The sequence below is a fragment of the Phoenix dactylifera genome, chromosome 8, assembly GCF_009389715.1.
Source record: "Phoenix dactylifera cultivar Barhee BC4 chromosome 8, palm_55x_up_171113_PBpolish2nd_filt_p, whole genome shotgun sequence".
Taxonomy (NCBI): domain Eukaryota; kingdom Viridiplantae; phylum Streptophyta; class Magnoliopsida; order Arecales; family Arecaceae; genus Phoenix; species Phoenix dactylifera.
Window position 1 is genome coordinate 8,039,675 of NC_052399.1, and position 72,089 is coordinate 8,111,763.

The 72,089-nt window shown below is 42.2% G+C and overlaps 2 protein-coding genes across 2 annotated transcripts; both read left to right on the forward strand.

Moving 5' to 3' along the window:
• The first annotated feature begins 11,452 nt into the window (after positions 1 to 11,452).
• On the forward strand, positions 11,453 to 26,790 carry LOC103721842 (WD repeat-containing protein 43). The gene is made up of 8 exons (XM_008812203.4): positions 11,453 to 11,689; positions 13,169 to 13,306; positions 15,043 to 15,168; positions 16,794 to 17,026; positions 17,501 to 17,583; positions 25,144 to 25,255; positions 26,198 to 26,272; positions 26,349 to 26,790. Exons 2-8 carry the CDS (start codon positions 13,186 to 13,188, stop codon positions 26,523 to 26,525), a joined length of 927 nt encoding a protein of 308 aa, XP_008810425.1. The 5' UTR covers positions 11,453 to 11,689; positions 13,169 to 13,185; the 3' UTR covers positions 26,526 to 26,790.
• Positions 26,791 to 49,095: 22,305 nt separating this feature from the next.
• LOC120111482 (pentatricopeptide repeat-containing protein At5g10690-like) lies at positions 49,096 to 50,321 on the forward strand. The gene is made up of 3 exons (XM_039128538.1): positions 49,096 to 49,195; positions 49,976 to 50,044; positions 50,130 to 50,321. Exons 1-3 carry the CDS (start codon positions 49,100 to 49,102, stop codon positions 50,319 to 50,321), a joined length of 357 nt encoding a protein of 118 aa, XP_038984466.1. The 5' UTR covers positions 49,096 to 49,099.
• Positions 50,322 to 72,089: the final 21,768 nt, after the last annotated feature.

Consider the following 72,089-nt stretch of genomic DNA (forward strand, 5'->3'; position numbering starts at 1 on the left):
GGGAGAGATAATATTTTGGGTATTTTGGGAATGATTTCCCAAAGAAAAAAATGATGAAATCCAAGAGAGAGAGGAAGCCGGCGGGAGAAAGGAGGGAGAACCCAGTCGTGATGAAGGCCTTCTACATCGCTGCTGTTGTCGCCCACAACTCCATGGAAGGCTGATCTCTTCACTAGGGCTGGATGCAACCCTAACAAAGGGATAAGAGTTTTATATTTTATTTTATATTCTTGGGGTTGTATGAACTTATTATTTTTAATGGATATCTTCTTTTGAATCATATTTAATTTCTGTGATTTTAAGTATGATGTTCGTACAACTATTCTTCATGATCACTAAGTAAATATAAGATAGTCCATGCTTAGGGAAGATGCGATGTGCTGCCACCTTAGATTAGGATAGACATTTCATGCCAACTGAAGATGAATTATGCCCAAATTACTTTTGTGAATTTTTATTTAAATGCTTATTAGGCTTGTAGCCAATTTGCATGTTAATCCAAGAACGAAATAAATTATAAATAACCCTTGTTCCGATGTTAGTGGTGAATTCCTTGCCCTAGGTTTTTCCTAAACTGATATCATTTTAATTGCATTTCTCTTAAATTATTTAGTTCAATAGTCTTCCTAAACTTTCTTTTTAAATATTTTTTTTATTTTCTTTTTTTTAAAAGAAAAACAACTGTATCCCAATCCCTGTGGATCGATACCCGTAATCACTATCCTACTAGATACGTGCTATTGCGTGGTCTTTAAAGTTGACTATCAGTTGGCAACGGGGCAAAAGTTACTATTGTAGCTATGGGCACCTATCTTATGCGACTACCATCTGATTTTAGTTTATTCTTAGAGACTGTTATTATATCCTTGCTGTTAGTAGAAATTTGATTTCTGTTTCGAGTTTAGCATAGGATGGTTATGTTTTTACATTTGACAAAGACTGCTGTTCTATTTATTTCAGAAATAAATTAGTAGCACGTGGTTTCATGATTGACAGTCTATATTACTTACATATCGATGTGTCTGTGAATGTGTCTGATCAGCAAGTAGTGAGTGTCATAGGATCCAAAAGATCCAGAGATGAGATAAACCAAAAGTATTTGTGATATCTCAGGCTTGGCCATATTGGAGAGGATAGAATAAACAAAATGAAGAAAGATGGGGTTCTTAGCTCATTGACTTTCAAGTCATATCCAATTTGCGAGTCCTGTCTTCAAGAAAAGATGGCTAGACTACCCTTTGTAGGATATGGGGAGATGACCACTGAAATACTTATCTTGGTTCACACTGATGTGTGCGGCCCATTCGATGTGCTAGCTAGGAGCCGTTATTCGTACTTTATTAACTTTACTGATGATTATTCACGACATAGGTATGTGTATCTTATGAAACACAAATCTGAATCTTTTGAAAAGTTCAAAGAGTTCAGAAATGAAGTAAAAAAACAAACTAAAAAACTCCTTAAGGCTCTTCGATCAGATCGAGGAGGAGAATACCTTAGTAGAAAATTCCGAGACTATCTCAAGAAAAATGGCATAGTCTCACAATGGATGCCTCCGGGTACACCTCAACTCAATGAGGTGTCAGAGATGAGGAATCAGACTCTATTGGATATGGTCCGATCCATGATGTGCTTCACTGATCTACCTATATTTCTTTGGGGAGATGCCTTACTTACCGCAATTTACTTATTGAATAGAGCACCCTCTAAATCCGTTCCTACCACACCGAATGAGATATTGCATGGTAAGAAGTCGAGTCTTGGTCATCTCAAGATTTGGGGGTGTCCGGCCCACATCAAGCGACTACAGACGGACAAGTTGGAGGCCAGGACCATAAGTGCTCGTTTTATTGGATATCCTAAAAAGTCATTAGGATACAATTTTTACGTCTCAGAGGATCATAATGTGTTTGTGAGCCGACATGTCATCTTCTTGAAAAAACAGTTTATCTTTGATAGAGGCAGTGGGACGAAAATTGAGCTTGAAGATAGTCTCTGAAAAGCAACGAGTCATGGAACTTACAGAACCTATTCACTTAGAGCCAATACACGAAGTTCCTCCACCTCGTAGATCTAGTAGGATCTCCCATCCTCCTGATAGATACTTAGGTATGCTTATAGAGGATACCGAGAAAATATTCCTCATGGGAGATAGGAACACGTACAGGATCCCAATACCTACAACGAGGCGATATCAGATATTGATTCCGAAAAATGGCTGGAAGCCATGAAGTCAGAGATAGACTCCATATCTTCCAACCAAGTCTGGACCTTAGTGGTCCACCAGAAGGTATTGTACCTATTGGATGTAAATGGATCTACAAAAGGAAGATAGGTTCGGATGGAAAGGTAAAGACCTATAAGGCAAGGCTAGTGGCGAAAAGGTATAGTCAGCGCGAAGGCATTGACTATTAGGAGACCTTTTCACCCGTAGCCATGCTGAAATCCATTTGAATATTGTTTGCCATTGCAGCATTTCATGATTATAAAATATGGCAGATGAATGAATATCTTGATGAAGATATCTATATGGAGCAACCTTTGGGTTTCACTTCCAGTGATGGAGATCACAAGGTCTGCAAGCTGCAAAGGTCCATTTATGGACTAAAACAAGCATCTCGGAGTTGGAACACTCGTTTCAATGATGCGATCAAATCGTTTGATTTCATCAAGAATGAAGAGAAATTGTGTGTTTACAAGAAGGTTAGTGGGAGTGCTGTCGTGTTCCTCGTACTGTACGTGGACGACATCCTCCTGATAGAGAATGATATTCCCATGCTAACCTCGGTCAAGGTGTGTTTGTCAAAAGAGTTCTTCATGAAAGACCTTGGGAAAGCATCCTATATTTTGGGGATTAAGGTCTATAGAGATGGATCTAAGAGGATGCTTGGCCTATCACAGAAGATGTACATAGAAGAGGTGCTGAAGAGGTTCAGCATGAAAAACTCCAAAAGGGGTCTATTACCCCTTAGGCATGGGATTCATCTCTCCAAGAAGATGTGCCCCAATACATCTGAAGAGATTCAACGCATGAGCAAAATCCCTTATGCTTTGGCAATAGGGAGCCTCACGTATGCCATGCTCTGTACACGACCTGATATAGCCATTGCTGTGAGTGTCACTAGCAGATATCAGTCGAATCTAGGCGAAGAGCACTGGACAACTATGAAGAACATTCTTAAGTATTTGAGAAGAACTAAATATTTGTTCTTGGTTTTTGGAGGAACATCAGAGTTAAAGGTAGAGGGATACACAGATTCAAACTTCATAACTGATATCGATGATAGAAAATCTACATCTAGATATGTGTTCTTGTGCAATGGTGGTACGGTAAATTGGAAGAGTTCCAAACAACCGATCATTGCTGATTCTATCATGGAAGCTGAGTATATCGCCACCTCTGAAGCTGCAAAGGAAGCCTTCTAGTTCAAAAAATTCATTGCAGAGCTAGATGTAATGTCATCAGATGCCATAACACTCTAGTGCGATAATAATGGCGCCATAGCTCTCGCTAAGGAGCCGAGGTCTCTTCAGAAGTTCAAGCACATAAAGCGGCGCTTTCACCTCATATACGACTATCTCGAGAAGAAATATGTAGAGGTGCAGAGAGTAGATTCTGCGGACAATGTGGTGGACCCGCTCACTAAGCAGCTAAGTCAGTAGAAGACTGAAGCCCACCTTGAGAAGATGGGACTTAGATATATAACTGATTGGCTTTAGTACAAGTGGGATATTGTTAGATGTATGACCTAAAAGCCAATCTGGTTGACACATTATTAATTATGGGATATAATTTTGTACTTGACTTTATTATTATGGAAAATAAATTAGCATCTTTTTCATTCATATTGTTTATGTGTTTATGAATCGTCCAAAAAATTAATAAGATAATGATAAATATTCTCAAGAGTTGAGAATTTGAGCCATGTATCATTGGTAATTAATTTCTAAATGCTCCTGATCAATGGATCATCATAAGGACGATGATTGATCCGATGAGATCAGTGCACAGATCGCTTTCCTTATGGATGGACGAGACTCGAGTCCACAGTGTAGTGACACTGAAGTGATAGTGTAGGTGCTTATTAGAAAACAAGGGTATTGAGCGTGACCAAGACAAGAAGTCACTTGGTGTCTATCCACTCGTCAGTGACTTGCTTGATGTTGCAGTAATATGACTGATCCTTTGACTTGCGGTGCTTCGGCTACTCACAGTGAGGTTATTGTAGTTTGACTGCACATATACATGGTCTCTAGTTATATGGATCCTTGTAGTATAGATTGGCTGCAGTAGGTTCACTGTAGGAGTAGAGTATGCACCTATATGGAATCTATCGATATTAGTAGATAAGGAGTGAGCCTATGTGATTTATAAGACTGAGTTCGCAAGACCTTGGCCAGGGCAATATATATATGGTGGAGAAAGAGTTTTCCACTCTCGAACTCAAGTCAAATAAATCTAGACATACATGACCTCCGTTCTGTAAGAATCCACGATAGAAGAACTGTATCATACGATAACTGCACCTAGAGATTCATCATTCCATTCTGCTGGGTGGCCACTACATGTTGCTAGATGTCACTGGTGGATGTGAGACTCACAGGGACCATCTTGATGATCGATGACCCCTAATGAGTTGAGTTGGAATTGTTTCAACCCGATATTATGATAGAGATCGTAATATATCTCACTACCAGACAGAATAGAACCTATGGGGTCACACACATTAAAGGTGTTGACCGATCTGATGGTTGAATATGATTAGAAATCACAAATAATCAATTTGATTGATAATTTGTTGACTCGCTAAAGGTTAGTGAGTTAAAAAAGGAATAATTGCAATTGGATTGTAATTTAATTTAATTAATTAGATTTAATCATGAGTCCTACTTGGAGTAAGATTCTTGGAGTCCTAATTGGATTAGGATTTCAAATTAAATTAGAGTCTTACTTGGAGTAGAATTTCTAAAGTCCTAATTGGTTTAGGGCTGAAATTTGAGAAGTCCCAATTAGATTAGAAGTTCTTAAGTCCTAATTAATTTTAATCTAATTAATCCAATGACTCCTAATTAGATTAGGATTGAAGAGTTAAATAGAGTCATGGTTCAACTAAATTCTAATTGGATTAGGATTTGGAGGAATTAAAATGGATGCACAAAATCCTATTTTGAATAGGATTGGACCCAACCTTTGGACTCAACAACCAATTGGGAGAAGAGGGAGGGGCGTACTGATTAGGTGGGGGCCAACCAATTGGGAGAAGAGGGAGGGGCGTACGGCGTACACCCCTCCCTTGGCTGATGGCGTGAGGAGGGGCATACGCCCCTCCTCTTTTGAATTACAAGGAGATAAAGATGAGCTCCTAAAATTTAGGAGCTCATCTCTATCCACATGCTATTAAAAGCATGGGTTCATGGGGCTGCCGATTTCATGGAATTTCTCCTTCTTCCAGCCGTGAACACCCCTCTCCCTCTTCCTCCTTTGAGCCGCAAGAAAACAAGGGGAAAGGAAGCCTTGGCGTGGCCTCCTTCATCCCCTTCCTTGGTTCCAACGCGAAGAAAATAAAAAGGCTGTGAAGAGCATTTTGTTCTTCTTCCATTGAACATTTCTTCTTCTTCCTCCTCTCGAGGCAATCAAGAGTTGATTTAAAGGAGAGGATTTCAGCCATCAATAGCCATCTCTGTAAGGGAGCTAGCATCCCGAAGAGATACGAAAGCTTCGATCGGTGCTTTACCTCATATGGATATCCGTAGAGGCCGGACGCGTGTGCGGCTTCCATCGAACCTTCAACAAATCCACGAATATCAGATTTGTGGAGACCATCTACCCGCACAAGGTGAAAATCTGATCTTTATAATGATTTAAAAATGGTTTAAAAGAATTAATCCTAATCTATCTACAAACAAAGTTTTAAAAATATGTTCATACGATGAACGGAATCTCGCACATTGTCACGCCCCGGATCCGGATCCGTGACACAACTGTGCTATTGCCGACTATCGCCCACAATAGCTCGAAACCTCATACATGGGTAACAGGATAGTCAAACCAACCAAATCTTTTCATATGAAAATATTCTTAGTACAACATGCTGGTCAGTACCCAAATGCAGAGCTTCTATGTAGTTTATGTACACAAAAGTATACTTGTTTTATCCGAAAGAAGCCCTGATACAAAAGTAAAGTGTCTCTGACAGTTATCAGTGGTGAGGATCTGAAAAAAAAAGGTGAAAACAAACGGGCATGAGCTACACAGCTCAGTAGGTAATTATACATAATCTTACCGGATCGAACATAATGGTAACCATGTTTATGCAGGGTTTGAGAAGCTGACATGCATATTATCTCATAATTTATCATGGCAAAATATGTATGCTGGAAAAACAAAGCGGTATTTTCAGTCAAACAGAATTTTCATAAAATATGCATATGAAATCGTGCCCTCGGCATGCCGTGGTCCATTCTCTCGGATGCTACTGCGAAGTCATTCTCGGCCACTAGCGGGGCCAGCTTAGTCATTCTCGGCCACTAGCAAGGCCAACTTAGTCATTCTCGGCCACTAGCAAGGCCAGCTCAGTTGCATTCGATCAGTAGCATCTTTGAGCCCATTATAGTGCCTTTTGGCTGATAGTATTCCGTTATACTAACTTGCATACATGATTAAAATATCAGCATAATCATGGTGCATACATGGCCATAGTTTATGAGATCGGCAAGTTACTTATCCATCATAACATATCATGCATGAATAACACTTTAAAAACTTAACAAACATAGTACTCATATGATCCACAATAAGATTAAAATAGATTACATACCTCAATTTGCTTTCCAATTTTCTCAAGTCTAGGTGACAAATATTTAATCACCTAAAACAACATCATAGGGATTACATTATTCCCCATTTATTTATTATAAAATTTCTTAGTTCATCATACTATGAACTTACTTGCTTGGATCCCATCCAAGGATTTAGCCCAAGTCCAATTTGAAGCCTTTGAGGTTCGATTTAAAACCAGATTGGGTCCACATGGGTTGATTGGGTTTTTAATTAAAGGATTGGGCCTCGTTTATAATTGGGTCCAACCTTTTTTAGCCAATTGGGTCCTCTGATTTGGTCAATGTGGCTCATTTGGGCCTGAGTCAGGGTTAGCCCAAGGTCAATTCGACCTTCTGTCAGTTGAATTGGGCTTGAATTGGGCCTGGTTCATAATCAACTAGGTTTGCTGAGACCAATTCAGTTTAATTGGGTTCAGACCCATTTCAATTTAACTAAATTTATAGTTTAAGCTCGTTCAGACTTAGCCTAATTTGATTGAGCTCGGGTTCAGATTGTCATGCCCAGCTTCTTCCTGGTGAGGGGCCTAAACAGCTGGGTCCTCCGATCCCCACCTGGCTCTAGTCAAATCCATGCATAAAGCATGAGGTGACAGCAATCAAGTGGGCTGCCAACCATGGGCCCAGTTAGCCTATTGAATGTCATGGCCCAATGTTCAAATACGGGCCAAAAAGGAGTAATTGGGCTTAGTTAATTTTTGGGCCCAGGTATTATACACATGACTTCTGCTGTGATCTAAATTTTTTTTGATTTTCCTACAACATGCATGGGATCCTAACAGATTCACCCCAATCTTCTGTTCTCTCATTAAACTTTACCCACCAGTGGTGCTGGGGGTGTCCGTGGCTGTACCTTTGGATCTCTCGGGTGGGCGGTGCACGCTTTGAACCCACACCAACCCCCCCCCCAAAAAAAGTAATACCAACTGCCTTTGGCGGTGAGTATTTTATTGCTTTAACTCCCTTGGCATGCATTTAACTTGCCCACCCGATGTCTTAAGTGTAGCATTTAGCCGGAGGTCGGAGATTGTGGCCGTACCGACCGGTTGGAGTCCATCATCTCCTTGAATAAAACTGTTGCACTTGACTCGTGGAATTTGACACGCTTCAAATTGAGGGGCAAATTCTCGTTAGGACCATTACCAAGTAGAAGGAAACGTGATCCATCTCGGCATTGATCTTGTTTCGCAGGAAACTAGTCTAATAAATGAACTAGGTCCCATTGCAAAACTCTCAAATATGACAAGTTTATCATGAAGTTTGTGCAGGGTATAGTTCAAGTAAAATTTGTCGGCACATCAGGCATTAGGCTTTTTTGTTCAGGATTAAAAGGGCGCTTCGACCTTCAAACCTTCCCCATTAGTACCCCAAGCTCTTAACAGGGCTTGAGTTCCATTGAACATCGTTATCAACACTTTTCCTTAGAGCGTTTTTCATTTTTTTCTTTCTTTAAAGAGCCAAAAGCGACTCCATGATCTAGAGACCTCTCTAGATCGGCCCTCTTCGTAGGGGTGTCCACATGCTAGAAGATGAGATAATGGTATCTTAGAAATTGTTTTGACCAAAGAGAGAGTTTTACATCACCAAATCTTCTATGTATCCCGGCATCTAATGATGATGGAGAGGTATATCATAGCAGGAAGATAGGACAAAGTTAGTGTACACTACAGGAAAAATAGCTTTTTGTGACTATGATCTGCTGATGGTAGAAAGAAGCATCGGCAATTTAGTCACCACGTCAAAATTTTTCGACACTTTTTATTAGCATTGTTAGGATTTAAACTAAGGCAACACTTATAAGCATTGTCCGAAGTCAATATTAAGACAAAGTCTAGCCTGTTGGCCTCCCTGTTTTCTTTAGAATGCTGTACTTACTGAGGGTCATAATGATTAGATTTTGAGATTATTAATTTGTATAAAGAAATACGAATAATGCTCTCAAGTGTCTAAAGAAATAACAACAATAACAACAACAACAACAACAACAACAATAATTATGTTGTAATCATAATCATCATCATTTTCGAAATCTCAAATCATAAATGTTAGATATATATAGCCTGCGTAGCCTCAGATGGTAGATGAGAGTTGTCAAGGGCATATCTAAACTTAAATGGAAAGCAAATTTGGAAATAGTTGAACCTTCCCACTCCCAACTCAGCTCCCCATGTTGACATGGAACTTGGGATGGACCAAACGGTAGGGGCCTGCCTGGCATCCACCTATCCTATGCACTTCACTTGCTATGGAGAGCTGAGGAGTAGTGCAAGGAGTAATAATACTTAGCATATTTGTCAAATATATTGTCCTCTATTTTGATTGGAATATTTGTAGCCATTGGTAGGTGCTTCCTGTTGGGGGGGGGGGGGGGGGGGCGGATGGGGCAGGGCCTATTTTAGTCCCAAGGGCCTATTTTAGTCCCATACTGCTTGAGTAGTAAAAAATGTCGTGTTTATAAGGGTCTTATTCCTTTTCTTTGTGAGGGGCCTTTTGGTAGTGGCCAAAATCGCACCGAAGGGACAAAACTATATGGGGGTGCAGTACCTACGCGACCCTCCATCAAAAAGGACAATACCTCGTAACAAATGTCATCCATTTCCATGCTCTAATAGTTGGTGCTTTCATTGAGAGCCCCACCGAAACTTCCTCACACAGCCCTTCCCACGGGGGTACTGTTGGAGCGCGGATGGGGCAGGGACTACTTTAGTTCCATATTGCTTGAGTAGTGAAAAAAGGTCGTGTTTATAAGGGTTTCATTCCTGATGCGGAATTTGCACCCCGTCACCAGCATAGCCCCACACCGATCCGAGCAGCGAAAGAGAGAGTGTCCCTCGGAAGGTATTGTCCGCTTTGGGGGTCGAGCGCACCCGGAGCCCTCCTCACGGTTTGCCCCACAAAAGGCGCCTCTCAAGGAAAGGGTTATTGAGTCCCCCATTTAAGGCACAGACTTTTCCGCTACACGGTCGATGTGGGACTAAATTCGGAAACCCCCCACAACACAGCCCCCCTAGTGGGAAGGTCCTGTGCTGGGTTAGAGGCTCCTTGTCGGGAAGGCGGAGGGCCAGGCCCTCCTTCTAGCGCCATCTAATGCGGGATTTGCACCTCGTCACCAGCATAGCCCCACACCGATCCGAGCAGCAAAAGAGAGAGTCCCTCGAAAGGTATTGTTCGCTTTGGGGGTCGAGCGTACCCGGAGTCCTCCTCACGGTTTTGCCCCACAAAAGGCGCCTCCCGAGGAAAGAGTTATTGAGCCCCCCCATTTAAGGCACAGACCTTTCCGCTACATGGTCGATGTGGGACTAAATTCGGAAACCCCCCACAACAATTCTCTTTTCCTTGCGAGGGCCCTTTTGGTAGCGGCGAAGTACCTACGCGGCCCTCCCTTAAAGCGGATAATACCTCGTAACGGAGCCCGTCCATTTCCGTGCTCTAACACTTTCCATTGAATGAATCAATATGCACCAAGCCATCAAGATTAAAGATGATTGATGGCAACACTGCCCAACTAAATTGAATTCTAAATTCACCTTTTCGGATGTTTCGATGTACATATTGAAGGTTATCTATTATTATTAGGCTAATTTCTGCAAATTCAACTTCTTTCACACATGTGATGAGTTTGCTATTTAGGGATACAAGCAAGTTTTATGCATCCCTCACTAACCTTGGAGTCCAACTTTGAAAATTTAATAAGAAAAATTTAAATTCAACAACTAGTGACTCATGATAGAAATTTTAGGTATTTAATTTATAGACGTAACGAGAAGAAGAGAGGCAATGGCATATAATCACCAATGAAAGGTATTTATTTGACATTTTATTATATTTTTTACTTTTTTATATTCTTTGTATTTTTTGTGTCCTTTGTATTAAGGATATTACTTTTTTTTTTTTTTGTATTGACTCATGATTCATCTCATCTGAGTCATCAATTCACGTAGATCATTAAAAATTTGAGCACATTTTTAATTATCATATCATAATGCATCAACAGGTACACTGAGGGCTCGTTTGGTTCGCAGGAAGCATTTTTCTTCCTAGGAATATGATTCCTGGGAAACAAATTCCTAGGAAGAGGATGCCTAGGAAAGTACTTTTGGCATGTTTGGTTGACCATGGAAAAGTGACAAATTTCCAAGGTGCTTATGTTTGGTTGGCCATCTACTTTCCTAGGAAAGTTATATATAATTCCTATTATGCCCTTAATAAAAATTAAGTTTTTAATGCCTCTTTAATGCTTCTTTAATGCTGAAGGGACTTTTTGGAAAAAAGTAAAAATGGAGTGATTCCCGCCTCATGGGAAAGTAACTTTCCCATGTTTCTCATGGGAAAGACTTTCCCATGAAATGTGGGAATCACATTCCCATGGGAATACTACTTTTCCTTCTCTCTCCTTTGAAAACTCCAACCAAACAAGAGGCATCTCATTACTTTCCCGTTGACCACACTTTTCCCCCTTCTTTTCCCGCGAACCAAACGAGCCCTGATTTTTTTTTTAATATAAAAACAATGTCATATTGGTGGCGTCGTTTTGATTCATGGTTTCCCCTAGCCGCTAACCCAATCCGACCTTAAATTCGGGTTGGCCGAGTCCAAGTAGCACTCGACTTCTCATCCATCCCACCCGCTAGTATAGAACGGGAGGGATTGGGTTGGTGTCGCCTGTCGTCGCTCTTCCATTGCTGCTTCACCTTTTAGGGCTGGGGTTAGGGTTTGGGTTTCGGCGAATCATCCCGTGGAGGAGATCACGGAGGGCGCGAACAATCTCAGCGTCACCTATTCGAACAAGAAGAATCAGATCCAGGTTTCCAACACCAAGAAGCCGCTCTTCTACTACATCAACCTTGTCAAGGTATAATCTTTTCAATGAGAAAAATAAAAATCTAACCTCATTATTATTAAACCCAAACACTAATCGTCCGTTTCACAAATCTATGGTATCTATCTCGATAGAAGTTTCTTAATATTTTTTTTTTTTGGGTTTCTGGTGAAATCTGTTGATTTCATCTTGTCATCTCCTGTCCGAGTTCCTGTTCTTTTTCTTCCTTCTGCGAGCCGCTGTGGTGCAGGGATCTTCCCTCTACAGAGTTTTGGTCTTGGATTATTAGTGACGGTAATTTTATGTGATCTTGAGATTGGAATCGATTACGTTGATTGTCGTCCACCTATCGTGTTACCGTTCGCATGCTTAGAGCATTATTAATCCCTGAGCGTAACCCTAACCGGTGTACAGTCTTTTGGGTGTTATCTGTGGTTTCTGGTTTCAAAGTTGATTTCTGTGGTGATTGTCACTTGTTTTTTCAGTGCAGAGGTGCTTTTATTTGATTCCCTGCTACTTGTTTCGGTATTTGCATAACCACACAATTTATTAATTGAAAAATATGCTCAACACATTTTCATTGTACAGCAAAAGTGAAACATAATATAGTATCCTCAGAATTACTTCGGCCAAGATGACAAAGGTAACCATCAATTTGTTCATGAAAACAAGAAAAAAACATCCATTTATCCAGTTAAGCAGTTGAAAGCTAACAGAGTAATTTCATATCCTAGACTTGTCCTCTAATTCATGATGATGCTGTCAACATATTCTCGTAACTTGGCTGAGGTAATCGACCTTCTAAAACAATGAGAACTTGATCGCCAATTTAAACACTTGTATTCGGTGATATTTAATAAATGCAGAAAAGGGTCCAAATCTTTTCTATCCAGGTAGTTTCTATACCTTAATTTTTATCTAATTCAAATATTCATGTTTAAAGATAATTTCATTAAAAATACCACATAATTAACTCGTTATGTTCAGAAAAGCAAACAAACTAGGCAACTAGAGAAAACCAAGGACCAGGAAGCCTACATAGGTGCACATGGGAATGAACAGAACAACATAGTACACTTTCCGTGAGCAAGAATATATTAGTTTGAATGATGTGAGAAATGACATGGATGTAAAGAAGTTTCTCTAGGAACATAGTTCTCTCCCCATTAATGGATGTTGCTAGGAAACCATTTATAGACAATCAGTGCTCCAATGAATCAGCACTACTTTTTGTTTCCACAAAAACCAATATTAAAGCTATGGTGGGGGTTGATGGTCTCAGTTGGGCGTCGCCCACGCTCAGCCAATCACCGATTTCCACATCACCTAGTGAACTGAGTGGTGAACAATAGCGGGTGATCTTTTGCCTTTTCCTTTCTCTTTTGGGCTAATTTGGTTAGCTAAAGCTTTTAATTGCCAATCTTTGCTAGAATTTACTAAACATTATGTTTGTGAAAATTCACGATATCTTGTTTTAATATGTTGTTTGCCTCCATCAATTCTTTTATGCAGATTTTCCTGACAATTTTATGACAATGGATGACACACCAATTGAAGTAGAGACAAAATCTAGAGAGCGCAAATGTCACAAAGGTAAAAAAACTACTTCAAAGGTGCAGGATGATTTTCTGAAGGTTCAAGATGAAAAAGGTAAAGAAAAGGGCTCGATGAAATTCTTCAAATATTGTTCTTATACCTCTGCTACTTTCAGAATTGATACATCTCTTCTATGATGCAATTTTATAGATGTCTTGGTAAAGTCAAACGTGATATTAGATAGTGTTTGCTCTCTAATGGTACACAAGTTGATGGAAGCAAAACACTCAAGTATTATGAGTTTATCGAGATGCTCTTCCAATAGCAGCTTTTTGTTGTATTTGGTGAAAATCTATTTTCACTTGTTGAAGGACGTGCTGTGAGGCATCTATTGACTATTACGTGCCTTCAATTTAAGAACGTGAGTTTATTCACCATTAAAGAGGGAGATAATGTCCTTATATGATAAGGAGAAGCACAATATTCAAGAATTGTTTAGGATAATCTGTGGCAGAATATGCCTATTGTCTTACAACTAGAACTCCTCTATTATAGATGATTATTGCATTTGTATTACTGCAGATTAATGTTGATAACAACTGAAAGTTGCAAAATAGAATCATAAGATTCAAAGTTTTAACTCCACATGATGGGTTGTTAGTTGCAAATGATGTTGTTTTATGCTTATCATAGTGGATCATTGGAAGCAAAGCCTTGCGCATAACCTTAGAAAATATATCCTATAATGACTGCATAGCTGCTTCTCATGGAAGGTCTTCGCTTGCAAAGAACATTCTTCACTGCAATGTTGAATTTTTTCCATTTTCATTGTTGTGCACATATTCAGAATGTTGTTGTACAAGCTGGCTTGGAGCTCATTTATGATGCTGTTCTGGAAATCATGATGGGATTAGAGATGTAAGAAGCTAATCTATTTGAGAATATGAGTTTCTTAAGTTTCTGCAAAAGGTATTCTGGATGTTAAGAAGAAATTGTGTGGTGATATGTGTGTTCATTGGAATTCCAGCTATGAGATGCTTGGACATGCTCTTGACTATAAGGATGCACCTTTGTACTTGGGGCTGCAGGATAGTACATTCTATTCTTTTTAACTTTCTAGTGACTAATGGGAAAAAGTGGCTACTCTTAAAGGGTTTAGAGGTCTTCTTGAAGGAACAAGCCTATATTTGGGGAGAAAATTTACAACATTAGATTTGTATTTTAGAGGGGTGTAGAAGATTCATAGTTGTTTGTGGGAAATATGATGGGTCCATCTATCTTCATGACCAATTTGGTTACAAAAAATGCAAGTGAATTTGATAAATATCGGTTTGAGTATACTTTGGTATTGTGTGCTGCAATTTTAGATCCATGGTGTAAGTTTTGTGGAATATTGTAATAACAAAACTTATGATGTGCATACTGAGCAATATGGTAATAATGTCATGACAACATTTCCATTGCCAATCTTTGTTTGAAAGAGTTTTTTGATGTTTTTATGCTAATAATTTTCTTTTGATGTTTTTCTAGACGTAAATAATCTTGCTAGTTAATTTGGTGGGATATGGTTCATATATATATATATATATATAATCTATATATATCTATTGGTAACATGAAAAATTCATAGATGAATGTAGATAGACTGTGGTGGAAGTAGCAAGAGTGAATTTGACCATGATGTAGGATATGACTTCTTGTAGGAACATTATTGGAGGAGTCCTGTAAATTCATTAAAACCCTGCTTTAAATAGTCAAGACTGCAGTAGCAAAATTGATCAATGAAAAAGGCCGTCATCTATCAAAGTATCTTTTACATGATTTTCATGTTTGCTTTGATGTTGTAGCAGATCATGAAGGAAAATCCAAGGATCATGAATTGGAAGCGACCACCACTCCAATCAAGAAGAAAAAAGTGAAGAAGCGAGTAGCATCAGATGTATATCCTTCTAGTGAAGGAAATTGTATTCCTGCTGGTAAGTAGCATGCTGTCAAGTAAATCTTGCCATCTCTGTTCTATATTGTTAGAAAGTCATAACTGAAATTACAATTGAGATTCAAGATTGATTATTTGGCTTTGTTACTGCTCTAATGCCAAATGCTCTAGAAGCCACTAGGCAAGGCAGCTGCTTGAGCACTTGGCCAGTGGCCAGATATCAGGCACCTTGTTACTAGGTGGGCTCCTATTTTAATGCCTATTCTTTATTTTATTTAATACTTCAAGTTTCGACAATTTTCCTACATATATTATATGAAGTATATCTACTATCTAGTAGTTTGGGATACACCAATGAATCCTTGATTATAGGTATTAAGGCATTTTAAGATTAATATCACAACCATTCATATTAGGTCTAATCTCATTTTCTAATGATGACCATCTGTCAAACTGCTCTCTTAGCTCTAGACCCTCTCCATTATTAGTGGCAAGAAGAGAACTTGAGGCAGCAAACCGTTGGAAGGGAGAAATATGGAAGTTAGGGTTATTATTACTATTAGTGATATTTTGATTAAAGACTTATATTCATCTTAATAAATTGTGAGAATTTTTAACTCCAGCACCTAGGCATCCCGCCCATGCGTTGATGGAGCTACCATCTGGGCATTTTAACAACCTTATGTGTTATTCTTGTTAAATGTGCATGTGTTGACTTGGCTTAACGTATCATAGTACTAGGTCCAGAACACTGGTTAAAACTAAAATTGACCATTGTACTTCTAGTCAACTAACTCCGCTGCTAGTGAACAACTAAGTAATACTTAAAGGCCAATACAAGGTTCGGGAATAGTTATAAAAATTTATTGAAAAACTGCTTTCAGACACTCTTAGTTGAACTATCTTTTTTGGTTTTATGCTCTTGTTTGTTTTGATCATGATATTTCTAAATTGGTTTCAGCTATTTGCAACAAAGAGCAATTTTTATCCTGGTTAAGTGGCCCTTAATATCCTGGAGTTTCATTTTTTGGGGGTTTTTGTATATATATATATATATATATATATTCTTGTAATTATGGATTATTACATATTTACCCTCTGTAATCACTATTTGTGTATATGCCCCTCAGTTCATGCTTGCATCGATATTCCTCATGGTAGATTTTTATTTGATAATATTAATGAATAACCTTTTAAGTGTAAAATGATTTTTTACCTTTTTACATTAGTGCCCTTGAAAAATTTGTGTACAATATCTCTCTTTTTGATACAAACTGAATGTAATGTTTTTTCCCCAGGGTATTAATGTCAAAGGGTAATAGTGGCAAATGATACTCAAAATGGTTTAACCAAAAATCTAATGGAAGGGTCATCCATGCAATAATAGGATGATTTTAGGGGCATATATGCCAATAGTGATTTTTGGAGCGTAATTGGGTAAACATGTAATGAGCCATAATTTCAAGGATATGCATGAAAAAAACCCTTTTTCTCCTAAAATGTTCCTTAGTTATATATTTGTAAATTAAGGTTGAAATGCTTTTGTTTGGTCATTTATGATATGATATTGAATTGTGATAGTGTTCATGAAGGAAAATAAATTACGAATAGGTAAATGTTTTTCTGGTGATTTTCTCTATAATTAGCTTTTGATGCATTTTCTAGGAGAAGTGCAAGAATTTGGTGGAGAAATTAATTTGGATGAGCCAACTATGGAGGAAAAACTTGCAAGCCTAGACTTGCTTAATGATGATAAATCAAAGAGCAGTTTCAAGCACGAACCTTCTCCAACTTTAAAGCCCCCCAGTGCAGATTCAGTGCATATTTTGCTTAAGCAAGCACTGCATGCTGAAGATCATGCATTGCTTTTGAACTGTTTATACACTAGGGATGAAAAGGTTTGTCTTGTTTTGCTTTAATAATGATACTCTGAAAGTGAGAATGGGCTAAAAATTGCTGCTCATTTATGCTAAATGACCATCCTGTAGATTTGTAAGCTTGTAGACCTGCTTGATAACCGGAGAAGTAATGTATATCAATTTATAACCCTATCTTGATATCCAGAGTTTGACAAGATTTTCAGTTTGGTGAGTATCCTCATATAAACTACAATGCTGCAGTAAACGTGATTTAAAAGCTACAGTAAATGTGTCTCAGAAACATAAGGATTGGTATCTGAGTTGATTCTGAAATTTTAGAACCTGAATTGCTACCAGCAATAGGCATAGATGTCTTCTTCAGTATCTCAAATTCAGAAACCTTGAAACTAACTTAATATCTTCCTAAGATACTGAATCTTTTGCTGCTTCATTAATTTATTTCAACTGCGTTGTGTCTTCAGGTTTCTTAGTTATTGTAATGCCTACTTGCAGGTTATTGAAAAGTCGATCTCATTTCTAAATCCAGCAGAAGTTCTCAAACTTTTAGCATCTCTTAAATCTATGCTTCCATCAAGGTAACATATTGTTATTCTAAATGAGGTTGATAATGCATAGTGTTGAACTGAGACAAATTGTGTTTACTTCATGTATGGATGGCTAAGATTGTTTGTCGTAGTAAGGTTAAATGACCTAAGTTGGTCATGATGTAAAGCCTATTTACCACCCGCTTTCCGCTTGCATACATGTTCAGTTGCAAGCATACACATGTTTCATGTTTCACTACAGCCGCACAACGGAAAACTGAAAAGGTATTAAAAATTTTGTAGCAAAGAAACTAGATTTGTAGAAAGAAGTTTACTCAATAATGCCATTTAGAGATTTCCAATGTTTAAAAAGCAGCTGTGGTATCCATGTGGTCAAGCAATACTGCATATATGGTATGTGGGCTGCATGCGCAGATGCATATGCAGTTGGTACTTTTTAACTATATAAAAATAAATAAGATACATTAAGTACCATAAGAATAATAATAATGATAGTAAAGTTTTTTTTGGATAATAATATAACAATAACAACTAAAAAAATTAGTATTCAATACTTAGTACTTAATACAAATAGCAATAATTACAACATAATTGAAACCAACATCCAACCTATCAGTTTGGACATGCTTTATCCACAAAGCCCGCATAAGAGTGTGCCAAATGTTTGGCCTCATAATGCAAAATGGGTCCCATATACAGTGATAAAATGCTAATTGATACCTGGCCACATAGTGCTAAATGGATTGACTTTTCGACCTATATGCAATATGACTGCAAATAGTAACTGCATATAGGAATGTGGTACAACCAAGGGACCACATCCGCATATGTGTCCTTATGCACCACATTTTAAAACATTAGAGATTTGTTAGTTAGATTTAAGTAGTTCTTCACTGTTGACGCTAAGTAGGATTGACAGCCTTCTCTTATCAAGATTCACCTTTTTTCAGTGCCACACCTTCCCAAGTGCTGAAATTTCTTATAAAGTGTTTTTGTTTTCTTTCCTTTTTTTAGATTATCTTTTCCTCTAATTCAGTTGGTTAAAAACACTGCATGGTTAATGATTATCCTTTCATTTTAATATTTATTTCTAGTCAGGTCTTCTTGAATGGTCTAGGATGTACAGCAGTTTACTGTATCTTATGGTTCTGCAAATTAAATTTGTCACAGAGAGCTCAGAAAATTTTGCAATTATTATCCATACAACAATAGCCTTAAAAGGTTTTCTTTTTTTTCCTTCATAATACTATTATATGAATTATGACTTTCTCATTTCTTGACTTTCACATAAAACTTTGGTTTCTGGGGGAGGTTCCTTACTCCTGACTCCTTTACAAATGGTAGGATTTATCGGGAAAAGTACCACTTGGTGTCTGTCTCCATTTCTTTTGTACCTTTAGTAGCATGTCTTTAATGCTAAGTTTGAAAGCTATGCACAATCCTTCATTTCCAGCTGCTGCATCCTTGTTTTAAAGGCCGTTTATGTGTGAGTAAAAAAGACAACCCAAAGTAAGTTATCTGCAGCAGAGTCCATCCCAGAACTAGATGAAGTTTTCTTTACAATGCCTCTCCAAACGTTTAATTACATATATATTGTAGAAGTTTACAGATCCCATTTCTTGATATGTGAAGTATCTATTCCTAACAATTTCTTTCTGCATTCTGATTCAACCTTTCTGTGTTTCTGTAGCCGTTTGCATAAGATTCCACATTTCATATTTCCAGTTCTTCTCAAACATATTGGGGTACCATATGTAAGCAAAGTGTAGCATACAGAGGCAAATTTATATATATTTGATTGAAAGATGATTAATTATATTAATTGAATCACAGCGTTACATCTTTTAGCAGAACATGTACTAAAAATACAGGAGTCTCTTCTATCCAAACAACCAGATCTTCAACGAAGAATGCATGCTTTGACATAGTGTGAGCAGCTTCATTTCTCTCTCTTCTAACATGAGAAAATACGCACAGCCTAAAATGGTTACTCAATATTTAAGTGTCTTCCACTATTCAAACCTGCAATTGAGGGTACCTATTGATATTGGAAGACCAAAAAGATTCTTCCAATGTCTCATTTCTGGGTCCAATGGAATTCATTTAATCAAGTTACTAGAATCTCTTTCCAAAACTATATTATTAAGGTCCAAAGCAATCTCAAATTTAAGAGTTTCCCTTGCTGCTTTGGCCGCTATAACTTCTGCAGAATTCACATAGGGGAACTTGTTTAGAGAAAATAGCAATTAAGTCTTCTTTTTGCTTGTTTGTTATCTAAAAGCTTCACTGATATTCAGCTTATAAGAAGATTCACTGGGAAGCTCCCAAAGATTTTCCAAAGATACTTAAGCTCCTCTTTCAGATCTTTTGTACTTCGGAGATCTGCTAACAAAAGAAAAGCTCTTTTCACCATTGAAATAGGATCCTTGTTAAGTTGGTTGAATATAATTTCGTTTCTGTGTTGCCAATTTGACCAAGCAATCATCAGAAACATGTTCAGACCTGAAAATCCCAATTGTTTTCTTTCATCTCACGAGCTCAATCCCACATATTTGTTGCCTTGCAGACATCAGAGCACAACCCAAAGGGAGAAGCTAACCAAACTTGTTGAGCATAATTGCAGTTTCTTAGAATGTGCAAACCTTACTCATCTTGTTGTCCACATGCTTGACATATCATATTATCCATCTTGATTGTCCTTCTTGCCAAATTAGTTTTTGTTGGCAAGATTTATCAAAGAACTTGCCACCAAAATAATTTGATCTTTGCTGGAATTTTGAGCTTCCACATATGTGCCTGTGAGAGATTTGGAGGCAATGTAATAGTGCAATTTAAATGTGAACTCCCACTTGTATCGATATACTTTCCTTTTCCAAAATAAATTTATAAGCATTGTTTACTCTGGAGGCTCCTTCAGCAGTTGCTTTCCAAGTCAATCTGTCTTGAGGAAATTTTATCACTTAATGGCCGCCCTAAAATAGTCATAGATTCAAAAGTCGAGCACTTTCATAACCATGTCACAGTTCTATTTTCTATCATTTTTTTATCAATTGATTGACCCTTGCTTCTGGCTCCAAAACTCTTTGAGGTGAAATGACTTTGATTGTGCTTTTTGTAGGTAATTATCTGTCCTTCCATAGTTCAACACATTCAGCATCTCTTACCTGGCATCTACAGCCTTCCTCTATAATAAATGTTGTCTCCCAAATACTGTGTATGATGGATTTGCTTCAAGTTTTGCCTCTCAAAAATGATTTGAAGGAAAGTAATTTGGTTGAAGGACTTTAAAAACCAATGCCTCATTTTTGAAAGTCCTCAAGCTTGCTCAGCTAACATTGCTTTGTCGAAAGCTTGCAATTCTTGAAAGCCAACTCCACCTTCATCTTTTGGTTGGCATAATTTATTCCATGCCTTTCAGTGGATCTTTCTTTCATTATTTTTTTTTGTACCACCAAACTTTTCCCATCAAAGAGTTTTCAGCACAATTTTTTTTTCCGTAACAAAAACAGCTCATAGTATGGACAGATTGTGATCAAAACTTCTCTTCCTGCATGTGATAAGAATTTCTCTTTCCATCCCTGCAGTCTTTTCTCCGCCCAGTCTCTGATGTTGTTAAATAAAATTTCCCTTGATCTTCCCACAAGACCCAAATACTTTTCATGACAATCTACCACTGAACATCCAATAGTTGAGTCATTTCTTCCTTTAATTATCTTGGACAGTTCTTACTGAAGGTGATGCCTAATTTATTCAAATTTATATCTTGTCCTGAAGCCTTCTCGTAGGTATGCAATAGTTCTGTATAGTTTTCCTTCCTTCTTTCCAAATATAAGTCCGTCATCTGCAAAGAATAAATGTCAAATCTTGGGCACTGCCTTACCTGCTGAAACACCATGAATTTCTCCTTTTTTCTCAGTATCATGAATAAGTGATGAGAGTCCTGCATGAATTAGAAAGAGGTAAGGACACACACACACACACACACAGACACAGAGAGAGAGAGAGAGAGAGAGAGAGAGAGAGAGAGAGAGAGCCAACCTCTTGAGTGAAATAACCTTTTTGTGGACCATTAATAAGCACGGAGTGACTAACTGATGAAACACATTTTATAATTCAGCAAATCTAGTTTATCGCTGTTTTTTCAAGAAAAATCCATTTGATCCTATCATAAGCTTTTCTCATGTCAAGTTTCAAAGTTACATGACTTTTCCGACCTTATATTTTTTAGAGAATCAATTACTTCAAAGTCACAAGAATATTGTCCCTGATTGACAGAACACGGACAAAAGCTCTTTGGTTTTGAAAACAATACTAGATAAAACTTTCTTTTAGACTATTTACAAGTGCTTTGGCAAAATTTCATAAAATAATTGCATAAATTAATAGAAGAATTGGGTCATCAGCATTGTTCACCATAGGAATAAGAGCTATATGTGTGAAGTTAATTTTGTCTGAAGAACGATCATTATCTAAAAACTCCAGAGCTACTCGCTATATCATGACCAACAGAGTTCCTATATTTTTGATTAGAAAAACCAGGCATCCCTGGTCCTGGAGCTTTTAAACGATGGATTTGGAAAGTAGCTTGGCTTTCCTTGTTCGATGTAAAGGGCAGACGTAGAACTCTATTCATGCCACCTGAAATATGGTTTTCAACTTTCTCAAAAACTTTTTCTAAATCAGAAGCCTACAGTGCACGAAAGTGAAATTTATTTTGAAATAGCTCCCAGGCACTTATTCTTTGCATGCCAAATACCATGATCATCCTTTAACCCAACAATCTTATTCTTGTCTCTGTGATGCTTTATCATGAAAATATGCAGTGTTTGGGTCGCTGTATTCTGCAACTATGTGATCTAGTCCTACCTTTTCTAACAAAAAAACAGTGTTTTGATCTCCCTTCTTTAACTGTGATGATGTAGACTGCTGCTTCCTCATCATTTCCTCCCTAGTTAAGCTTTGATCTATCTTTGATGCATTTCCATTTCCTCTTTCTTAGATTCCTCAGTGACTGTTAGTGACTAATGGCCTTCAATTTCTCATTCAAAACATGCAGCTGTATGTCAACATTCTCAAAGTTATTTTTGTTCCACTGTTTTTAACTTCCCTTGTGTACCTCTTATCTTTTGAGAAACTTTCTCCATGGTACTTCCTGTAAGATTCATATTCCATGTATTATCTATAACATCCCCACATTCATTGGACGTAGTCTACATTGATTTAAATCTTAACCTTCTTTTCTTTATGCCAATTAACTGATCTTGACCTTGAAGAGAAATCAACAAAGGGCTATGGTCTGAGACACTGCTAGACATATGTTGCACTATTGCTGACGGTGTATGTTGCTCCATTCTAGAGTTGCTGATGCTCGATCAAATCTTTTTGTATATTATGATCACTAATTCGCTTATTATTCCATATAAACTTATAGCCTTCAAAACCTAAATTATGCAAATAACTCTCTTACTGCTCTAAATCTTCGCATATGCATTTCTGATTTCTCTAATGTGATGTTTAGAATAATTCTGCAAAAGTATTCCACAGTCCTTCCATATCAGACATAATCCACCTGATAGTCCATAGCTTGGCACGATTAAAGCATTCAGGAAACCCATACTTTCGCTTTTATTTTTCACTGCTTTTTAACCCAGCTTCATTCCATGAGAAACACCACTGTGGGAACTTCCCTCTTAATTAAAACTTTGAGGGCTGAAACCGGCAGTTCCAACATAATACTGTCATGGATCCTGGTGAGACTTGTAGAAATCTGTTATTGCTGATCTTTCATTATTAGCTTCTTGCTGTGCCTCTACTACTGAATAAACGCATTTTTTCTCACTTGAATCTTCAACATGATTATCAAAATTTCTTTTGCTTCCAGTTATTCTCTCGATGAGACTTTACTTTTCATATCCATCTTTCAGAGCATGTGTTCGTCTTTTCTGTGTTCCTCTGTGAGAAATGCTTGCTTTTGTATTCTTTGAAGACTTTTCCTTCTCATTGTCTATCATTATTGCTGGCTGATATTCCTGTCAAGCTGATTTAGGTTTATATCTAGTTCCATTTCAGTCATATTGGAAACTAGGTTATGTCTTGACCCATGACAAGTCTGAACTTTTTAAAAGTCTTACGGTTAACATCTGTCATAGGCACCTCCCTTCTCTTTTCAGAAAATTCCTTCCCATTTTCTGATAGTACTTCAGTAACTTCCCATTGTTGTGGTTGTTTGAAAACTCTGTTTAATCTTCACCGAATGATTAGAGTTAATCCGATTGGATATTTTAAATTGTGATGTATCATCATCTTTCTCATTCCCCTTGATTATTCCCTATTCTCCATGGCTAGCCCCTTCACAAAGCTTGAGCTTCTGCTGCATATTTGTCACATTGTTTTGCTTTTCATTTTTCTTCACGGCACCTCTCAAAGATGAACATCCTCTTACTTTGATATGGATTTGCTTGGAGTGAAGGTACATGTTGAAGTTTAGGATTTTCCCTGCTTCAATCAACAATGTTCTTATATAATCTGTCTTTATGCTCTGAAAGACCACAGAAATAACAGATATTTTGTTATTTTTCATACTTTAGATGTGGCAAGATTGGTTTCCCATTTAAATCCTCCATTGTAATTCCTATTGGTAATGGTTTTGTTGTGTCCGTTCTTTGTCAAACTCATATACCTTGTTCCCCAGCATACTTCATCACTATCGGCATTCGTAGATCTAGTTTTCCCCAACTTATTTCTTATCTTTATCCCCATTACTTTATTCATACATTTGAGTGGTAGATAATGAACTTGAAGCCAAAATGAGGACCGTGAATTTTATTTCAGATGGCTTATTATTACCTTTAAAATTCTTTTATAGAACTAATTGCCTTTCAAAAACTCAATGGTTCACCTACAGCCACTTTCTCTTGATCATCTTGACTTATGAAATTGAAAAAGGAGCAAGTTCTCTCCCTACTCTTTGACAGCCATGCCTTTCCACGGTTTCCATACCATTTTAAGCATAGTCTTCATTGCTTCTGCTTTGAAAGGTCAGCAGGTGAGACTTTCCCTATAAGATAAAATTTGCCTTTCTCATTTGCCTCTAATCAGATTCTTCTGCGCTTGTAGACCTTCCTTTTCTTCATCTGTAAGAACCAGTTTCTTCTAAAGTTCTTCTATATTCTCTCCCATTCTTGGCTATCAATTATTCGATCAATTGGCTTCTATAAGATATTTGAAAACCTTGAGAAGATTCAAACTTGCATGCAGACAAGATGAGAAACTCCTTCAGAGCCCTTGAGTGGATGTCCTATGTGGTGCAAGTTTTTATTCAAGTGAATATCTCTTTTGGAATTCAGATAAGTTTTGATAAGAAATGTAGGCCCATTCTTTTAAATTTTGCTTGTATGAGTGGATTAAGTAGTTCTATTATCTTAATGGAAGGGCGATTAGAAAAGCAATAGGTTCTTTAAGATTTAGTTGTATTTAGTTTTATATTCTCTTTCTAACTTAAACTGCTATATAGTTTTATGTGCTTGTTTTCAATTTTTTATGAAGCACTCAACTTGAAATTTCTTTCCCATTTTCCATCTCCTGTCACAGAGGTGCAGTAATGGTCTGTGCGCTTCCATGGCTAAGTAGTATGCTCAGTCAACACGGAAGCAGTATAGCGTCTCAACAGTCATCACTATTCATTCTGAACTCTTTATACCAGGTAACCCTTCATCTCTCAATTGACCTGTTTTATGAAGAGCTTCATCTATATGATGTCTGAAAAAACTGAAAACTTTGCCTTAGTCTGTAATGTCTGAATGAAAATGTCAGGCATAAATGTGGTGCGCATATATATATTGAAACTATAGAGTGTAGTATGCTAGCACCCTAAACTTCCTATTTACAATGTACCTTTTTTGCAAGTAATGCGCCTTTGCTTCCCCAGTATGATATGAAAAATGTGTATCTAAGGTCTTGTAAAGTCATACCATTTATGGGAATTCTTTAGAAATCTAAGGTCATGTTGATATGAAAAATGTACTTTTTTTGCAAGTAATGCGCCTTTGCTTCCCCATATTGATATGAAAAATGTGTATCTAAGGTCTTGTTGATACATGCACTTGTATTCTGGCTTCCTCAGCTTTCAATTTTTTCTTTGTTATCCCATTTACCAGTAAATTTGGTACCAAAAACAATGCTTTCCCTGATAACTATCCAGCGTCCGACTGCTAGTTACTTTATCCATCTCAGCCTTTAATAAGATGTCATGTAAGGTAGCCTTGTTTAGCCCTCTGTTGTTAGAATCCCTGATATGAGGTTCTATTAGCATGGCTGATAAACTCTGCCAACTAAGTAGCAAATGGCACATGATGTTCTCTTGAGACCAAATCCAAGTATTATGAAAGTTGATTATGGTGTGCATAAACTACCACTCATCGGCAGCATCCTTGTTTCTTTTTTCTTTTTTCTTTTCTTTTTAAATGCGTAGTAGTATGACAAAAGGCCCAGCCAAGAGAATGGTGCACCCTGTTTCTTTTCCATTTACACTCAAAACAATTGCAACTGCTTTTCACCACTAGTTGATTCTTTCCCGCCAAGCTATTTGATCTAATGTGATTTTATATATACTAGATTGTGTGTCACTTATTTGTACTTTTGGCAGCTTATTGACTCAAGGATTTCAACGTTTAGCTCGGCCCTACAGCTTTCTACTTGTCTGGATTACCTGTTTGCTGGGGTAAGTCCTGCTGCTTGTTGTCCTACTGAGATTATTTAATGGATTTGTGAGATCTAAGCTATGCTCTTCTTCACAGATCTCTGGTGATGAGGCTGATGAGGAAGATATTCTTCCACCAATTGTTTATGAGGACAAAGACAGCGAGGAAGAAGAATCGGAAAATGAAATGGAAATTGATGAAGAGAGTGAAGAACTTGGAGATGTCATCGATGCTTCTCATGACTCTGATGGAAGTGAGGTGATGAGCGATTAATGGATGGATCCTAAGGCCCTGATGTGGGAAGTTTTGGGATTTGTCATTTAAGCTTCATGTTATCGTATGCAGGAATCCAGATCAGCCACAGATTTTGAGTTCCAGCAATTTGGTGGATTCAGAAAGTGCTTATTGCTGTTCAGTGGCTGTTGTATTCCGCCAAATTTTTTTGAAACGTTGAGTTTTAAATTAATCCAAGAAAAATATCATCATGGTAAAAATTGCTACATTGTGCTCGAAAATGTCAATTATCATCCGTTCTCAAGCTTGGTGCGTTTAAATGACTCTTTTTCTCGAATTTTGACATTTATATTGCACCCTTGCCTAGTCTTGGGAGTTGAGTTCGAGCTGCCCAATTATTCCATTAATCTAAATGTAACCTCCTGATCTTGAAAGCTAACCAACCAACCATTCCTTCCAAGAATTGTTAGATCATGGCTTTATACAATTTAGAGTTTTCACTTTTTACTATAAGCTTATAGCTTCGTGGATGGTTGATATTTGCCTACATTTATGGGTCGCTGATATGGTCTTAATTTAGATAAATATTTGGAAGAGTAAATTATAAAAACATCCTTGAAAAAAATAAATTATATTTATATCTAATAGTTTGCAAATTTTATACTTGCTCCTTTTAGGTTTATTTTCAATATCAAATTATTAATTTTAAATAGGATTTAAATATCACATTAGAAGAAATTTTGAAAATAATTAAATAATATTAAGTGGCATAATAACCATTCAAAATATATAAAAAAAATACACATCGTTCTTCTTATCTAAAAATAATAGATAGGATAATTTTTACTTTTTATATGAGATAAATAGTTTTACTAATGCGGTTAACTCAATTAGAGGTAAGTGTAAGTTTTCCAAATTATTGTGTAAGTGCAATAAATATAAACCTTAGAGAGTCTTTTTGGTAATTTTTCTATTCGGAAAGACTTAAGATATTTTAGGACTTTATTTATCTGGGAAGCGATGAGAAGTTTGAAACAATTTGGTAAGGATTAGGTGTTTAAAGATTTTGGGACCATAGGAATGGAGGATATGCTACCTGGCTATCACATAGAGAAATTAGGCTCGAAACTATGCTCAAAACCATGGAGGTACGAGAGATTTGATATCTATAGATGAGACTGTTGGATATATTTTGATATCCAAAGTGTGCTGATTCTTGAAGCTGTGGAGGTGCAGAAAGGAAGCTTGCTCTAGTGGAGGTGATTCTCGAGCAAGGAAACTGGACTTCTTAGAATCTATCTGGGATTCTAACCCCCATCATGCTTCTAGTTTCCTTCTAGAGACATGAGAAGCGAATGAAAATGCTTCTTTATTTTCTTCAATCTCCTCTTCCATGGAGAGGTTGGGAATTCTATTTTAAAATTCTCTCTCTCTTTTCTCCTCCCTCTCTATCAACTCTCCACTTCATTATTTTTTAATTTTTTTTATTCTTTTCCAAATTGAGAATTTTGACTGCGAGGTCGCAAGGATGCATTTCTTGGGGAGTTTAAGGAACGTTTAGTTTATGACCGAAATCAGAATCGGAATGGATTAGATTAAGAATCGAATGACCATATCTTTCGGCATGTTTGGCACGTGATTGAAATAGGAATTGGAATAGAAGTGGGATACCTAGAGATTGTAAAAATTGAATTTAGAGAAACTTGAGACATTTTTATTTCCTCCCCGATTCGAATGGGAATAGAATTTTCTGCCAACGGAATAAGAGTCACTTATTCTTATTCCTATTTCAAAGTCCAATTACTCCCAACCAAACATGACCTAAAAGTATTAAAAACTGTGTTTGGAGACAGGATTTCAATAATCCATTTGCATTATCACGGAGATATCACCATTTCCAAAAAAAGAAAAAAAACTTTAATCATGATGCCGTGCCTAATGTTTTTTAATCTATTTCTTATTCTTTTTTTTAGCTAAAGATCTATTTCTTATTCTTTCCCTGTCTATTCTTTACATTGCCACATCTCATCCACACTTTCATAGACCGTTGAAGAGGAATGACAATTAATGGCATCGACTGTATCACCAATATTGCTAAGTGGCATTCTGGAGGAAGAATAAGAGGCTCAAGTGTCAAGGTGGCGAGGGAATTTGGATTTTGGGACTAACGTTTGGTATAGGAGAGAGAGGGATATGGAAGAAGAGAAAAAAGAGTTACCAGAACATGGGCTTGCATTGTTGTAATACTTACTTATTTTTAAGTGGGACGTGTTGGGGGAATAAGATTTTTCTCCCTAAGTGACACGAATGCCCCCAAGAAGCCGCACAATCGCCGACCCTGAACAGCCGAAGTCGGCGTCCGACCTCGGAACGCCCGACCTCAAGACATCCGACCTAGGAAAATCTTGATGCTCAAGGTCTACCCTTGTCAGCCACCTACTACGGCCGTACTCCTCCGAGGTCCAATTGAGGACCATACCCTGCCACTGCTTCAGCATTTATTGCGCATGGCCGCTGTAACCCTCCGGTTCACTCTACAATTAATGTGGATCTCCGGCTTACTCCACCATTAATGCGGATCTCCGGCTTACTCGACAATTAATGCGGATCTCCGGCTTACTCCACAATTAATGCGCATGGCTCCTGACATCTACGGATCCTCGGCTCTCCACGGCAAGTTAGCCCAGCAGAGTCTAGTCAACCATGATAAGTCCCCGATCTCGGCCATACCTCCGACACCGATGCAATAATTCGCCTGGCAGCGCCCCAATTCAGGTCGTACGACGACCTCACCGCCGACATCGATGTAATAATTCGCCTGACCGTGCGCCGACCTGGACAACATGCCAAGCCGTACTACGGCCTCGCCCCATTACATCACAGGTACACCGACCCCCGCCTATAAAAGGGAACCTTGGCTTCTCAGGCGGGGGGGGGGGGGGGGGGAATTACACGCTCTACAAACACTTTATCTCCTCTTCAACACTATTTGCCCCCTCCCTGACTTGAGTGTCGGAGGGCCGGCGCCGGAAGACCCGGCCACCGGCTTGTTTGCAGGCACACCAAACGGAGGACGCCGCCCCCCGACGGATCGCCGCCCCGCCGTGAGGACCCCCAGCTCCCTCTCTCCGGCCACCCCAAGCGGAGGACGCCGCCCGCCGACTGGTCGCCGCCCCGCCGTGGTGACCCGCAGCTCCCTCTCCCTCGACCGAAGATTGCCCCCGGGTCCAATTTCCAGCAACAGTTGGCGCTAGAGGAAGGGCCGGCTTCTTGCAGGTCCCCCGGAGGATGCCGCTCGCCGACGGATCGCCGCCCGCCAGTGTTCGCCGGAGCTCCTCCTCCTCCTCGGTTTGCGGCTGCCCCCGGGTCCAATTTCCAGCGCTAGAGGAAGGGCCCGAGTTGTGGCCATGAAACTAAGGAGCAGAGGAGTCTCTGATACCTCCCGGCATCATGCTCCAAGCCCCGGGCGCTCAGTCCAGAATCTACCACCAAGACCTCCGGCAGATCAAGCTCCACAAGTCCAACCTGAGCACTTCGACGCGCTAGTGCAACAAGTCCAAGCGCTAGCTATTGCAGCCCAAAGCCTGCAACAAGTGGAGGCTCCTCCTGTGCCGCCTCCACGGGTTCATGTTAAGCAGAGGAAGAAACTTTCTCCCGAGCCATCTCGAATCAGGCATGGCTCCTGCTACAACGACGTACGTGGGGGCAACTAGTGAGAAGTAGTAGCCCAAGTCTCACATCAACGAGTTGGAGGGAAAGAGAAATAAAAGCTGAGGTCTGGAGAAGGAGAGCTATGTACTCCCTCCTCATGGGTGTAAGTCCTTACGACGGCGCTCGTGACGTTGCTCTCCTTCAGAGCGTCGCCATCACCGAAGCCCCGGCCGTGCACAGAGGGCTGCCGAGCTCATCCAGGCCAAGCTCATGCAGGCCGAGCCGAGCTCAGAAGGTCGAGCTTGTCATCCACATGCTGCAGCCACGACCTGCAGCAGTCTCATCCAGGCCAAGCTCATGCAGGCCGAGCCGAGCTCAGAAGGCCGAGCTTGTCATCCACATGCTGCAGCCACGACCTGCAGCAGTCTCATCCAGGCCGAGCTCATGCAGGCCGAGCCGAGCTCAGAAGGCCGAGCTCGTCATCCACATGCTGCAGCCACGACCTGCAGCAGTCTCATCCAGGCCGAGCTCATGCAGGCCGAGCCGAGCTCAGAAGGCGGAGCTCGTCATCCATATGCTGCAGCCACGACCTGCAGCAGTCTCATCCAGGCCGAGCTCATGCAGGCCGAGCCGAGCTCAGAAGGCCGAGCTCGTCATCCACATGCTGCAGCTACGACCTGCAGCAGTCTCATCCAGGCCAAGCTCATGCAAGCCGAGCCGAGCTCAGAAGGCCGAGCTCGTCATCCACATGCTGCAGCCACGACCTACAGCAGTCTCATCCAGGCCGAGCTCATGCAAGCCGAGCTCAGAAGGCTGCCGAGCTCATCATGCAGGCCGAGCTCAGAAAGCCGAGCCGAGCTCATGCAAGCCGAGCTCAGAAGGCTGCCGAGCTCATCCATGCTGCCGAGCACAGAAGGCCGAGCTCAGAAGGCCGAAACCAGAAGGCTGCCGAGCTCGGAAGGCCGAGCTCAGCAGGCCGAGACCAGAAGGCTGCCGAGCTCAGAAGGCCGAGACCAGAAGGCCGAGCACAGCAGGCCGAGCACAGAAGGCTAAGACCAGCAGGACGAGACCAGAAGGCTGAGCTGACCTCAGAAGGCCGGCCTCGTCATCTATATGCTGCGGCCATGCCCTGCAGCAGCCTTACCGCACCATGTTTTACTTGCCGGCCACGCCACGACATATTAATCAGGAACCATACTCTGCTACGACTGTCAACGCCTCATCATTCCCAAGAATGTACTGCACTGTGCGCCTCAAGCAAGCTCTGGCTGCACGCCATCTCCTCCCATGATGGGAACGGGCCATCCACGGCAACTCATTACTTCCACGCCCACGTCCAATCGTGACGGTAACCCATTAATTCGCCCAGTCACATCACAGGTAACCCTGCCACTCTCCCTATAAAAGGGGAGCTTCTCCCTCTAAAAAGGGGGCTGGAGGCTTCTTCCTCCCAAGGGAGGCTTCGGACTTGGAAATACAGTCCCTCTCTCTTCTTCAAAATTAAGCCCCCCTCTGACTTAGGCATCGGAGGGCCGGCGCCGGAAAAGCCCGGCCACCGGCTTTTCTGCAGGCACCCAGACGGAGGACGCCGCCCGCCGACGGATCGCCGCCCGCCAGTGTTCGCCGGAGCTCCTCCTCCTCCTCGGTTCGCGGCCGCCCCCGGGTCCAATTTCCAGCAACAGGACGTATTATCTAGGACAAACTTTAGAAAGCTAATTGATCCAAGCTATTAGTTTGCAATCAAATAATCAAGGTACCCACGTTCTAAACTTCTTCTTTTATCAACTCTCTGCACTAAATTATTAATAGTCCAACACTTCTCTGGACCTAGGTAGTTTAAGAGATTGCCGCATTCCCTTTCCCCCTCATAAATTCATAAGAGATAAGAAACCAACAAGATTTCCGTCATAGCCTCTTAAATAAGAAGCCTCAAGTTTGCAGAAAAAAATAAAGTAACCACTCTATATTATATTTTTGCGATTTTTTATAAAAATAATTTTTCTAACTCAAAGTCAAAAAACTAATATAGTGGATGGATCCTGTATCTACCACATGTTTGGACTAGGATTAGAATCCAAGACAAAAGGAATTCAAATGTCTGGAAAGAGATCTTCTATATGTAGTGCATGTGATAGAAAACCACTGAAGCTCAAAGAACTTGCATGGCAATAAAAACTATGCTTGAACAAGCGTGAAAGCTAATACTTTGATATTTGTACTAAAATCTATTGTGAGATAGAACATGCTCTAATGATCACCAGGTATATAAACATTCATTCTTGGAAGAATACAAGATGATGTTTGACTTAAAAATATTCAACGGTCTTAACTTTTGAAGTTTACACATAATCATATTTAGAAGAGTAGTCCATCATCTCATATTAGTCCAAAAGAAAGTTTCACAAGCATCAACATAATTAAAATTTCTAAATAAAATATTTTCTGCTACATCTATATTTTGTTAGTTTTCCAATGCATTTTGAATTACAAAATATAGAAATCACATAAAAGATATGGCCGATTTGTCGAAGGAAGACATGTTAGTGCTATCTTAGTTCTATATATTCACCAAAATATTATTTTGCATCCTATTAATTTATAGATGATTTTCCTTTTATCTTTGCCAATTTTTTATGGAAAAATTACATTTTAACCCCTTGAATTTAGTTGAGTTCTCCTGAGCCGTTTCTAGTTTAAAATTTTGAGATTATGTCCCTAAACTTTCCCATTTGACCCCATGTCGTCCATCTGCCCATTGGCTATTTAGCACCATTACAGAACTGCTCAGAATGATCAAATTATTCCTTTCTCCATTGGCCTTTTCACCCAGCCCTTTTTTCTTAAACTAGTTCATTCCCATCTCTCCAAGTTCCCATTGATGGTCATCTAGGCCATAACTCTTCCAAGCCATTCCTCTGGTGTGATCATTTGGGCATTCACATCGATGCTCCAACCTTCATCCCTTGGCATCCACATCTAAGCTTCAAAAAAGAACTTCTCTAGATTTTCCTTAAAAATATTCTCTGTCTATTACATCCATGGATTTGTTCTTGGGGCTCAATTACACAACATTCTTAGTAATCCAGGGTTTTAAGTTTGGTCATATATTGTGCATGTCTTGCACCATGCATGGGTCTATTGTGGATATTTGAAGACAATTGTTTTTATGTTTAGTCAGGTATAGCGCATTTTGTAACATCAGCAACTATATATTGCTGATAGTTAATATGACTTGGTTTTCATTGGTCCTCGGCTGGCATTAGGTTAGTCCTAATACTTGATTGCTGATAACATTGTGTTAAGTAGGATATTTAGTTGCAGGTATGATACTTGATTGTTCATTGCTCGATTGTGTTAAGTATGATACTTGATTATTATCAGGTGAATATCCTCAATTGCATCAGGTGAATGCCCTCAACCAGCATCAAACTCATTTTTTATTATGTTACTGCCAAACTTGTAAACTTCCAAAAAGTAGTTTCGATGTACAGTCTTTTTTTCATTCTAGTTCAGCGGCAGGATGCTGTGGTCTTTTCTCTTGTGTGCTCTGGTCATACAGTATATAACATGTGGTCCTTGTTTTTCTTTTTTGGCTTGGAATATTGGTACTTAATATTGTCTCAAAGCTCGTGCAATATGGGTGCACTTACCCAGTTATTAGGAATGGATTCTGATCTTTTTACTACAGAGCAACATCATGGTGGGGCCATCAAATTATTTCGATAGATGCACTACAATGTTGAGGTTATGTGAACCACTTTGACAATTGTGATCCTGATAGAATGAGTGTTATAGAGACAGAGGACATTATGTCACAGCTACAGTACAAGATCCATGCCCAGTTCTACTACATAATACTTGGGAGGAGCCTTGAGACTAGTTTAAAGTCCCTGAATTGCGACAAGGATCTTCTAGAAATGCTACAGGAAATCAAAGTACATAGCTGAGCACGGTGTGGATGAAGTAGACACCAAGTAGGAGGCTCTTCCTTAACTACCATCACCTTCGCCCTCTTGGCTAGATGTCATTTATATTGATGAGGCGAATGACAGTGGTTTCCTTGGAGAGCTAACTCAAGATGAGTTTGATCACCCATACTTAGCAATAGACACCATTATTTAGGAGAGGAAGCAGCACCATAGTAGAGCAGGCCAAAAAAAAAAAATAGGAGCCTGTTTGCGCCATGAATTATGGTGGCGAAGAGCAGGCTCATGATCCTGTTGATAATAACACTAATGGAATTAGCAAGACAAAGAAGGATGAGTCAGGTGAAGAACCCACCAGGGCTACTAATATGGATGATGTGAGGATCACTAAGCAAAAGAAGGGGAAGAAACCTGGAGAGCACTACAGGAAAACTGAGCTATCCCGGCGCTTTTGTTGACCTATAGCGACGCTTAAAAGCGTCGGCTAAAGTACCGCCGACGCAATCTAAAGCGTCGCCAAAGCGTCGATTATACCAGAGTGGCATAATTTTTTGCCGACGCATGACGAACGTGTCGGCAAAAACAGGGATATGCCGACGCATATATAGCGTCGGCAAAAAACACGCATTTGCGTCGGCAATAACCCGACGGTATGGAATTCCCTGGTTTCCGCCGACGCTATTTAGCGTCGGAAATTTACGACGCTTTTAAGCGTCGGTAGATCCTTATGCCAGTGCTGTCCCACGAAGTTTTTCCCCGACGCTTAAAGCTTTTTAGCGTCGGTGAAAGCGTGCCAGTACTGTGCCACGGGGTCTTTTACCGACGCTTAAAAGCGTCGGGAATTATTTTTTTTTAAAAAAAATAAAAACACGAATTCATATTATATAACACACATTACAATACAGTCATTATAACAATATAAACCTGTATTAAATTGATACATTGACACAAACACTCAGATCATTCGAAATATGAATATTGTCATATCTGATTAAAAATTTGCTTAATAGACTTCAAATTACAATGTACTCTGAAAAATAAGAAACATATACATATCAAACTCATAAAAGATAATTTAGAATGCATCAGGGATGGGATTCAGCTCCATCATCATCATGTCTACAAGCGTTTGAAGAATCAGGAATCTACAAAAAAAAAGAAAAACCTTAAAAGTTAGGAAAAATGTGACACATTAACTCATATATCATAATTGATAATATGTAAAGTATTGAAATATATATAGTTATTTACCTGAGAAGGTAGAAATCGTTGTAATATGGATGTAATATTCGTAAGCTGAGACTGCAAATTTGTTTGGTTTTGCTTCAGCTCTTGATCAATAGTTGCTTGAAGATGACGAACTTCTGCAGTGTTACTACCTTCTCTGGCATTTCTTATATATGTGCCCACTGAAGACAACTGAGTGGGGGTAACTCCAACGCCGTAACCCCGCACTCGACCATAACGCTCTGGGCCCATCAATTCAGCAAGCACTTGAGCTTCAATATGATTGTTCGCGTCGGATGATGATGACCCCCCGACGCGCTCTGAAATAAGATTTGTTGCCCTATCCTATATCTCTCAAAAAAAAATCAAATTAATGTATGCGAATAATAGAACCAAAAAAAAATACAGCACAAGTCAAAGATGAATACATACAACTATATCTCTTGACTCCTCTCGGACAAAGCTGCCATCTCGGTGGGTGTGAGTCATCTTATAAAACTCCACCCTACCAGGCTCCCTCCCATTATCATCCATCTACAACAAAAAGTATATTTCACGAGTATACATGCTATATGATAGAATAATTTAAGATAAATTTAAAGAGTTTCAAAAAAACTTACGAATTCAGCTCTACGCCTCGCATAACTCATGGAGCCTGAAGTGTGAGGAACAGTCTGCATCAAATATGGTTCCTCCTTTGTTTCTCTCTCTCTCTTTCCTTTTCTTTGGTGTGTGTTTATGCCTTCACACATGTGCATGTGTTTGTGTATGCATGCATCAATCATAAATTCCTCGGTTTGAGTTGTATATATGCATACGGAACATGTTGGTTAAAACTGGTTATGCCAAAACAAGTAAATTATGTGCATGATTCAGTGTCTATATAGGGACTTGCTCTGGTTGGACTTGGTTATCTATGACCAACAACACTTTTAGTCATAGCCAATAGTTCTTAATTTTACATTCATACCTTGTCAATTTATGATATTCTATGTGTTGCTGGAAATTGGACCCGGGGGTTGCCGCGAACCGAGAGGGGAGGAGCTCCGCTGCCGGGATGGTGGGTGGCGGTGCGTCGACTGGTGGCGTCCTCCTGGAGAATCCTGCAAGAAAGCTGGTGGCCGGGCTTTCCGGCGCCGGCCCTCCGAAGCTCAAGTCAGAGGGGGTTAATATGTGGGGAGTAAAGGAGGAGAATGTTTGTTCTCTCTTTTTTGTGTATATCTATGTCCCTCCCTCCTTTTCCCCCCAGGTTCTCTTTTATAGGAAGATATTATGTTACCTGGGAGGTGATAGGGGAATTTGTCTTCTTTTGTGATAATTGGGCACGATCACGCTCATTAATGGCGTTGTGGAGAATAAGGCTGGATCAGGCCGGAGTCAGGGAGTTGTCACGGTTGATCGGACCCGTTGGGGTGGTTGAACCGCCGGCCGTGGTGGGCCTGGGGTTCGTAGATAGCAAGTGCATTGATTGCTGAGTGAACCGGTGGTCAGGGAGAGCCATATGCTTTGATGGTTCAGTGATCCGGAGATCATCTTGAGCCGTGTTCATTTAATGGCCGAGTGCATCGGAGGCCTGAGGGGGTCTCATGCATTAATGATAGGGCGTGCCAAATGCCGGCGGAGATCACGTGCCTTGATGACCTAGGAATGGTGGCAGATTGTAGTGGAGTCATGTATTTAGTTGTCAGATCCTTTAGAGGATTAGGTGGAGATTGGATATTTGGCTAAGGTACGGGCCCGGCTCGGGTGCTGAGCCGAGCCGGTTGCTTAGCGGAGTGTCCTGTGGCGGGGTTGCTTCTCTTGGTCGGCACTCTTTGGTCGAGCGCCTCTCTGGTCGGTGCTCTTTGGTCGAGCGCCTCTCTGGTCGGCGCTCTTTGGTCGAGCGCCTCCAGACTGGCATGACTTGGGTTTTTCCCCTAACACTACCCCCCGACTTCCGAGTTCCAGCTGGCCACCAGCTTGAGCGCGGGAAGTAGTTTTAGTCGGGCCATTATGAGTTAAAAGGGAATTTTGAATTATCGCGCGTTTCGAATTATCGGGCGCTTCGAGGTGCCTTTAATGGGCGGCGTCTCTTCTTTCCCGAAAATGTCTCATTATTGGGACGCCTTCTCCGAAGCGTCCTCGCGTCGTGGGCTCATGATGGGGCCGCATGATCCGACGGGGCGCTTCTGTGTTCGAAGCGTCAGCCCGAATTAAGTGTGGCGCTCCGTCTTTTGGGTCGACACTCGTCGTGATCCGAACGGGGAGCAGCGTTTTTTCTCACTGATCTAGGCCGTTGGAGGGATTTATATAAATCCTCACCTGGCCTCCTGCTGCTTTCTTATTGTCTCCTTCCTCCGGCTTTTCTCAGTCCGAAGTTTCCTTTCTCCGGTATCCTTTACAGGTTCCTTTTCCTCTCGAACCTTTTCTCTTCCTTCCTCCTAATGGGTTCCGGTCCGAATGAAGTCGAGTCCACCACGGGTGCACTGGAGGTCGAAATGACCGAGGAATGGTTTTTTCCTCTACAAGGGTTCCGTTTGGAGCCCGCCAGGCGGGGAAATCGGGTAACCAGTCCTCCGGTAGGCCGGATTGGAGTGTACTTGGAGGCACTCTGGGCTGGCCTACGATTTCCTCTTCACGGGTTTGTGAACGAGTTGCTGACGGAATACCAGTTGGTTCCGGCGCAGCTCGCTCCGAATGCCTGGAGGACAGTGGTCGGTTTTCTGTCGCTGTGTTTAGCGTACGGGATTCCGACTTCTGTCAACGTTTTCCGGCGACTTTTTATGTTGAAGTCGAATCCGGGAGACGGAGAGTGGCTCTACATCGCCCTTCGGGCGGGTCGGCCACTCTTTCAGGGCGCTCCTTCGTCCATTCATGACTGGAAGAAGAAGTTTTTCTTTCTAGGTTCTGAACGGACATGGGGGTTTGATCCTAGGTGGGGGCCGACCCAGTTCAGGTCCGTCAATAAAGTCTCCAAGCTTTCTCCGCGCGAGCAGGGGATCATTGATACCATCCGCAGCCTCGGGGACAGTATTTTACTGAGCGGCCTTATAAGTAAGGACGCTCTAGTGAACGTTGGCCTGAGCTCGGCGCGTCCTCAGGGTAAGGGTAACAGTAGGGCGTCTTTTCCATTTTGTGACAGTTCTAAATTCTAATCCTGCTCGTCCTTGCAGATATCGCAAAGATGGTGACCAAGAGCGAGGTTCTATATGCCCGGTTCCAGAAGAGGGCGGCCGAGCTCTCGGGAGAACCGACCGAGCCGAGAAAGAAAGCGAAGGTCTCGGCGACCGCAGCGGTCGAGGCGGGCGCTCCTCGCCCCGCGCACTCCGAAGCTGGTCGAGGGGAGGGCGCGGGCTCTAGGGGCGCGGGCTCTAGTGGAGCTACGGTGGCGCTCCCGTGCCCGGCGCCAATCTCACGGATCCCTGGTCGGCAGGAAGCCCCAATCGCCGACCAGGGGGGAAGTTCAGCGGGTTTGGCGCTCGCGCGCCCCGCTCCGATTTTGCGGCAGTCAGATCGGCCGCCTGTCCGACCCCAGCCCTCTAGTTCCGAGCCGGGGAGCAGCCAAGGAGCTGCGGGGTCGGCTCCGCCAAGGTCAGCCGAAGTCGGCCTTCCGGACCCGTCGGGCTCACGGGAGCGGGTGCTTTACGCTCCCGTCTGGTCGGTCTTCGAGGGCGATTCGGCCCTCGATAATTCCCAAGTGGCGCGCGAAGTATTTCGGGTCGCGCTACTTCCGGCCGACCAGGCCAAAATACAGTCCATGATCTACGGCGCCTTCATGGACTCCACTCTCTGCTCTGCCGTCCGGGTAAGTTAGTCTTCCTGTTTGTACAGTTATGCAAGTTTTATTTTTAGTTTCTCACGTTTCCCACGCCTCTTTTTTACAGCATCTGCACGAGACGGAGACGCTGATGCACATCGTGCAAGACTACCGGGAGCGAGCTCGGAGGCATCAGCGGGGGCACGAGGAGGCCGAGGCAAGGTGCCTGGCGTCCGAGGCCGAGCGCCAGGTGCTCCAAGCAAGGGTGGGAGCGGCCGAGGACGAGGTTCGAGCTCTGACCGCCGAGCTCGAAGAGGAGAAGGGCGCGCACACGTTGACGAGATCTGAAGTGCACGCCGTGGAGGCTCGTTTGGCCGAGGCCGAGCTGGCGCTGGCCACCCGCGAGCAAGAGGTGGGGAACGCCCGCCTTAAAACCTTAGAGCTCGAGCGAGAAATAAAAAACCTCGAGCGGAAAGCCGCGTACCACGAGGCTCGGGAGCAAGAGGCTCGGGAGCAGGCCCAAGACGCGGTTAGGCTCTTCCGCGAGTCGGAGGAGTTCCGTGACCTTCTGGAAGAGGAAGGCGTGAACGGGCTGATCCAAGGCTTCAAGGACTTCCGCAACCAACTGCGGCGGCTCCTTCCGGACTTTGACCTGAACCTGCTTAAACCGGGAGCAGGGGTCGAAAGGTCGGAGGCGGAGGCAGAAGCTCCGGGGGCCGACCAGGAAGGTCCGGCCGAGGCGGTCGAGGCTGTCCCCGAGGTCACCGAGATGGCTTCCGAGGCTGTTCCTGGCACTGCCGAGGCTGCCGAGGAAGAGGCCTTGATCGCGGAGCCGGCCATTCCTGAAGTCGCCGAGCCCGAGCCTTAGTATAGTTTTTTTTTTTGTGTAAGTCGGGATGGCCCCCACACTTGTTAAGGCCGAGCCCGAGCTTTGTACTTAGCCTACGGGCTTTTTGAAATGAATATACATATTTGTTATAACTTGTAGCTTGACTTGTGCTTTGGTTGACTTAGATTTCTTTCACTTGGATCCGCTTTTAGGCTCCAAGGGATTGGGCTCTACGGCCCCAACTTCGTTCGCCACATAGTTGGACTTGCGTTTAGGCTCGGCACAGCCGAGCTTAGGTTCGAGTTTCCGTTGCTTGGTCCTAAGATCCGTAATATAGCGACGCTTATGTCTAGGATGCGCTTGGGCTCGGGGGGTCTTTTCGAGCTTAGCTCAGAATTCGACCGAGCCCTAGGACTGGTCACTAGATTTAAAATTCCTAGTGAACTTTGGGCCCGGATCTCGGGTTGCCGAGGCGGATGATCGGATTTTTTCCGACATACGAGTTAAACGCCTGTCAGCTTGAGATGGGAATTCATTGAGCTGACGGCACAGACTAAGCTTGCCATTGAACGGTGTACGTAGGAGGGGTGAGGCCGAGCGATGATTGGCCCGGCCAGGTACCTCGACGATGGTCGGGGGTTCATTCAGGTAGTTAATTAACCAAGAATGAGAATGTAAAGACATTAATTGAATGGGTACCTAGTACCGTGAGCGTTCTTACGCCGAGGCTGCGAACTTCGCCTGGCGACTGAAGACGCTCCTCCGCTTGGAGTCTGTTCTTTGAGGACGCCGGCAAGATAGAGGAATCCAAGAATGAAAATAACCGAGATTATGTAAAGACATTAATTGAATGGGTACCTGGTACCATGAGCGTTCTTACGCCGAGGCTGCGAACTTCGCCTGGCGACTGAAGACGCTCCTCCGCTCGGGGTCCGTTCTTTGGAGACGCCGGCAAGATAGAAGAATCCGAGAATAAAAATAAATGAGATAATGTAAAGACATTAATTGAATGGGTACCTGGTACCGTGAGCGTTCTTACGCCGAGGCTACGAACTTCGCCTGGCGACTGAAGACGCTCCTCCGCTCGGAGTTCGTTCTTTGAGGACGCCGGCAAGATAGAAGAATCCGGTTTGTTGTCAATCACGGACTCTTCGTTGATCACGAACAGGAGATTGAGTCGAGCTCCGTGATCGATGGAGAACGAGCCGGGCTCGTTGGTTGATGGAGAATGAGCCGAGCTCGTTGGCCGGTGGAGACCGCATCCCGAAGTATCGGGGCATCCCGACCGTGGTCGGGGTAGGAGAACGAGCCGAGCTCGTTGGCCGATGGAGAACGAGCCGAGCTCGTTGGTCGATGAAGACCGCATCCCGAAGTATCGGGGCATCCCGACCGTGGTCAGGGTAGGAGAACGAGCCGAGCTCGTTGGTCGGTGGAGGCCGCATCACGAACTCACGAACATCTTCAGGGAGTCCACGTAGGTACTCCGTCATCCCGAAATATCGGGGCATCCCGACCGTTGTCAGGGTAGGAGAACGAGCCGAGCTCGTTGGCCGATGGAGAACGAGCCGAGCTCGTTGGTCGATGAAGATCGCATCCCGAAGTATCGGGGCATCCCGACCATGGTCGGGGTAGGAGAACGAGCCGAGCTCGTTGGTCGATGGAGAACGAGCCGAGCTCGTTGGCCGATGGAGACCGCATCCCGAAGTATCGGGGCATCCCGACCGTGGTCGGGGTAGGAAAATGAGCCGAGCTCGTTGGCCGATGGAGAACGAGCCGAGCTCGTTGGTTGATGGAGAACGCATCCCGAAGTATCGGGGCATCCCGACCGTGGTCGGGGTAGGAGAACGAGCCGAGCTCGTTGGCCGATGGAGAACGAGCCGAGCTCGTTGGCCGATGGAGAACGAGCCGAGCTCGTTGGTCGATGAAGACCGCATCCCGAAGTATCGGGGCATCTCGACCGTGGTCGGGGTAGGAGAAGGAGCCGAGCTCGTTGGTCGATGGAGAACGAGCCGAGCTCGTTGCCGATGGAGACCGCATCCCGAAGTATCGGGGCATCCCGACCGTGGTCGGGGTAGGAGAACGAGCCGAGCTCATTAGCCGATGGAGAACGAGCCGAGCTCGTTGGCCGATGGAGAACGAGCCTGGTACCATGAGACAATTTAGGAAAATTGGTGAGTTTGAACGAGTGCACAAGCCGTCATAAAATAAAATTTATGGTTAAATAGTAGGGGACCCCTCGGGGTTCTACTGGTAGTACACGCGGAGATTTTCAGAACTCCAGCTTCGTGGAATGGGAGTCCCATCTAGAGACTCTAGCTTGTAAGTTCCGGGCCGGCGGATGCGCGTGACTCGGTAAGGCCCTTCCCAATTTGGAGCCAGTTTCCCTTGCTCGGTTGGTCGGGAGGCCTCGGCTCTTCTGAGGACAAGGTCCCCTGCTTTGAAGGATTTGACTTTGACCCTAGCGTTGTAGTACTGTGCAGTCTTTTGCTGGTACCTCTCCATGCGAACTCGGGCGGCCTCCCTTGTTTTCTCGATCAGGTCAAGGTTGTTCCTAAGCTGTGAGGAGTTGGAGTCGGCATCATGGAGTTCTACCCTCGGAGAAGGGAGCCCAATCTCCAACGGGATGACAGCTTCCGTTCCATACGTTAGATTGAAGGGAGTCTCGCCGGTGGGAACACGGAATGTAGTCCGGTAAGCCCACAGGACATTGTATAGGTCTTCGACCCATTGTCCTTTGGATTTGTCGAGCCTGGCTTTGAGCCCCTGCAAAATAGTACGGTTTGTTACCTCGGTTTCTCCATTCGTCTGAGGGTGCGCGACCGAGGTGAAGCAGTGGTCGATGCCAAGCTCGGAGCAGAATTCTCTGAAATGGAGGTTGTCGAACTGGCGGCCGTTGTCGGATATGAGGATACGGAGGAGCCCGAATCTGCAAATTATTGACTTCCAGACAAAATTCCGCATCTTCTGCTCGGTGATCCGGGCAAGGGGCTCGGCTTCTACCCACTTTGTGAAATAGTCGATGGAGACAACCAGGAATTTCCTTTGTCCGGTAGCCATAGAAAATGGTCCTAGAATGTCAATTCCCCACTGGGCAAATGGCCAAGGGGAGCTGATAGAAGTTAAGGGAGCCGAGGGTCGGTGTTGGACATTGGTGTTTCTTTGGCATCGGTCGCATCTTCGGACGAAGTCCACAGCATCCTTCTGGAGTGTCGGCCAATAGTATCCTTGGCGCAAAATTTTATGGGCCAATGCTCGTCCTCCCAGATGATTTCCGCAAATTCCTTCATGGACTTCGCGCATTGCATAATCAGCCTCTGTTGGGCGGAGACATCTGAGGAGGGGAGAGGTGAAAGATCTCCGATAGAGCTTTCCCTCATGCAATATATACCAGGTGGCGGAGCGCTTTATTCGGCGAGCCTCTCGTTCATCACTGGGGAGGACTTCGTCTTGCAGATAGCTGATGAGCTCGTCCATCCAGCTTGGCTCAGACTCAATACAAAGGGCCTGCTCGGGCTCCTCCGTACTGGGTTTTTGGAGGTACTCCAGTGCCGCCGTTTTGGGGAGCTCGCTCATGCGAGAGGACGCCAGCTTTGACAGCTGGTCGGCCCTAAGATTCTCCGACCTGGCAATATGTTGGATGTGGAAAGAATTCAAGGTCGAGGCGAGACCCCGTACCTTCTGAAGATATTTCTGCATTGTGGGGCCTCTGGCTTCGAAGTCACCCAAAATTTGGTTGACGACGAGCTGAGAATCGCTGAAGGCCTTCAGGTCCTTCACCTCTAGCTCTCTGGCTAGCTTAAGCCCGGCAACGAGCGCTTCGTATTCCGCCATGTTGTTGGAAGCAGAAAACTCGAGGCGCAAGGCTTGTTCAGCGACCACCCCTTCTGGGCTGGTGAGGATGAGACCTGCTCCGCTACCCCCCGAGTTTGAAGAGCCATCGACATGCAAAGTCCATGCCAAACTCAGGGTCTGCTCCGTTGGTATAGGCTCAGGTTCAGGCTTGACCTCGTCCGGTATGGTGCACTCGACTATGAAGTCGGCGAGTGCTTACGCTTTGATCGCCGGTCTGGGTCGATACTCGAGGTCAAATTTTCCGAGCTCGATGGCCCATTTAGTAATCCGGCCTGCGCGGTCTGATCTTTGCAGGATCTGCTTTACTGGCTGGTCGGTCAACACGGCCATTGTGTGGGCTTGGAAATAAGGCCGGAGCCTCCGAGCTGAAATGACCAAGGCATAGGCAGTCTTTTCCAGCTTAGAGTATCGGGTCTCAGCATCCCTCAAGACCCGGCTGGTGTAATATACTGGTTTTTGGAGCTTGCCCTCCTCTCGGACCAGGACCGAGCTTACTGCTACAGGGGAAACAGCTAAATACAGGTAAAGGAGTTCACCCTGTTGAGGCTTTGTGAGCAGGGGAGGGGAGGCCAGAAGGTGCTTGAGCTCTTCAAAAGACTGCTGGCACTCGTCCGACCATAGGAAGTTTTTCGGCTTCTTAAGAGCCGCAAAGAATGGAAGGCAGCGCTCGGCTGAGTGGGAGATGAATCTCCCGAGGGCTGCAACTCGGCCCGTAAGCCGTTGTACCTCCTTGACTATCCTCGGAGGCGTCATCTCCTGGAGTGCTCGGATCTTTTCAGGATTGGCCTCGATTCCCCGTTGTGTAATGATGAAGCTGAGGAATTTGCCGGAGGTGACTCCGAAGGCGCATTTGGCTGGGTTGAGCTTCATTTAGTACCTCCGGAGTATGGAGAATGCTTCATCAAGGTCGGCCACATGGTCTTGCGCCGCCTTGCTTTTCACCAACATATCATCAACATAGACCTCCATGTTCTGGCCTATTTGGTCTTTAAAGATCCGGCTGACCAGTCTTTGATAAGTTGCCCCGGCATTCTTTAAGCCGAATGGCATTACTTTGTAGCAGTAGGTACCCCCGTCGGTGATGAAGGCCGTTTTTTCTTCATCTTCTGGCGCCATGCGGATCTGGTTGTATCCGGAGAAGGCGTCCATGAATGCTAACAGCTCGTGCCTCGAGGTGGAGTCCACGAGCTGGTCGATGCTGGGGAGTGGGAAGCTATCCTTTGGACAGGCTTTATTCAGGTCGGTGTAGTCCACGCACATGCGCCATTTTCCGCTGGCTTTTTTGACGAGGACCAGATTGGCGAGCCACTCCGGGTAGGATATCTCCCGGATGAAGCCAGCTTCGAGGAGTTTGTCAACCTCCTCGGCTGCTGCTCGTTGTCGTTCAGGGGCGGCGCCTCGCATTTTTTGTCGCACGGGCTTGCAGGTTGGCTTTTCTTGGAGCCGGTGGACCATGATCTCTGGATCTATCCCCGGCATATCCGCGGGCGACCAGGCGAAGACATCCATGTTGTCTCGCAAGAAGTTGACGAGGCGATCCCTTTCGCACTCATTGAGGCCAGAGCCGACCTGTACGGTTAGCTCGGAAAAGTTTTCACGCAAAGGAACTTGGATTAGTAACTCACCAGGCTCTACCTGCTTTTTCTGAGGGTTGACCCGTGCCTCCAGAGTTTTAGTTGAGGGCTGGTCGGTTGCTGGGACAGGCACCTCAGCTGGTCGTTTCGCCTCGTGGGTCGCCATGTAGCATCGTCTCGCTACCGTTTGGTCCCCATGAACTTCGCCAACTCCTTGGCTGGTGGGGAATCGCATGAGCAGGTGGCGAGTCGAGACTACCGCTCGGAGGGCGTTGAGACCTGGTCTTCCGAGGATGGCATTGTAGGCCGAGGGCAGGCGTATCACAAGGAAGCTCATCCTCATGGTACTTTCACAGGGGGCGAGCCCGACCGTGACCAGGAGGTCGACCTCGCCCTCTACTGGGACTGAATCCCCAGTAAATCCAACCAACGGAGCATTCATCCTCCGTAGTTGCTCTCCTGTCATCCCCATTTTACCGTAGGCATCAAAATACAAAACATTCGCCGAGCTTCCATTATCGATCAAGATGCGTTTTACATCAAATCTATTTATGATCATGAAAATGACCACATCATCATCGTGGGGAGTTCAACTCCCTCCAGATCATCGTCTGAGAAAGAGATGGCTTCCGAGGTGCGTAGGCGCTTCGAGGAGGTTCCTTCCCCTGAAGCTTCTCCAATCGAGGCCCCGCCTCGGATGGTGTTGATGGTGCCGGCGATGGGCCTGTTGGCATTTGAACCTCCAGGCTGTGCGGCTCCTTCGGCTGGCTTCTTTTCTTCGCGCCGGCCTCGCACGAATCGATCGAGCACCCCTCGGCGGATGAGCGCTTCGATCTCGTTCCGGAGCTGATAGCAGTCCTCAGTGTCATGGCCGTGATCCCGATGGAAACGGCAATATTTCCGGGGATCACGCCGAGCTCCGGAATCTCATTTCGGAGGTGGGAGCCGGATGCAATCCCGACCCTCAATCTCCATGAGGATTTCGGCCCGAGGAGCGGTGAGGGGAGTGTAGTTTTCATACCTCCCTTCGGATGCACGGTCCCGTGGTGGAAACCTCGGGCGGAATGGTGACCTCTGCTGAGGCGGTCCCCGTAGTCGGGGTGGACTCTTTAGGCGGGGCGGATTTTTGACTCGGCGCGAGGACGGGCTTCTGGGCTGGCCACGCTCCTCGCGGCGTCTTTTCTATTTCTTGGGGGTCTGTTCGGCCCCGCTCCGCCTAACAGCCACGGCTTCCTCAGCCTTGGCGTACTTTCGCGCCCGAACAAGCATTTCGGTGAGGTCCGCAGGAAAATTCTTCTCGATAGAGAAGAGGAACCTGTAAGACCGGGCTCCAGTCTTCAGTGCTGACATGGCAATCGACTGGTCAGGCTCCCAGAATTCCCATGTTGCGGCGGTAAACCGGTCCAAATACTCCCTGAGGGACTCTCCCTCCTTTTGTTTGATGTCAAGGAGGGAGTCCGATGTTCGCCGCTGGGGCTGGCTGGCGGCAAAATTACTGGCAAACTGCCTGCCGAGCTGCTCAAAGGAGGAGACAGTACTCGGCTTCAGCCTGGTAAACCAAAGCCGGCCGGTCCTCGGAGTGTCGCTGGAAAAGCTTTGCACATCATGGCCTCCGAGGCTCCTTGTAGGGCCATTAAGACCCGATAACTATCCAGGTGGTCAAGGGGGTCGGTCCTGCCGTTGTAAGGCTCCACCTGGGGCATCTTGAACCGCGGCGGGACCGGCTCGTCTTCAATCTCCTGGGAGAAGGGGGACTTTGTGGTGAACTCGAAGTCACCATCATGTCCCGGTTTCCTTCCGTGGAGTGCCTGGATCTGGCGTTCCAGCTTCTCGACCTTCTTGTCGAGTTCATCATTCTGGGGGATCGCTGCAGCGGTTCGTTCTGGTGCAAGTTGCCTTGGAACCGACTCAGCCTCCGAGGGTTGTGGCCAGCCACCAGGGCCTCTAACTAGATGTTCTCTCCAGAGGGAGGCTTGGACTTGAGAGTCCTGACCTTGAAGGGAAAGTCCGCTTGTAGGAGGCTCCGGTTGAACTGGAGCCGGAGGGAGCGGTGCCGTCGGGATGCCCCTAGGTTGCAAGCCTTGGACAGCGGTGGCCAAGGCCTGCACCTGTTGCACCAGGGCATCAAACTGCTTCGGCCGAACTTGAGGAGTTGATTCGGCCGGAGGCGGCGAGTTCTGGACAGAGTGTCCAGGACTAGGTGGAGGACGTCGAGAGGCATTGGAAGCCCCCTTACTTCTTAGTTTCATGGCAGCAACTCGGGCCCTTCCTCTAGCGCCAACTGTTGCTGGAAATTGGACCCGGGGGCTGCCGCGAACTGAGAGGGGAGGAGCTCCGCTGCCGGGATGGTGGGTGGCGGTGCGTCGACTGGTGGCATCCTCCTGGAGAATCCTGCAAGAAAGCCGGTGGCCGGGCTTTCCGGCGCCGGCCCTCCGAAGCTCAAGTCAGAGGGGGTTAATATGTGTGGAGTAAAGGAGGAGAATGTTTGTTCTCTCTTTTTTGTGTATATCTGTGTCCCTCCCTTCTTTTCCCCCCAGGTTCTCTTTTATAGGAAGATATTATGTTACCTGGGAGGTGACAGGAGAATTTGTCTTCTTTTGTGATAATTGGGCACGATCACGCTCATTAATGGCGTTGTGGAGAATAAGGCCGGATCAGGCCGGAGTCAGGGAGTTGTCACGGTTGATCAGACCCGTTGGGGTGGTTGAACCGCCGGCCGTGGTGGGCCTGGGGTTCGTAGATAGCAAGTGCATTGATTGCTGAGTGAACCGGTGGTCAGGGAGAGCCATATGCTTTGATGGTTCAGTGATCCGGAGATCATCTTGAGCCGTGTTCATTTAATGGCCGAGTGCATCGAAGGCCTGAGGGGGTCTCATGCATTAATGATAGGGCGTGCCGAATACCGGCGGAGATCACGTGCCTTGATGACCTAGGAATGGTGGCAGATTGTAGTGGAGTCATGTATTTAGTTGTCAGATCCTTTAGAGGATTAGGTGGAGATTGGATATTTGGCTAAGGTACGGGCCCGGCTCGGGTGCTGAGCCGAGCCGGTTGCTTAGCGGAGTGTCCTGTGGCGGGGTTGCTTCTCTTGGTCGGCACTCTTTGGTCGAGCGCCTCTCTGGTCGGCGCTCTTTGGTCGAGCGCCTCTGGTCGGTGCTCTTTGGTCGAGCGCCTCTCTGGTCGGCGCTCTTTGGTCGAGCGCCTCCAGACTGGCATGACTTGGGTTTTTCCCCCAACACTATGTGCACTCATTTACACTGCTTTTCTTGGTCATTTCTGTGTCCTTTGCATGAAACAGACTTGTTTTTGTCTATATTTTGGACCAAAAGTGACGCCATATAGTGTTGAGGTGCACTCCTGCAGCTACTAATACATGGTGTAACCTCCTTGCATTATGTTATTTCTTTTCCTCGCCATTCTTTCCATTTGTTCATTTTTGTTTTAGGATTTCCCTTGTGAATTTATCTTCTTAATGATTTCTAATTTCCTTCTGTTATATTCCAATTATTTTTTGCTTTAAAGGATAAAATTTTCCACAATAATACTAAAAAAAATCTGGACTGCTAAGGTCTTCATTTTATCAATTAGGGGAAAAAAATCCAAGATTGCTTTTGCCTGTTTTTTAATTTAAGTCAACTATTGTGCTTTATATGTTTGTCCTATTTCCTACTTGTGATGCTTGAGTATCTGATATCATTGCTCCATTTTCTAAAGGCTATTAGTCTTCATACCTACTTTGTGCCAGAAAATTGGAAATTGTTCTGAATATCTTATTCCATCATTTTTCCCTTTTCTTTCTATTAGAGGTTACTTACAAGATGGTAAGTTTTCTACAGGTTGATGTTGCTAGACAAATCCTTCATAGAATTATTACCAAAAGGGAAGGGTTCTCTTGGACAACTAGAGGAGGCATGGTATGCATCTAATTCATCCTTTTCATCAAGTTTTTGAGACATGAGGAAGGTAGTTACTGAAGTTCCTATGGTTTTCTAAAAAATAAAGAAAAATGATCATCAGGTCTATATTTTAACATATCTATTTTCCTTTGACGCATCAACTATATGAAATGGCATATCATAAGAGTGGTTATTATGTTTTTATAGTTTGTATTTTATGAGGGAAAGATTGGTAAGGGCCCAACCAATTCATCTTATGGTTTGTAAGCTGCAGATAACTCTCTTAGCTTTGGTTCACTATTATTTGGACCCAAAAGTTGGTATGCCATTTTCAAATTTCATCTTTAGATGGACTAGATAATTGTCTGTAAGGTAATTATAGCATGTATTAGTAATAGTTGATTTTATATAATGCAGATTTAATGAAAAACAGGGGACCTTTTTTCACAAAACTCAATTTTAGGTTTATGACCTGTCAGTTTTCCAAAATAAATTTTATGAAAAGGAACCGAACAAGCATTTGCATTAAGATTATTTATTTTAGATTATGGCCAAAGAGCCCCTAAACAACTGATGAATGGCATTGTCAGACATAATTGCTTATGACCCCTCTGGACTAATCTTGCAACCAAGTACTTGGTAGTATAGGAAAAGCTAAATATGAAGCAGGAAGACATGTTCTGGGTGAGCACTGCTATGTGTATAAATATGTAGAGCTTTTGTCATGGGAACCCAGCTTAGCTGCACTCATTCTTGTGAGCAATTTCCTACATTAGAGAATATCTGATGTTGTTGCAGGTTGCTATCCGTGTAGAAGCTTTGTCAGGATTCACTAATTCTATACTCAGCCCTTATGTCCTTCCAGAGGTTTTACTCTTTTCATTAGTTAAATGGCCTTACATTCTTTCCATTGCTGCAGATATAGCTTGTAAGTTTTTATCCTGTACTTCAGGTTTCACTGAATGATCCTATTGAGAAGTATATGACAGCATTTGAAGAAGCTGATCCATTACCTGCTAGCTTGAAATTGGACAAAGTTATTATGAGCTTGGATTGGAATCTGCTCTGGGGATTTTTTTTTTGTTCTACCTTATCACAAGATTCGATGATGAGATGCAATGCAACTAAGAACAATGGTTATTGAGCATTAAACATTGGCATATTCTTTGAATGGCTTGGAAAATTTCTATACGGAGAGTATGAGGATCACTTACCTCAGACGACGGCGATGTCGACGGCGGCGGAGTAGCTACGGCTCGCTCGGGATGGAGGTGAGATGTCGGCGCGCAGCTAGGGCATCGACCGGCAGAGGATGAGGAGACGGGGCCGGGCGAGAGTTAAAGACAAGAAGAAAACAAAGAGGAGGAGGAGGAGGAGGAGGAGGAGGAGGAGGAGAAGAAAGAGAAGGAGGAGTAGGAGGCTTACCTCAGACGACGGCAAGGTCGACGGCGGCGGAGTAGCGGAATCTTCGATCGCCGATCTGGGCTAGGGATGGAGGTGAGATTAGTTTGAGGAGGAGGAGGAGGAGGAGGAGGAGAAGGAGGTGGCTTACCTCAGAAGGAGAGGTCGACGGCAGCGGGGAAGTCGACGCGCTCGCAGCTAGGGCATCGCCGATAGGAAATGAGGAGAGAGGGGGCCGAGCGAGGGGTTGGGGGTTTTAAGTTTTCTAACGACGCGTATAAGCGTCGTTGTTTGTTAAACTTTTAACCATGCTTTGGAGCGTCGTTGTTTGTTGATATTTTCCGACGCTAACACAAAGCGTCGGCAAAGGTTGGCGCTGAGCCAAACTTTACCGACGCTTTCCCCTAGCGTCGGGAAAAGTTAGTCGGCAAAACCAACATTTCTTGTAGTGGAGGCAATGGCAGAAGACAAGCGGGAGGCATCTACTGAACATGAAGATGACAAGAAGGGAGCAGGTGACAGCGATAGTTAAGTCACGTAATAGCGACTTCTTAGTTGACCTCAGTGAACTAAGGGAGTCCGATAACGAACAAGATGATGATCTATTTGAGGAGAATGTTGACACAAATATGATTGTGCTGGGCAGTGATAATGAGGGCGATGAAGATAGGATGATAAGGTTTCCTGAATTCAATGAGCGGTCTGAATTCAAGAAGCCCATAAGCTTTATTGTGGAATGAAATTCAATAATTATATGGTGTTTAGGAAAGCCCTTAGGCTGTACCCCATTAAGGAGGGATTGGGTTTCAAACATAAGAAGAATGATAGATAGAGAGTTACATTAGTTTGCAAGGAAGAAATGTGGGTGGAGAATACATGCATCTCCAACACAAAATGAGGACAACTTGTAGATTAAAACCTTTCAACCAACACACAATTGTAAAAGGCATTTTTGCAACCATAATGTTAACACTAGATATCTGGTTGATGATATTAGGTCTGTTGACCTAATGGATTGATTTTGATGAGCATAAAGTGCTTAAGTATAATACTAATAATTTTGTGTTCTTGGAGTAGTTAATTTATTTTATAGGGAACTCAATAAATTTGAAGGGTTAGAGAAGCATGGAGAAGCCTAAAAGAACAAATCTCAAAGTTGGAGAAGTATTTAAAAAAAATTTGGAGTTTTTGTAGCAGACAAGTCGACCCTAGAGAACCATGAATCGACTCCTATCGAGCACTTTTTGACCCCAGCACAAGTCGGGTCTACCTCAGAATGGCCGCAAACAGAAGATATATAGTAGTAAAAACCAACTCTTTCGCGAGTTGACTCCAGAGGATCACGAGTTGACCCTAATCAAGGATGAGTCAACCCTAAAGTTAAACGACTCGACTTCATAGTGACCACAGGCAAAAGACGGTGTACAACAAAAATGAGCACCTTCTTGAATCGGCCCCAAAAGAAGTCGATTTGACTTGTTTGCACCCAACAACAGTAACAACTAGTTTTTCTGCAAAATCAGAATGACTGTTTTCACTCCCAGTGTCTATATCGGCCTCTCTAATAGCTAGAAATGATCTTCCAACTATTTTTCAAGATATAAATGCGTGGGAACATCCAAAGATAGCAAGAAGAAAGAGGATTAAGGAGAGTGAGTGGATGAGATAAAAGAGAAGGAATATAGGTCAACAACCACTTCTAGAGCTTCAACTTGAGGATCAACTTAAAAAGTGACCATTCAAAGCCTCCACTTAGTTCAGAGAGCTTACAAATATCTGTAGAGAGAACTTCAACGTTCAATCATTGTGTTCCACCAAAATATCAAGAGCAAGCAAGAAAGAGAAAGGAAAAGAAAAAGGGCTGAGTTTTATTCACCAAGATTCCAACTTTCAGAGCAATCAAACATGAGCTACAACGGCATAAATCTAACCTTTGTAGAGGTTATATTGTATCCGTTTTCTATCTTTATTTTGTGTGCGACATTAGAAAATCTCGTGTGGAATTTTTGGTGTGGCTAACATCATAAAAAATCAATTACCTTATAAGGTTTATTTGTACATAAAAAATAGCTAGGTTACGGTCGATTATCCTGAAAAATTGACAAAGGCCCCATTTGGGGAAGCTTTTTGAGGGCTAAAAAGTACTTTCTGACCCTCCGAAAGTACTTTTGGATGAAAAAGGATATTTGGTAAAAAATTTGGAATATTATTTTAGCTTTTCAGAAAGCTAAGAATAGCTTTGTAAAAGAAATTTCATTTTGGAGCTTTCCGAAAAAGTTATTTTGAGCTTTGTTAGAAAGCTATTTTTTGACCAAAATATCCATAATAAAATATAACAATTACATCCTTTATCCCTTTATAAACCTAAAAATCTGCTAGAGCTCTAACAAAGAACCTTAGCCGTAGATCAGATTTCCTTCCCTGCAAGAAAAAGTATTCTTCTTTCCTATTTTTGTATCCATCTATTTAATATTATGTTATATTATGAAAAATTAATTTATGCTAATAATTTTAATATTTTATATCTTTATTATTATATTATACTATAAATATAATATTACATTACATTATATCATAATACATTAATATATTATGTTAAATAATTTAATATTATGTTATATTATGAAAAATTAATTTGCGCTAATAATTATAATATTTTATACCTTTATTATTGTATTATACTATAAATATTATATTATATTATATTATATCATAATATATTAATATGTTATGTGTTGCCCAGAGATGGTCACCCAAGAGGGGGGTGAATTGGGTATTTTAAAATTTTAGTCTAATTAAACAATACACACAAGTGTAGGTGCAAGAATAAAGTTAAAGCGGTAAGCACAATCAATCGCAAACACAGAGGTTTATAGTGGTTCGGAGCTTCCACTGCTCCTACATCCACTCCCCAAACACCTTTGGGAATTTTTCATTATAATCGGCGATTACAGTCCGGTAGTTTTTCGAGTGAACTACCCAACTCGTTGTTTTAACTCGGGCTAACAACGAACCCTACAATCCCCCAATTTAAACTAGGCTTGGGACGCCTAACCCTTGTTCCAAGTCCCTTGACTGGAACAAGCACAATGTTTAAGAGTTTTACAAGAATTTAAAAGCTTCTATGAAAGCAAATAAATCAATAAAGAACAATAAAATCGGAAAAACCCTCTTTGCCGTTGAAAGCTTGGATGATGGTGGTTCTTCCGATGTGGATCACGTCGGCTTGAATGCGAGCTTTGATTGCCAGGTGGGAGTGAGTAGATGAGCACGAAATCAGATGAAGAAGGCTTGAATGCACTTGATTTCTCCTCTTGAAAGCACCAACTCCCTTGAGACTCTCTCTCTTTCTTCTCTCTTGAATGCTTTAGTGTTGGCTTGGTAAGAAGTCCCTTTTCATGCACTTAAAAACTCCTTTTTATACTCCTGCAAGCAATAGATCCGTTAGAAACAAAAATAGAGCCGTTAGGATTTCAAACAAAACCTGCAAAAATGTGTCAGTCGCGTTCCAGGCATTCCGGAGACGTCTTCGCTTGAACGAGAGACATCTCGGCTGCATAAAAAATTCTTCGACAATGTCGGAGTCGACTCGGCGCTTTCTGGGGACGACTCCGAAGAAGAACAGCCCGATTTCTTATTTTTCTATTTTTCTGAGAGAGCCGGCTCGCATGCCTCGGGGGACGTCTCGGGATTTTTGTGCTTTATGCGTGGGGACGACTCCGCGACGTCGGAGACGGCTCCGACGTTTTCTCAACGAAAAACGGGTCCTCTGGAATCCCTGAGAGAGTCGGCTCCGCGTCCTTCGGAGACGACTCGCGCGCATCCCTTGAAAACGGCCTTTCTGCCGTCTCTGAGAGAGTCGACTTTGGAAAGCCGGGAGTCGACTCCGACCCTGCGAGACGCCTCGGCAAGTGCTGGGGACGTCTCCAGACGTCCCAGCTTCTTCTCTGCGTACCAGAGACGTCTCTGGAACAAGCCGGAGACGTCTCGGCTGCCTCTGATCCGTTTTCTTCATCTCAAAAATCTTCAATAAATCCATCGAAAAATACAGGAACATGCCTTGACAATACTTAACAATATTCTTAGTTAAACACCTGAAATGCTCAAGTAATTTGTCAATATAAAGAGAATTATACTCTAGTGTTTTGTATTCATCAAAATCCATTAGGGGGTCAACAATCTCCCCCTTTTTGATGATGACAAAACGCTGAGTATATGCAAAATTTAAAATTAAACATATACATAGTGTTTGATCAGATGTACAAGTATTGTGTTTTGGTTAGAGCTAGATACAGCATGCATAATTCAGTCTAGTCAATTGTCAGTTCTATACTTATGCATAAGCATTGATCTTAGTAGCTCTTTTGAGCAATTTTGGCATATCATCTATCACTTTTAGATTTGAATCAAGTTAAAGTGTAAATTGATGAAATATTGATGCTAAAGACAATCAAAAGCCAAATACTTTTGACTCCCCCTTTCTTTTCCAGAAGGACAATTGTCTTTAAGCCAATATTCTTCAATTTTATCTTTTCATTTTGTTGATTCTAATTAAACTTTCAAGTATGAGTGTGATAAACATAAAAATTTTGCATTTTGCATTCCATATTGGTTCTACTCCCCCTTTTTGTCATCAACAATGAAGGGGACAAATTAGTGCCAATTTTCAGGATGCCTATTGGAATGGTTCTACTTCCTTTTTCAGATTTGCAAATAAGATTTCAGCATCCATGTTGCTTTTTAGATTAGAATTCAGCATTTATATCTAATTAACATGAAACATTCAATGATTTGGGAAAGTGAATTTTACTCCCCCTTTGTTTTGGAATTCATTTCAGACCATTTAAATTCAATTATTACAAGTTGTGCTCCCTCTGTTTCATATGCATTGTCAAGTTGGCAAAATAGTGAAATGCACATTGTCAAGTTTGAACATTCAAGGTATATTATGACATTTTAACATCCATAGCACATCACAATATTCAAAAAACATACTCCAAGATTCAAAAAGAAAGGATATGGCATTCATATAGCATTACAACATTTGATGCCATTACAAGGATTGATTGCAAACACAAAAGAAAGAGTTTCATATAAGCCTAGGGCTTTACAAAAAGATGAACCCTAGATGTCTACAAAATGTGCCTCACCGGCCAGCACCCTCAAGAGCCCCAGTAGCAGCTTCCACAAACTTATGAATTGCTAGCATTAATCTTCTAAAGTTATCTCCCTGAGACTGATTGAGCGCTTTCATTAATGCTTCAATTTCATGGGATGCTTTATCAATCCTCCCTCTAAGCTGGGCAGCCACACTGCCCAAATTGCCTTCAGGGCTCGTCAGCTCTTGAAGACTATCCGATATGATCTTCAATTCAGCTTGTATCTCAATTGATCTTCTAGTTTGGTTTGATGCCACACAAACCAACTCTGACCCTATAGCTTCCATTTGAGTTCTAATTGCTTTCAACTCTTCCAAAAGTGCTTCATGTGAAGTACGGATAGGAGCTATCTCAGCAGAAACCACTGACCTAATTTCTTTCCTCATTTGCTGGCATACCATGGATGCTAAGGTGTGCATCTGCTCATCCGACAAGAGAGTTGATCCAACAACTGGAGGAGGAGGCATGGAAGTGGATGGTCCAGCCGAGCTGGAAGGTACATCAAGAAAAGGAAAGCTCTCCATATGATCAGTAAAGGGTATAGGGCTATATGGAGGAGAGAGGTGGACAGGCTCCTGATGATGGATCTCAGGCTCTACAGTTTGGGATTTTCTCTTACAAACCTTAACCCAAGACCCGTCTTTCTTGTAAAAATCCATCCTATGTAGTGTGCTCTCGTTATAGAAGTCAGTGTTTCTCAAGGGTCTCTCTGGCTCATTTTCAGGGATAGGAACCTTAAAATGCTTGAAAAGTAGGGTAAAGACCATCCCATACGGGATGCTGAACCTGGAGTACCTATGACAGATTGAAATGTAGTTTAACATGAGCCTAGGAAGATTTAGGGGAATCCCTAACAAGATGTGGTGCATAATGGCCAAATCTCGCTCCGAAACGAAGTCGAAGCGACCGGTTTTTGGGAACAAGACCCTGTTGATTATGCCCAAAAGCAATTTCATTTCAGCATTGAGGTCTTGGGACTTAACAATGTCAAGAGGACCGCAGTTCTCTCTACCTAGAATTAAGTTTAGAGCAATCTCTCTTTGGGGATGTGAGGTCGGATCCTCACCGTACTTAGGTATTTGCAATAAACTAGACAAGATATCCTCATTGACTTCTACAAATGTGCCTCGGACATACCCTGTGTACCCCGAGCTTCCTAAGACCAAATTACCAAAAACTTCTCTCACTAAGCCAGGGTAGGTAGACACGTTTAGGGAACATAGGTGTTCCCAACCTTGGGCACGGAGTCTCTCTCCAATAGAGAACCCCTCACCCGCTAAGAATTGAAAATCTATATGCCTACCTGTTGTTACTGTGCGATTCGCACAGGAGGGAGTCACGATTGCCGGAGTAACCGGAGGAGACGGCGCGGAGGGCTCTTCCCGCCGTTCCTCGTCGTTCGCCACCCTAGGACACCTCCCACCGCTACGCCTAGCTTTCTTAGGTGCCATCGACCGGAAATCTAGGGAAATGGGCAGTGATTTTGGTTCGATTGGTGGTGGAGAGAAGATGGATGCGAGGGTTTAGGATTTTGTTGGGGACGATGGAAAACAGCTCGGGACGGCTCGAGCGGTTTCGGCCTGTTTAAAAAAAAATTCATTCTGTCCCCGAGACGTCTCCGCGACTAATGCGAGACGTCTCGCCGGGGGGACGTCTCTGCGATTTGCCAGAGACGTCTCCGGCACTGAAAAAATTTCAGAACGTTTCCAATCTTCTCCCAATTCGTTTTATTCAACCTCAATGATCAGTTTAATTTCTTTTGGCGATTATTAAGTGAGCTTGCTTGTGATCCTCCCCCTTAATAATTCATCCTATAAAAGCTTGACAATGATTTTTGAATTATCAATATTGAAATGAGAAATGTTTGATCAAATTTCGAATGCCTATGGAATAGGCTCTGAAAATATTCTATGAAGAGTCCAAGGGGGATAACTATCCTCCGAAAAGTCAAACAATTCGTCATCTAATTTGATAGATTCATATTTTCACATATTAGGCACTAGGTTTGCTATATGTGACCTTGAAGTGTATTATGAGTTTGAGTAGCATTCATATGTACCTCTAGAGCATACAAAGCATTGCATATGTTTGAGGAGTTAAATCATTTAAGCTATAGCATTGAAGTCAAATCATGCTTGCATTACAAATTCAATCTACTTGCTAGGATCATACAAGCACAAGGCATTCCTTAAAAAATTGAACCTATCTTTACAAAGGGGCTTTGTAAAGATGTCGGCCAATTGATTTTCAGTGCATACATACTCAATCAATACATCATTTTTCAACACATGATCTCTTATAAAGTGATGCCTAATCTCTATGTGTTTTGATTTAGAGTGTTGGACAGGATTTTTTGTTAAATTGATTGCACTTGTATTATCACATCTAATTGGAATATTGTCTATTTTGATACCAAAATCTTCAAGTTGTTGCTTAATCCAAAGAACTTGGGCACAACAGCTTCCGGCTGCAATGTACTCAGCCTCAGCTGTGGACAAGGCAACTGAATTCTGTTTCTTGCTAAACCAAGAAACCAAATTAGCACCCAAGAATTGACAGGTGCCACTTGTGCTTTTTCTGTCGAGTTTGCACCCGGCAAAATCAGCATCGAAATAAGCAATTAAATTTAAATCAGATTGTTTAGAATACCATAAACCTGCATTAGATGTCCCTACTAGGTATTTGAATATTCTTTTAACAGCTTGTAAGTGTGATTCCTTAGGACATGCTTGGTATCTAGCACACATGCAAACACTGAATAATATGTCTGGTCTACTAGCAGTAAGGTAAAGTAAAGACCCTATCATACCTCTGTACAATTTGCAGTCTACACTTTTACCTTTTTCATCTTTGTCAAGCTTGCAACTTGAGCCCATGGGTGTGCTGATTTCCTTTGCATCCTTCATCTTGAACTTCTCCAACATTTCCTTGATGTACTTGGACTGACTGATGAAGATGCCTTCCTCTGATTGTTTTATTTGTAGCCCAAGGAAGAAGTTGAGCTCACCCATCATGCTCATTTCGAATTCTCCCTGCATAAGCTTAGCAAACTCTTGACAAAGACTATCATTAGTAGCACCAAAAATTATATCATCCACATAAATTTGCACAAGCAATAAGTCATTTTCTTTTCTTTTAATGAAGAGTGTTTTATCTACGTTTCCTCTTTTAAACTCATTTTCAATTAGGAAATTACTTAATCTTTCATACCAAGCCCTAGGGGCTTGCTTAAGTCCATACAATGCTTTATGCAATTTAAAAACATAATCTGGATGTAAGTGGTTTTCAAAACCTGGAGGTTGTTCTACATAAACTTCCTCCATTATATAACCATTTAAAAATGCACTTTTTACATCCATTTGATAGAGTTTGAAATCCATGAAGCATGCATATGCCAAAAGTAGTCTAATAGCCTCTAACCTAGCGACAGGAGCGAAGGTTTCATCGAAATCTATGCCTTCTTTCTGATTGTAGCCTTTGGCTACCAATCTAGCTTTGTTTCTTATTACTACTCCATCTTCATCTAGTTTATTTCTATATACCCACTTGGTGCCTATAATTGAAACATTAGGGGGTCTTTTCATTAGAGTCCAAACTTGATTTCTTTCAAATTGGTTTAATTCCTCTTGCATAGCATTTATCCAATTTTCATTTTTTTCGGCTTCCTCTAGTGATTTAGGCTCTATTTGTGAAACGAATGCAAGATAATTACTAGTATTTCTTAAAGAGGATCTTGTCCTTACCCCTTGTGAAGGGTCACCAAGGATTAGATCCCTTGGATGACCATGTGCATACCTCCATTCCCTCGGAAGATCTTGATTTCTTGCTTGGGGTTGATCTTCTTCATCTTGCTGAATTGTATCTTCCTTGATTTCATCCTCATGTTGTTTGTCTTGTATGGAGAACTCCTTCATTCTGTCTTCAAGTATACCTGCATCACCATCTTCTTCTTTTCTAGAAGAATCTCCATTAGCTTCATCAAAAACAACATGAATGGACTCTTCAACAACGAGAGTTCTCTTGTTGAAGACCCTGTATGCTCTACTAGATGAGAAATAACCTAAAAAGATCCCCTCATCTGATTTAGCACTAAATTTACTTAGATTATCCTTTTCATTGTTTAAAATAAAGCAGCGACAACCGAAAACATGAAAATAACTTATATTGGGCTTCTTATTTTTCAACAACTCATAAGGTGTTTTCTTTAAAATAGATCTAACTAAAGCACGGTTTAAAATATGGCAAGCAATATTGATTGCTTCAGCCCAAAAATACTTTGGTAGATCTGATTCGCACAACATGGTACGAGCCATATCTGCTAGTGTGCGATTCTTCTTTTCTACCATCCCATTTTGTTGGGGTGTCCTAGGGGCCGAAAAATTGTGATTGATACCGTTTTCTTCAACAAAATTTTTCAAAATGCTGATTTTCAAACTCGGTACCATGATCACTCCTAATTGCTTTTAGTTTAAGGTTAAGTTCATTTGAAATCCTATTATGAAACTTAATAAAGGTGGGAAAGGACTCATCTTTATGGGCAAGGAATGAAACCCATGTAAAACGTGAAAAATCATCAACAATTACAAGACCAAACTTCTTACCCCCTAGACTAGCAGTTCTAGTGGGTCCAAATAAATCCATGTGAATTAGTTCTAAGGGTTTTGATGTTGAAACTATGTTCTTAGGTTTGAAAGAGCTTCTTGTTTGTTTCCCTAGTTGGTATGCAGCACAAATTTTGTTCTTTTCAAAATCTATTTTTGGTAGTCCTTTAACTAGATCTTTTCTAATCAATTTAGAAATCAAATCCATGCTAGCATGTCCTAACCTACGATGCCATAACCAGCTAGTCTCATTGACCTTGGCATCCATGGCTACAAGACATTGGCCATCTTACATGGTGAGATCATCAAGATCTATCATGTAAACATTTCCAAGCCTATGTCCCATAAGTATGATCCCATTGTTAATTGGACTACTAATTATGCATAAGGAAGATTCAAATGACACTTTAAAGCCCTTGTCACAAAATTGACTTATACTTAGTAAATTATGTTTTAATCCATTAACTAACAATACATTGTCAATAAATGAGGAGGGTGATATAGAGATTTTACCAACGCCAATGATTTGGCCTTTAGCATTGTCTCCAAATGTGACTACTCCTCCTTCTTTTGATTTTAAGGTGACGAAGTGGCTCTTGTCACCGGTCATATGCCTTGAGCAACCGCTATCAAGATACCACATTCTCTTTTTGCTCTCGGCTGCAAGGCATACCTCATCGTCGTCGAATGCCATGAAGCACAAGTTGGCGGTCTCTTTCTTCTCTTCCTCGGAAGAGGATGTGTCACTATCATCCCAAGTCGCTTTCAATGCCTTCTTCTTCTTCTTTCCATAGTGCTTCTTCTGTTGAGGGCATTCGGAGCGGATGTGTCCCGATCTCTTGCAATCATAACATATGATTGGGTCTCTTTCTTTTTCTTTTTCCTTTTCCCAATCATTTCTCCCTCCAAACTTCTTTCTTGGGAAGGCCTTCTTTCTTCTTATGAATTTTTTGAACTTCCTTACTATTAAGGCCAAGTCTTCATCTTCACTTCCCTCTTCACTTCCACTGCTTTCTTCTTCACAATTACTTGAAATGGCCTTGAGGGCGATTGTCTTCTTCTTTTGCACATCTTCTTCATGTTGCTACATTGTGACCTCATGCGTCATCAATGAGCCCAATAGTTCTTCAAGTGCCAAGGTGTTGAGGTCTTTGGCTTCTACAATCGCCGTGACCTTCGCTTCCCAAGTCTTTGGCAAGGACCTGAGAATTTTCCTCACAAGTTCTGAATTAGTGTAAGATTTACCCAAATTCTTTAGACCATTAATTATATCAGTGAAGCATGTGAACATGCATGAAATAGTTTCGTTGGGTTCCATCTTAAATAATTCATATTTGTAAACTAGAATGTTCACTTTAGACTCCTTGACTTGATTAGTACCCTCGTGGGTAACTTCAAGCCTATCCCATATTTCCTTGGCGGAACTACAGGTGGAGACTCTATTAAACTCATTTACATCTAGAGCACAATACAATGTATTCATGGCTCTAGCATTGAGTTGAACCATCTTGCTATCATTCTCATCCCAATCCTCCTCAGGTTTGAGAACCTGAATGCCATTAACTATGTGAGATGGTTCGTGTGGTCCTTTGATTATAGCCCTCCATAAGGCATAATCTTGTGCTTGAACAAAAATTCTCATTCTAGTTTTCCAATAGGAATAATTTGTCCCATTGAAAAGTGGAGGTCTATTGGTAGCCTGCCCCTCAGCAGGAACATTGTTGAAGGGTGTTGCCATCTTGATCTTTGGCAAAGACGGTTAGGTCTTCAAGAATACACAGAGCACCTGCTCTGATACCACTTGTTGCCCAGAGATGGTCACCCAAGAGGGGGGTGAATTGGGTGTTTTAAAATTTTAGTCTAATTAAACAATACACACAAGTGTAGGTGCAAGAATAAAGTTAAAGCGGTAAGCACAATCAATCGCAAACACAGAGATTTATAGTGGTTCGGAGCTTCCACTGCTCCTACATCCACTCTCCAAACACCTTTGGAAATTTTTCACTATAATCGGCGATTACAGTCCGGTAGTTTTTCGAGTGAACTACCCAACTCGTTGTTTTAACCCGGGCTAACAACGAACCCTACAATCCCCCAATTTAAACTAGGCTTGGGACGCCTAACCCTTGTTCCAAGTCCCTTGACTGGAACAAGCACAATGTTTAAGAGTTTTACAAGAATTTAAAAGCTTCTATGAAAGCAAATAAATCAATAAAGAACAACAAAACCGGAAGAACCCTCTTTGCCGTTGAAAGCTTGGATGATGGTGGTTCTTCCGATGTGGATCACGTCGGCTTGAATGCAAGCTTTGATTGCCGAGTGGGAGTGAGTAGATGAGCACGAAATTAGATGAAGAAGGCTTGAATGCACTTGATTTCTCCTCTTGAAAGCACCAACTCCCTTGAGACTCTCTCTCTTTCTTCTCTCTTGAATGCTTTAGTGTTAGCTTGGTAAGAAGTCCCTTTTCATGCACTTAAAAACTCCTTTTTATACTCCTGCAAGCAATAGATCCGTTAGAAACAAAAATAGAGCCGTTAGGATTTCAAACAAAATCTGCAAAAATGTGTCAGTCGCGTTCCAGGCATTCCGGAGACGTCTCCGCTTGAACGAGAGATGTCTCGGCTGCATAAAAAATCCTTCGACAATGTCAGAGTCGACTCGGCGCTTTCTGGGGACGACTCCGAAGAAGAACAGCCCGATTTCTTGTTTTTCTGTTTTTCTGAGAAAGCCGGCTTGCATGCCTCGGGGGACGTCTCGGAATTTTTGTGCTTTATGCGTGGGGACGACTCCGCAACGTCGGAGACGGCTCCGACGTTTTCTCAACGAAAAATGGGTCCTCTGGAATCCCTGAGAGAGTCGGCTCCGCGTCCTTCGGAGACGACTCGCGCGCATCCCTTGAAAACGGCCTTTCTGCCGTCTCTGAGAGAGTCGACTCTGGAAAGTCGGAAGTCGACTCCGACCCTGCGAGACGCCTCGGCAAGTGCTGGGGACGTCTCCAGACATCCCAGCTTCTTCTATGCGTACCGAAGACGTCTCTGGAACAAGCCGGAGACGTCTCGGCTGCCCCTGATCCGTTTTCTTCATCTCAAAAATCTTCAATAAATCCACCGAAAAATACGGGAACATGCCTTGACAATACTTAACAATATTCTTAGTTAAACACCTGAAATGCTCAAGTAATTTGTCAATATAAAGGGAATTATACTCTAGTATTTTGTATTCATCAAAATCCATTAGGAGGTCAATATTATGTTAAATAATTTAATATTATGTTATATTATACGCGAATAATTATAATATTTTATACCTTTATTATTGTATTATACTATAAATATAATATTATATTACATTATACATAATAGATTGATATGTTATGTTAAATAATTTAATATTATATTAAATTATTATGCTATAGTATGCAATATTATATTACTATATTATAATAATATTATATTACATTACAGTAATATTATACTATATCATATATTTATGTATTAATATATGTTATATTTTATATGCTCTACTATTTAATACTATGCAATGTTCTTTATGGTAATTTTGTCATATAAAAGTACTTTTTCAGTTTGTTTACCAAACACATGCTAAAGTGTCATAGCAATTTAGAAATGTAATTACTAAACAACAAACAGATTTTTATAAAAGCTTTACTTCCAACAGCTCTACTTTCAGAAGCTCTACTGCCAATAGTTTCCCCCAAATAGAGCATAAGTTTTGTTAAACTTGGAAATCAGGAAGGAGTTCTTAAGTGTTGGAATTTGGGGTTGGTTTAGTTGTACCACTAAAATAGCTTAGTTTTGATTGATTGCTAGAAAAAATCAACTGAATTTAGTTGTGAACTCGAAAAACAACTATGCTGTAATTTTGCACATAGAATATAGTAAATTTTTTAAAGAGGAAGCTTTGGGGAGTAGACGTACTTTTGTAGCTTCTCTTGGTTGGCTTTGCAATAGAATTTAAGGTGGCGAATGGATGAGTACAACGAGATTTATTTATTTATTGTAGAACTGAAATTATATACTAGAATGCGGCAAAGTAACCTACATATCTAAAGATGCAAAAGCGACAAGAAATTATATATTAGCTTAATTTGTTGCTTTTCTTCTTGTTGCTGCTTGCGTAAGTTAGACATGTTCATTGCCAACGAGTGGAACAACAAGAATCTAATTAGTGGTAGCATACAGGCATTGGCAGTTATTTTTGATGTATAAGAAAAGTTGGCTTTGTTTGGTGGAAGGATGGGGAGGAGGAAGACATACTAGAATGCGGCAAATATATGATATGGACATGCTTGCCAAGATTTTTTTTTTTTTCACTTATGTCATGAGAAGAAAGAAAGGAGATGTTGATGATGATGGCATGCAGCTTAATTTAATTCCTTGCTGAAAAAGAAGAAAAATTTAATTTAACTTGTAGAAGATGCCTGCTAGCCTGTTGGTTAGTCTCTTTAATTTGTTTTACATCATGAGACTTGGGATGGGGACCTTGAGCGGCTACCTCATGCCGTGGAGACATGTAAGGCTCATTTGGTTCACAGGAAACATTTTTACTCTTAGGAATATGATTCCTGGGAAGCAGATTTCTAGAAAGAGTGTGGAGTGATTGATTAAAATCCTATTTGATTTTGATGAGCTCAAAGCATTTGAGTATATCTCTTGCTTACTAATGAATTCAATTAAGTGTTTCAGTGAAAATCTTGTCTAAGTGTCTCTAGACTTGGTTCATAATATTTTGGATAAGTTAAGAAGTCAGCCTGAACCAAAGTCTGAGACTCGAGTCGACTCCAGAGTATCACGAGTCGACTCCAAGCGTATCAAGTTCACTGGCACAGGCTCGAGTCGACTCCGGATAAGTACGAGTCGACTCCGACTTAGAACAGACAGACGAACAGAAAGCATCAACTCAAAACCTGTCAGCGAGTCGACTCCTGAAGTGCGCGAGTCGACTCCGATGTTCACCGAGTCGACTCCAGGGTAGCAAGAGTCGACTCCAAGGAGCCACAGGCAGAAAAGTCAGAGAGCAGTTTTCTGGTCTGAGATTCGAGTCGACTCCCGTGGAACGCGAGTCGACTCCGATGGTTGGCAAGTCGACTTCAAAGAAAGTGAGAGTCGACTCTCAGAGGAACACAAGGAAAAAGTCAGAGAACGTTTTTCGAACTCTGAGATTCGAGTCGACTCCCGCAATACGCGAGTCGACTCCGAGACTCTGCAACCACAAAGAAGACAGAAGACCAATTTACTGTCTCTGAGATTCGAGTCGACTCCCAGACAGCTAGAGTCGACTCCAAGGCAGCTCTACATCAAAAAGACAGAAGACAGTGTTTCGGAAACTGAGAGCCGAGTCGACTCCGGGGAAGTTCGAGTCGACTCCAAGACTGGACGAGGCAAAAGACAGAAGATAGGGAGTTCGGGCTCTGAGCGCCGAGTCGACTCCCCGGATTGTCGAGTCGACTCGAGTGGACCAAATTCAAAAATAGATCCACGGACTCCATGGGATGAGCCGACTCCGAGAAAGCCAAGTCAGCTCTAGAAGTTGGCGAGTCGACTCCAGGTCAAGACGAGTCGACTCCCAGCCTAAGAGGCTACTTTAATTCAAATCCGAAACAGTTGCCGAGTCGACTCCAGAAAAGCATGAGTCGACTCCCGCTACAGCCGAGTCGACTCCTGATCGCGCGAGTCGACTCCAACCCACCAACGGACACATTGTCAGGGTGTACAGAGTGTGCAGAACGGACAAAAAAAGCTCTCTAACGGCTAGTTTCCGTGGGGGTTGGTTTAAATAGCCACAGAGGACTGTAGCAAAGCAGAGAACAACCATTCCACTCCAAGTAATCAAGCTTTCAATCTCTGCAACTTGTTCTTCAACGAAAAAGAGGGAAGAGCAGCATTAACTGCATCCACCTACTTCTTCCCAACAGTGAAAGAGCCTCCTCCTGCATTCAAGTCGACTACACATTCAAGAGGAGACCCGAAGTTCAAGAAGCCCTTCCTCTTCTCCAACTTAAAAGCGTTTGAGGGCTCTTAACTTCGTTATTGTTCATATTGCCATTTATCTGCTTTTGAGAAGCTGTATTTTTCTGTTTGTTCTTTTCATCTACACATTGTCTTTGCTTGGTTCAATCGGGGGATTGAATCAAGGGTATAGAGGTTGGTTGGTGAGCCGAGTGTAAAACCAACGTGTAAGGGTCGATTGTGATCCCGGAAAAATAATCGGGGTTGGTTCTAGTCGGTGAGCCTGGAAAAACCGACCGAGTTCGTTGTGAGCTCGTAAAACAACAAGTTTGGTTGTGAGCTTGGAAAACAACCGGCTGTAATCCAAGGGGTTATAGTGAATTCCCAAGTGAGACTTGGGGAGTGGACGTAGGAGCAAGGGTTAGCTCCGAACCACTATAAAACTTGGTGTTTGTGATTGATTGTCTCTCTTTCTCTTACTCTCATATCACTCACAGCACATAGCAATTAATCGAACAACTTGCAATAGCTTTAATTAGTCATCCACATCGTTTTAAATTGTAAGATTATTTTAAAACCCAATTCACCCCCCCCCCCTCTTGGGTTGTCTATCTGGGCAACAAAGAGGATGCCTAAAAAAAGTACTTTTAGCATGTTTGGTTGACCATGAAAAAGTGACAGATTTTCAGAGTGCTTATATTTAGTTGACCATCTTCTTTCTTGGAAAAGTTGTGTAATTTCTATTATACCCTTAATAAAATTTAGGTCTTTAATGCCTCTTTAGTGCTGAAGGCCTTTTTGGAGAAAAAAATAGAATGATTCTCGGCTCATAGAAAAATAACTTTTCCATATTTTTCATGAGAAAGATTTTTTCATGAAATATGAAAATTATATTCTCATAGGAATACAATTTTTCCGTCTCTCTCCTTTGAAAACTCCAACTAAACAAGGGGCATCTTATTACCTTCCTGTTGACCATACTTTTTCCCCTTCTTTTTTCGCAAACCAAACGAGCCATAGGTTAGAATTTTCTTGGTTAATTGATCACATGAAAAGAATTAAAGGTCAGGTGGAGACATTTAGGTAAGAATTTTCTTGGCTAATTGATCACAGGAAAAGAACGAAAGGGTCAGGTGGAGACATGTAGGTTAGAATTTTCTTGGTTAATTGATCACGGGAAAAGAATGAAAGGGTCAGGTGGGGATCATGGACCGGCTGATTGATGGATGAGTCGCCACGTGGGAATGTGAGAGCCTCATTCATGCTGATTTTGAGTATAAGAACACACCCAATGAATTAATGATTGAGCCAACCCTAGCCTATAGTCATATGAATTTATTTTTAAGACCCCATACCTTAAAGAACCTGCATAAATATGGTGCCTAACAACATTAGCTGATACTACTGAAAACAAAAGAGTAAAATAATTATAGTAATGTTTTCTTACTATTATAGAGTTTATGGGACATTGGAGGAAAACGATAAAAATAAATTTTTTAGATTGAGGTGCAAATTTCTTCTCCATCCCAATATATTTTATGGCATTATCTATTCTGTTATACAAAACTATTATGAAATTTGAATTCCTATATGCTGCCTGAATTATATGTATTTTATTGTATATAACAATTTTTATGATTTCTTATAAGGCATTATAAAATCAAGGACAAGATCTATTGTACCATGCTGAAGAGGTGGCCACTACGAAGGCGGCTGTTTCTCCTCACGTCCCTTCCGAAAAAGGCTATAAAAGCTCTTGAAGATCTCTCATAGAACTACATGCATGCTGAAGAGGCCGCCAAGCCATCGGAGAAAGTGGCCCAAGCTGCCGAAAGAGGCTTCTCGGCTCCTCCTCGGAGCTAGGTAAACCCTTGATCCCTTTCTCTCTTCATGATATATATCATGTTTAGCTTAGATCTAGTCTAGCTATGAGATTAAAAATAATAATAATAAAAATAAAAGGAAGAAGAAGAGGTGGAGAAGGAGGAAAGGAAGGGGAAGAGCTTACCTGGGGCCCTTGGTCACAGATCCGGCGTGGTGTGCTCAGCCGTAATCGTGGCCGCAGCTGTGGCAGCGGGGATCTCCTACTCGCTGCAAGTTTCCCTCCCTTGGGTCGCGGGTGAAGAGGAAAAGAAAGGAGAAGATTAAAAAAGAAAAAAGAAAAGAAAATAAAAGAAAAAAAGAAGGGGAGAAGAAGAAGAGAAAAGGAAGGTCAGCTGCGGCCGCCGCTAGCTTCGGGCTGGCCCCTCTCGGGCGATCCGACAAGGAGCCCCCTTCCTTGTGTTCATGAGAGAAGATGGGGAAGATTAGAGGAGGAGGAGGAGAGAAGGAAGAAGAGAAGAGGAATAAGGGGGAAAGAAGGTTCGAGAAGGAAAAAGAAGGAAGAAGAGAAAAAGAAGAGAAGAAGAGAAGAAAAGAAGAAAAAGAAAAGAAGAGAGAAGAAAAGAAAAGAAAAGAAAAATGTTATGGGCCTAAGATGGGCCTAATTCCAGCAGTAGGATTCAAATGACTTGGGCTTTAAAGGTCTGAGGCCGAGCTGGGCTTGGTCCGAGCCAAATCTTCCTAAACCCAAATTAACCCGGGCTAAAAGGGGGGCCTAAGGGTCCTTAAAGGGTGCTGGTTTAATGGGCCACGGGATAGCCTTAAATAATTATGATTATGAGGGCCTAAATAACCCAAACCTTAATAGAAGGGTTAATTTGAATATAAGCTATATGGGTTGAGTCAAGATCTTCCTTAAATTAACTAAAACTAATAGGGCTTAGTTACAAATCAACTGTTTAAACCAGAAATTGGGTCAGATCTAGACTAGAAATTAGATTAGAGAAATTGGGTCACACTTGAACTAGAAATTGGGTTAGATCTGGACTAGAAATTAGATTAGACTGAACTAGAAGCTGAATAAGTTCTGAATTCTGAACTAGAAGCTGAATCAAACTTGAACCAGATGTTGAATCAGATCTGAACCAGAAGTTAGAATAGACCTGAACCAAAAGTTGAATCAGGTCTGAACTAGGAATTGAATCAGACCTAAACTAGACATTGGATTAGACCTGAACCAGAAACTAAATTTGGCCATAGGCCCGAAACGGAGATCAAATAAGGCTATGGGCTTGAAAATGAAAATGAGTCCTATGAATGGGCTATAAATGATTCTAATTAAGAAAAAAGTGTAAATAGTAGAAATTAAATGTGCAAGCAACAAATAATTTGATGATATTGCTAGGTATTGAAGAATCGTCATCCGAACCTAGTACTTTGTGAGCAAATTGAGGTAAGTGATTGATAAGTGCTAAATAAAGCATAAATTAATATCTTATTCATAGCACTTATCATTATTTTAATTCACATATTTTGTAAATTCAACTAAAAAATGTGTTACCTTCATCATTGCATTTCAATAAATTATTCGAGTTTTACTTATTTATTGATTAAGCTTAATGAATGCAGGTCGAATCAAACTTATTTGGGATGAGCCTTGAACCCAAATCCATTGAGCTCAACAACCAACTCTCCTGTTCACTCCTTGCTAAGTCCATCCCACGTCAAGCCGACTTCTTCAAAACGTGATCGGTTCCCAGCTCCTACGAACAAAACTAATGCCGTTCCATCCGTGAAGGATCGCTTCCAACTCAATCCGCAAGAGATCTCCCAATTCTTCCGCATTTCCTCCACGATGAAAATGGCATTATCTCTTCATCCGGATTAACTTCATCTCCCAGCCATTCCCATTCTCTAGCCGTGAGCTTCTACCAGGCATCCGTTCCCTGTTATCAGCCGAGATCCCAATATCCCAGCTTGCATTCTTATCCCATTTGCAATTAACCACTCCAATCCCAGCAAATCCAAGCTTATCCCGGATCTCCCAGCTCTCATAGCTCTCATCTCGTCCGTGATCAACCTTCATCCCAATCCGGATTTCTTCTCAGCCACATCAAGCTAACAACAGCACTCGTGGATAGCTTCAACTTCGGATCCCATGATCCGTGATGATCCCTTCCGCATTCAAAGCCCCAGCTCATCTCCCCTTCATTCTGTTCGCAACTTCATCATCTACGGGTAGAATAGAGTCATCCAAGATCATCCCCTGTTCCGAGCTAAAAGAAATCAAACATTCAAACCCAGTCGGTGAGCATCTCTTCTTTATCCAAAATCCCCTGCATTCTAAAGTTCATCTTCTCCGAAAATCAAGCATCCTGTGAGCTATATCCTCCCATTTGGATTTATTCCATCGACCACGGAAGAATCCCCTGTTCCGCGTCACCAGATCATATCATCCTTCCTCCCGAACCAATCCAGCATTTCTTCGGATGGATTCAAGCCTCCGAGATCCTCTCAAAAACCCTATTCTCAGCCGTTCTTCCATTCTCAGCTGCTCAACCGTAGATCAGACCACCGTTCACAAGGAGAAACAGTCTCCCCTGCTCCAGCCACGGAGTGGATCAACATCCCAAGTGCATCCCGAGCTCCACGGAATCCCCTGTTTCGGAACAGAGCCTGATAAGTCCACCGTATCCAACTTCCTCTCATCTTCTCCGTAATCCTCTTCCTTCAAGATCTTCTCCGCATCACCAGCGTCCCAGCTTGTTCTTAGCCGTCTTACCACTGTATCCAACTTCCTCTCATCTTCTCCGTAATCCTCTTCCTCCGAGATCTTCTCCGCATCACCAGCGTCCCAGCTTGTTCTTAGCCGTCTTACGCATCTTCTCTGCGATTCGTCATCAACTCCTTCCGTGCGATCAAGCTCAGCCTCTTCCAACGTCCGAAACCTCCACATCCTTATCCTTCCATTCGGAATATCCCGAGAGGAAGAGAGAGAGAGGATGCCGAGCCTATAAAAGGAGGAGAGTTCTCCTTGGGAAGGCATTCCTTCTTCCCCACCGGGGGCTGTTCCCATCAAGCTCACAGGCCAAGTTCCCACAGAGCGCATGAGGGAGAGATAATAGTTTGGGTATTCTGGAAATTACTTCCTACGAAAAAAAAGAAATGAAATGATAAGAGGGGAGTTGCCGAAGGAAGAGAAGGAAGAAATGGGAGCCCGCTGTTGTGCCACTGCTGCTGTTGCCCACGACTCCATGGAAGGCTGATCTTCTCTCCAGGGCTGGATGCAACCCTTACAAAGGGCCAAGAATTTTGTATTTTTTAAGTTTTATTCTTTGAGTTCTATAAACTTTATTTTGTCCTTAATGAATATTTTATTTCATCTCATATTTAATTTCTGTCATTTTAAGTATGACGTTTATACAATTGTTCTTCATGATCACTAAATTAATAGAAAATCACCCATACTTAGGAAAGATGCAGTGTCCTGCCACATTAGTTTAGGGTAGACATTTCATGCCAACAGAAGATGAATGTTCCTAAATTACTTTTGTGAGATTTTATTTGAATACTTATTAGGCTTGTAGCCAATTTGCATGTTAAATCAAGAATAAATTAAAATACAATTAATCCTTGTTCCGATGTTAGTGGTGAATTTCTTGTCCTAGGTTCTCCCAAACTGATATTTTTTTAATTGCATTTTTCTTAAATTATTTAGTTCAATAGTCTTTCCAAATTTTCTTTTTAAATATTTTTTTTAAGAAAACAATTGTACCCCAATTCCTGTGGATCGATATCCGTAATCACTATCCTACCAGATACGTGCTATTGCGTGGTCTTTAAAGTTGACTATCAATTTTTGACGCCGTTGTCAGGGATTGTTAGCATAGTTATTTTTCTTTTTATTAAAAAAAATTTCAAAAAATATATATATCTAAAGTAAAATAAAAATATTTTTTTA

Bases quoted from the DNA above. Each gene is read 5' to 3' on its own strand.
- LOC103721842 (XM_008812203.4), top strand. From the start codon at position 13,186: ATGACAATGGATGACACACCAATTGAAGTAGAGACAAAATCTAGAGAG. The intron at 15,169-16,793 runs GTAAGTAGCATG...TGCATTTTCTAG, and splicing joins AGGAAATTGTATTCCTGCTG to GAGAAGTGCAAGAATTTGGT. The intron at 26,273-26,348 runs GTAAGTCCTGCT...TCTTCTTCACAG, and splicing joins TGGATTACCTGTTTGCTGGG to ATCTCTGGTGATGAGGCTGA.
- LOC120111482 (XM_039128538.1), top strand. From the start codon at position 49,100: ATGGTAAGTTTTCTACAGGTTGATGTTGCTAGACAAATCCTTCATAGA. The intron at 49,196-49,975 runs GTATGCATCTAA...ATGTTGTTGCAG, and splicing joins GGACAACTAGAGGAGGCATG to GTTGCTATCCGTGTAGAAGC. The intron at 50,045-50,129 runs GTTTTACTCTTT...CCTGTACTTCAG, and splicing joins GCCCTTATGTCCTTCCAGAG to GTTTCACTGAATGATCCTAT.